This window comes from Rhododendron vialii, chromosome 7a, assembly GCF_030253575.1.
Source record: "Rhododendron vialii isolate Sample 1 chromosome 7a, ASM3025357v1".
In the NCBI taxonomy this organism is placed as follows: Eukaryota; Viridiplantae; Streptophyta; class Magnoliopsida; order Ericales; family Ericaceae; genus Rhododendron; species Rhododendron vialii.
Window position 1 is genome coordinate 33,262,852 of NC_080563.1, and position 72,089 is coordinate 33,334,940.

At 37.6% G+C, this 72,089-nt stretch overlaps 4 protein-coding genes across 6 annotated transcripts; 3 read left to right on the top strand and 1 right to left on the bottom strand.

The window, feature by feature from the left end:
• Positions 1–8,876: 8,876 nt before the first annotated feature.
• On the top strand, positions 8,877–13,407 carry LOC131333091 (probable pectinesterase/pectinesterase inhibitor 64). Its single transcript, XM_058367422.1, has 4 exons — positions 8,877–9,585; positions 9,903–10,560; positions 12,189–12,492; positions 12,970–13,407. The coding sequence occupies exons 1-4, from the start codon at positions 9,217–9,219 to the stop codon at positions 13,346–13,348; spliced, it is 1,710 nt and encodes a 569-aa protein (XP_058223405.1). The 5' UTR covers positions 8,877–9,216; the 3' UTR covers positions 13,349–13,407.
• A 25,335-nt stretch (positions 13,408–38,742) lies between these two features.
• On the top strand, positions 38,743–39,633 carry LOC131333411 (nuclear transcription factor Y subunit B-4). The gene has a single exon (XM_058367914.1). The coding sequence runs from the start codon at positions 38,797–38,799 to the stop codon at positions 39,232–39,234; it is 438 nt and encodes a 145-aa protein (XP_058223897.1). The 5' UTR covers positions 38,743–38,796; the 3' UTR covers positions 39,235–39,633.
• A 1,727-nt stretch (positions 39,634–41,360) lies between these two features.
• LOC131334076 (uncharacterized) lies at positions 41,361–53,983 on the bottom strand. 3 transcript variants are annotated; one of them, XM_058368946.1, is made up of 4 exons: positions 53,717–53,983; positions 49,793–49,850; positions 48,567–48,676; positions 41,361–41,580 (listed from the first exon to the last, which is right to left on the bottom strand). In XM_058368946.1, the coding sequence occupies exons 1-4, from the start codon at positions 53,777–53,779 to the stop codon at positions 41,500–41,502; spliced, it is 312 nt and encodes a 103-aa protein (XP_058224929.1). In that variant the 5' UTR covers positions 53,780–53,983; the 3' UTR covers positions 41,361–41,499. The 3 variants fall into 3 exon arrangements, 2 of the variants coding, with proteins under 2 accessions (XP_058224929.1, XP_058224928.1); XR_009202026.1 differs by lacking the exon at positions 41,361–41,580 and having other exon boundaries at positions 48,389–49,121; XM_058368945.1 differs by lacking the exon at positions 41,361–41,580 and having other exon boundaries at positions 48,389–48,676; positions 53,717–53,981.
• A 3,638-nt stretch (positions 53,984–57,621) lies between these two features.
• On the top strand, positions 57,622–64,054 carry LOC131333482 (cullin-1-like). The gene is made up of 8 exons (XM_058368023.1): positions 57,622–57,744; positions 59,276–59,432; positions 59,568–59,667; positions 61,740–61,922; positions 62,162–62,209; positions 62,330–62,533; positions 62,673–62,750; positions 63,694–64,054. Exons 1-8 carry the CDS (start codon positions 57,687–57,689, stop codon positions 63,772–63,774), a joined length of 909 nt encoding a protein of 302 aa, XP_058224006.1. The 5' UTR covers positions 57,622–57,686; the 3' UTR covers positions 63,775–64,054.
• Positions 64,055–72,089: the final 8,035 nt, after the last annotated feature.

The following is a 72,089-nucleotide window of genomic DNA, read 5'->3' on the forward strand; positions in this document are numbered from 1 at the left end:
CTCGGCTTTCATTCACAGAAGTACTGGAGAAGGTTATCCTTCTGTTGAACGAGCTTTCATCGGCTACACTTATGAAGAGTTGAGCGGCAACCAAAACGATTACGAGAAACAAAACTTTTTCAAATCTGATTCCCATTCTTAATTTTGTTGTAAATTTCATAGAATTTCGCTAGTTCTTATAGGCCAAATGCTTTCTTGATTCGTGGAGAACCATCCAATTTTTATGACTATATTTTGTACTTACAGCCAAGATGTTGCAATATTGCCATGTTATATTTGAACGGAGGTTGACCCTAGGGGTGACTGCCAGCTTCAACAGTTAGAGAATCCCCACCCCCCCCCCCCCCCCCCCCCCGTCTTTCTTGTTCTTTTTTTTTTTTTTTTAAAATCTGAAGCAGAATTCTATTCACGGAAAAGTGATCCGAAGAACTTATAATGATATTGTAACGCCCCGACTTTCCGGAAGCAATATAAAATAAAATTTTAAGAAAATTTGCTAAATAAATATAATTTTCCAAAATAAAGTTTAGCTATTACAGTCACAAGATAAATTTACTGATTCAAAATACATTAACTTCAGAGCTGACTCTAGGCTTGATACGGATTCCAAGCGAACTCGATCTCTGTCCCTGGTATTCCTCTTGTGTCCGACCCCTCCTCCATTGAATCCTGTGCCTTCTGGCAAATTGATCGCCGAAGCAATCGATTTACCAGGATACAGACGTATCCGTGAGTGATAAATCACCCAGTAGAATAATCCAACCCAACCACCCCTCTTACTTTACAATTAGCAGGTAACAAGATAATATTAAATCGAAGAAGCCAAACAAATATTCTCCACATAAGCCAGTTCATTACTATCCATAACCTAATGTGAAATCTAAGATCTCTCCGCGAGATCTTTCCTTCCCAACCATTAGTCATGCTCGGTCCCATGAGATCACTTCCCTTTGCTGTCGCAAATGCACCTAAGTTATGTACCGAGTATGCATCCCAATAACTACAACAAGGGAAAAGCTTATTATGCATGAATCACGACTAGGGTTCGCTTATCTTATGTACCACATCACAATCACCACTGGACTCCCGCCAGTCTATCAATTCATCACTGGACACCCGCCAGTCTATCAATTTATCACTGGACACCCGCCAGTTTTATTTTCATCACATCTCAAAATCACGCCTGCAGGCAATCTAAAAATAAAAACTTTCCAGTTTATCATTATCTAGCATCGTCTAGATGAATTCTATTTTGCAATACCACCCCATGTCTCTAGGGTCCAATCTAGCATTTAAATCAAGTATCGGCACAATATGCAATTAATCAATAATAATTAAAACGATTAATAAAAAATGAAATCACGCAACTTTTTATGGATGAGCCGTTGCCCTTATTCTTGTATGGCCATGATGATAATAAGTAAGAACCTTTTTAAAAGAATTTTAAAAGAAATATTTTTCTATGTTCTTATTAATTATTTCTAAGTAATTAGATTAATAAAAAAAACTAATTAAATGTGTTAATTAGGTAAAAATATTAAAATAATTTAACATGACCAGAATAAGAGTCCTAGAGGTCCTATGCAACTAGTTGAGTGTCAAAAGTTGGGTTCGGAGAGTCGCGAAATTAATTTAAATAAAGACGTTAAATAAAGTGGTCGAAAGTGGAGTAAATAGATAATAAATAATTTACTAATTAAAATATGTTACGGTTAACAAAATTTCATCTTCAGAATATAGAGAGTCTAAATAAAATTATTCGGGCATTTATAATAAGGTTTATAAGATCGTAAAGAATTTTTGATTGGAAACGCTATAGAAATAATAATAAATAGTAAATTGAATAAAAAAATATTAATTTAACAAGATATGATCTTTGAGATACAAGGAGTCTAGAAAAAATTAGTTTGGGTGTTAAAACGTTGTTTGAAAGGTCGCAAAGATTTTTCGTTAGTAAACTTGATAGATAACTAATAAATAATTCAATAAATAGATAATTAAATAAAAAAATATGATCTTACCAAATTATGATATTCGAGGTGTGAAAAGTCTAGGAAAATAAGTCCGGGCGTCAAAAATGAGGTTTGGAAGGTCGCAAAGTTGTTTCGAAACATTTAAAACCAACTCAATCTACCCGATAAATTACACTGATATAATTAATACGTTTTATACTGATGATATTATATTGTAAGAAAATAATATCAAGTCAGTAGTTTTTTATAATATTAATATCAGAAAAATTGTAAAATAAATATCAAATAGGTCATCTTATTTGTAAATAATTACAAATAAGATGTTGGGATCAAAAATAATATCAAATTGATGAATACGGCAGAAAACGCGTATTGAACTATATTTTTTCGTTCGGAACATAGGGTTAAGCATATAAACACTTAATATACTTAGAGAAGAGGTTGGAATAGGATTATAGTACCTTTAATCGGATCGAATTGATTTAAAAACGAATCTTGAATTTTGAGGAAGAATACTTCGGGTTCTTTGATCGGAAGACTTTGTAATCAAATTGGACGATGTTTGGTGATGCTAGGAGTAGTAGGAAGAGATTGGAATGGTCGGATTGAGTTTCGGTTGGGTCTTGGTACGAAACCCACTTTTCTCTCTTTCTTTCTCTCTCTAAAACCCACTTTTCTCTCTCTTTTGAACTTGGCATGTACGCATGTATGTGTAGGAAAAATTTAAAAGAATACATGTATATATTGCATGCATATATAATTGTATTTTTTTAAAAAGAATTGCATTAAGGAAAATAACTCTAATAAAATTATATTTAGAAAAAAAAAATTGGATCAAAAATCCGGGTCGTTACAGATATCCATCCGAATATAGGGATAAGAACCTATGGCCAAACCTGAAAAAACTCATGATATACAAGAAAACACTAACAGACGAAAGCTAATGTCTAGAATATCCTAATTAAGCACGAGTTCTTCACGCGGTCAACAAGGATTGATAATGTGGAGTTAGAAACCCGGACACTAAGTCGCCTCAGAAAGACGTAGATCCCTATCAAAGCTAACAATAGAACGCCGATGGACATCAAAACGAGATCCTTTTAGAGCTTGTGTGAATGTTAATTAGGTCCCAAGCTGATAACCAGATAAAAATACTCATTCGTATGGACGCAAATTTTTCAAACTATATTCCCCATATATATCCACCATATTTAACTTAAGCTCTAGCGTCCATCCTTGATCATTAGACATTAGAGATTTGCCCGGATTCATTTTGGTTTTTTTTTCTTTTTCTGATCGATGAAAGTTAGTAGTGCTAGTATCAGTGGTGTGCAAGGGCCCGAGGGGCCCAATTTTATAATTTTGTTAATATTATATATAATTTAATTAGTATTTACTACTCTGAAAATTGAAATAATTTTGATGTGATCTTATCAAAATTTATATTTACTCTACATTGTCATGTAAAAAATTTTCACTTTTTTTAATTGATGAAAATAATCACACATAAGTGTTGCAATTGTCAACCGAAAAAAAAAATTCGTATACAATAAAGTACTGCTAATGTAATGTAGAACAAAAGCTACACGATATGCTGAGCATATTTCTGAATGAAAATACATTTTTAAGCCGGCCCCCGTCGATCTAAAATCATGGCTCCGCCACTACTTTTCACCCATCTCTAGTTATCTTCCACAAAAAACACTCTCTATAGAGTCCAGTAGAGATGCTATTGGGTCCAATGCTTGGGCCGGAATTAGCTGAGCAGAATGCATTTGCGCCTAGTTTTTTTTTTTTTTTTTTTTTATAGTTTTTTTTTTTTTTTAATTTGGTGCCGTATGCTCTAGCTCTTCCATCGCTGTACCTCATACCTTTGTAACTTTCTTTTGGTTGGATCAATAATATAGTCGCTTTTGTTGCTGTTCAAAAAAAATTAATTACTCAAAGTAGTAAATTTATTTTTTTCTAATAAAAAAGGTTAAATCATAAAACACGATTGGGGAATGCTAATAAAGTTTGAATGTGTTGGGATGCTTAAAATTCACCATTTTTATGTTATTTATTTATTTATTTTATTTGTGCATTTGACTTTTTTTTTTTTAAAAGTACATATTTCGATCGTTCGTGCATGCATGCACACGCCCTATACATGCATGCACGATTTGAATACGTGAAAATCCTTCTTCGTTGACCGTCCGACGCGATTAGTTTCAAACCTCTTAATTGCAATGAGCCGATGCTGTAGCTACACCACTCACATAATATAACAAACAAAAACGAGCATGGTTCATATTTTCTGTGCATGAACTACCGTGCGAGCCAAGTTCTATCTTGTGCAGAGACGGAGGAAAAGGGGGCATGTGCCTCGTTCAAAACTAAAATAATTTTGCTATATTTTCATATATTTTGTATAATTATGAAATTAAGTGTGCTACTACACATAAACAGGTACATATATCTTGAAAATATACATATAAAACTAGTTTTATGTTTCAATTTCGTCATATGGTGCATTTATATTTGTTAATTTTCGAACTATTTGTCTACTTAGATCGATTCTTTTTTAATTGTACTTATTTTTAACCATCTAAGAGCAATATTTTACAATAATATCATTAATAAAACTATATCGATCATTCTAAAACTTGTCGATATTCATGTAAAACATACTCTCAAATTTTGTCTGAGATTTTGCGCTTATTTTTACATAATTTAAGTGAAAGTATGTGTAATATATTTTTGTAGTTTATATTGCATGCCTTAATTATGTAACGATCTTATTGTGGTTAATTAACTAGAAAAATAAACTTTTGCCACTATGATTAACAAGGTGCCCCCACTAAACGACATTTCTGAATCCGTCCCTGATCTTGTGTTTCATCCTGCGTACTCAGGTCCAATCCATTTGGACCCCAAAGAGGTTCTTACCACGGAGCACTCCAACCCCAAACAAAAAACATTGTTTCACCTCAAAATATGAATTCTCCAACTGGCGACGCATTAGATAGTTTCCTTTTTTTGCACCAAAACATCCAAGGTATGTTTCATAACCCCAATCTCCAAAAAAAAAGTAATTAAAATCGTATAAATAGTTAAGCCACCTCGTTATATATAAGTTGCTGCTCTGTTCAGTCACCATAATACAATTTAAATCATAAGACACATTTATTTTCCAATTATCATATCGATTATAAACTTCGTACATAGTATATGAACCATTCCAATGAAGCATACAAAATATGTCGTTCCTCGAAAATTTTAGCCTCTAGAAATCAAGAATCATGGCAGCAAATTAAATAAGATGAATTAGAGTCAGAATTACAAGAAGACTCATGCAGGGTAATAACAATGTCGGTACTTCTGCCTTCAACGCAGCCGATTTCGTTCCTCCTGCACCTCCTCCTCCGCCTCCGCTGCCACTCATTTTCATAGACGTGCCTCCGCTGAAGCCGCCTCCGCCTCCGCGGCCGCCCCCGCCCTTGAGAAACCTAAAGTGTTCTCTCAACTTACGTGCATGAGATAGATACCATTGATCAACTTTTCCCTCTTGCTCTAACAGGCCTTCATTCACAGAAGCACCGGAGAAGGTTATCCTTCCATTGAACGAGCTTTCGTCGGCTAAACTTATGAAGAGTTGAGCAGCAACCAAAACGATTACGAGAAAGAAAACGTTTTCGAATTTGATTCCCATTCTTAATTTTGGTGTAGATTTCATAGAATTTCGCTAGTTCTTGTAGGCAACATGCTTCCTTGATTCGTGGAGAACCATCCATTTTAATGACTATTTTTTGGACCTAAAGGCAAGATGTTGCAATATTGCCATCTTATATTTTAGAACTATTTTTTTTTTTAAAAATCCAAAGCAGAATTCAATTCATGAAAAAAGTATCTAACACTTACAATGATATCCATCCGAATATAGAGATAAGGAACTACAGCCAAGCTCGAAAAAACTCACGATGTACGAGAAAACACAGAGGGATCCGGAAAGCTAATGTCTAGATCGTAAGCACGAGCTTCATGCTCTCTTCACACTGTCAACAAGGATTGGTAACATGCAGTTAGAAACCCAAACACTAAGTTGCCTCAAGAAGCGTAGATCCCTATCAAAGCTAACAATAGAACACCGATGGACATCAATACCTATCAGATAGGATTAAAAAAGAAAAGATAAAGTGCAGAACTACAAAAAGAAATTGATTCGACAGAATATTGAAATTAATGAGGATAAGCGATCCCACTAAACCAGTAATCCCACATCCTACTATATGTCTAGGTCTTGGCAGTTGGTGGATTATCAAAGAATCATACAAACGGTTGATTTCCACGCGATACATTTTCTAGCAAAAGGGTTTTGTCAACTCTAAGAAACTTTCCTTTTCGATTGGAACCCTTTCCATTTCCATATCGAAGATTTCAACCAATATTGGATTATGTATAGAGAGGGATGGAACGAGATCCCTTTAGAGCTTGTGTGAATGTTAAGTAAGTCCCAAGCAGATAAACAGAATAAAGTTTTAATACAATATGGATGTCTAATTACTTACAAGATTAAGCTTTAACTTGGATCAGATTTCATTCAATTTAGATTAGGCGCCCCAAGTGATGTGATGAACTCTTTGTAATTACTCCATACGGGATTTGGCCTTGTGCGTGCAAGGGCGTATCAATGCATGAAACAAACCCAAGATATCCTTCATTGTAATTAATGTTGCAATTTTCATTACATGACACGATATGACACATTACTGTAGACGTCATAGTTAATGGTTACATGATACATGTAGATCACTAAATGTTGAGATGATATTATGATAACTTTTGTAGTTTTCTAAGATCACGAGTTGCCTTCTTGGTGTGTTGGAGGCATATCAATGATCCTTCTACTCGAAATAAAAGGACTCATTGAATCCAATACTTTTTAACGGAAAGATGGGAATAATCTTGCTCATGGTTCGAGATAACAGAGCAAAACAACGGGTTCAGCGGAAGATGGATTTAATCTAGCTCACAGTGGGAGATAACAGAGCAAAGGATGGATTCACAGTACTGTGAATTTGGACCATTTATTTTCCTTAGGACAGTTTCATGACTGTTTTTCATGTATCCTAACATTTTCGTCAGAAGAGACTCTCTACGCATCTTTAGTTTGCTGCAAGAAAGGGGGAAAAAAAAAAGCTGATAATTTCTTACACAAATGCACTCTCTATAGAGTCCACTAGAGATGCTCTTAGGGCCCAATGCTTCGGTCGGAATTAGCTGAGCGCGCAGAATGCATTTGGGCCTAGTTAATTAATCAAGGAGAGCTACTATGAAAGCCTGGTTGGACACACTAGTGACCTATATGTTTGGTGGTTTTGGTTGTTTTCTTGGATATCTTTAGTTTGTTAGGCTGTAGATATATTCTGTCCAACCCTTTTTGGATTTACGTGGACGACCTCAATTATTCTTAATGTATAAATTACTAATCAATCCGAGCCTTGTGTCCCAATTCATTGGGATCGCCCGCATGAACCCTATTTTTTCTTGAGTTCTGTTCCGGACTACCTGTTCACTTAGAGATGTAGCATTGATTACACAAATGTTATGGATGCTGCAAACGATCACTGCTGCTAAAAAATATACATGCATTTCTCTAATTGGGCCATGCTTTTCTATGGGCTCATTCATTATCTTCTATTGGAAGCATTTGTTTGTTTGTTTTTTTTTTTTTTTCAACAGCAAAAAATGAATTTTATTAATTTTTGAAAACAAATAACAAATATTAAAAGGATCCAATGCACGAGGCACCAAAACCATAAGGGAAAAATAACCACCCTAGCTTAGATGGCAACTATGCTAGCTGCAACCTGCCAACCTCATCGAACATTTTTTGAACTCTGCTGCAATCGTTTGGATCATTGATGCAATAATATGCTTCAATTATATATCCTGGATCCACATACAGGATTGGTGTCTTGTTCAACTCCAAGCACCATAGTTTTCTGGGCAAGATTCATGCAGGGAATACTTCTCAGTGGGCGGTGACTATTTATTGCTGTTAGATATGCATCTTTTTTTCCTTTTTCTACGATCCCTTGGTCTGTAGTGCTTTTGTTATCTTTGTGATTGGGCTACTAGGTGGATTGCCGGTCAGCCTTCTAGCTTTTCTTTTGTTTCTGAATTATGGGGTCATGAGCGGCATATAATTCTCGATGATTAGGGTGTTAACAGACAAATTGCTTGTCAACCTTCTAGCTTTTCTTATGTTTATGAATTCTGAGGAGTGGCATATAATTCTCGATCATTAGGGTGTTAACTTAGTTGAGATGGATTGCTTGTCAACCTTCTTGCTTTTCTTTTGTTTCAAAATTCTGAGGTCATGAGCAACATATAATTCTCGATGACTAGGGTGTTAACTTAGTTGAGATGCTAAATTTTCATTATGATGCCGTATGCTCTAGCCGTTCTATCATCGTATCTAGTACCTTTGTAACTTTCTTTTGGTTTGTTTAATAATATGGTCGCTTTTTTCGCTGTTCAAAAAAAATAAATTACTCAAAGTAGTAAATTTATTTTCTAATAAAAAAAAGGTTAAATCGTTAAACAGGATTTGAGAATGCAAATAAAACTTGAATTTTGTTGGGATGCTTAAAATTCACCCTTTTTTATGGTCTTATTTTCCCCCTGCATTTGACCTTTTTTTTAAAAGGGATCCCAGACTAAAAAGACTCAATTGTGTGGACTGTATACTTTACCTGTTTTTTCCTCAAATAACTAAACAACAATTATTTAGATTCTAACAAAAAATAAAAAAACCGTTTAAATTAGCCGTGTCTCTCCCTCCCCTTTCTTGGGTCTTGGAGAGAGAGAGAGAGAGAGAGAGAGAGAGAGAGAGATTATCTCAATTTGGCTGTTGGAGAGAGAGAGACAGATTAATTGTCTCAATTTGGCACTCAACAGCCATGACTCAAATTTATGTTCAACGCCTTGAGCGTTGCGTCTCCATCCTCTCTTCTCTCTTCTCTCTCCTCTCGCCCTTCACGCCCTCCTCAAACCTATTTCGCCATTGATAAAAAAAAAAACCTCCTCTCCTCAACATTACCATCAAAATTCGTCACAGACAAATCTCGCCATCGAAATCAAAATGTACTACGATCGTGCATGCATGCACCCTATACATGCATGCACGATTTGATGAATACGTGAAAATCCGTTCTTTGTTAGTCGTCCAATACGATTAATTCCAAACCTCTTAATCGCGATGAGCCGACGCTATTGCGTCGGCATTGCCGTTCTAAGTACCCTTTTCACCGTTATCATCGTAGGCTCCGTCATTTACGCAACAAGTGGCCACCACCCTGCCGCCCCCGGACCGCAACCACCACCCAAAAAGACGCAACCCATCTTCGGGCCCACATCGGTGTCCGTCGAGCAAGCATGCCAAGCAACAACAGATCCATACGGATGCGGAGCCACATTATCCTCCCCGCGAAGTTTCCCTTCTGATCCCCCAATCTACTACGCCCCGACCGAAATCCTCGAACTCGCCACCCATATCTGTATCCGAAACGTCAAGGTGGCCCAATCCGTGATCGCCGATATCCTAAAAAATGCTACAAACGATCAGAAGGTCTCTCTGCTTTTCTTTTCCTATTGTAATAGTTTCAGTTTTTATCGGAAGGTTTCGGCTGCAGTTTTTTGTTTTGGTTAGTGTGGTTGGTTTCTTACCAACTGTTGAGTCTCGAATGACAGATGATTTCCGTAAGTCTTGCGTCGTGCCATCTTCTTTGGAACGCTAGATTTTCGTTTTGATTCCAGCATGCTCGTAGTCCTTTTAATCTTTGTAATTTTTCATTCAAAGATTAATAGAATTTTTTTGCTGTAAAAAAAAAAGTTTCATTTTTCATCTTTACGATAACAAATTTTCTTTCGCCTATTAAAAAAAAGGTCTCGAAGGCAGCGAAAACGTGCATGGAGGTGCTACGTAACGCCAAGTACCGGCAGCAGTCGACGGCCGACGCTCTGCCGCGCGGCGAGTTCAAGGACGCCAGGGCGTGGATGAGCGCGTCCTTGGTTTACGAGTCCATGTGCCTGAACGGGTTGAACAAGACGGGCAGTAATCTCCCGTCGGTCATTGGGGTCGTGGCATACATGCAAACCGTGGTGAACGTGACCGGCGAGGCGTTGAGCTTGATCCGGTCGTACGATATCTATGGAAACGATACCGGGTCGTGGACCCTGCCCCAAACAGAGCGGGACGGGGTCTGGGAGCACGTGGACGGGTCGGACGACGCACGGGCCTTGAAGTCCAACGGCGGGTTCCCATCCGGCTTGATGGCGAACACGACCGTGTGCAGGAGCGGGATAGGTGGTGGGAGTTGCGATTACACGACCGTGCAGGACGCAGTGGACGCGGCGCCGAGCAACGAGACGGAGAGGAGGTTCGTGATTCGGATAAAGGAGGGGGTTTACAATGAGACGGTTAGAGTTCCGTTGGAGAAGAAGAATGTGGTGTTTCTGGGTGATGGGATGGGTAAAACGGTCATTTCAGGGTCATTGAATGTGGGCCAGCCTGGGATGACCACCTATGATTCAGCTACAGTAGGTAATGTCCTATCCTTTTTTAATTTATTTTTGTTCTTAATTTAGTGTTAACAATTCTCATTATTGTACTTATTTCTTCATTTGAGAGTCCTGCTACCGGTATTGACTGGAAACCTACCGAAATCGTATCGACGATCGCGTTGGCCCATCTTTTTTTTTTTAATAGAATTTTTGGATGGCTCGGATCGGCCGTCTGGTGGCCGGAGACGGCCCGGGGCAACAGTTGGTACGATTTCGGTGGGTTTCCGGTCGGTTTTCTGTTTTATGAAATAAGTTATTTCCTCACAATACATCACATTTCATTCAAAAAATAAGTACTTTTTTTTTATCGGTAAAAAAAAAAGTACTTATTATGTTCTTTAGCGGAACTGAGCCAAATGGAACCGAAATAAACCTCACTGAAATTGCACAAGGTTATATTGAATGGTGAATAAATTTACACTCACTTGAAATGAATGAGAATCCATGACTCTAATTAGTGAAGTCTGAAACGCAAGAAGAAGGATTTTATGATCGTCAATTGTTAGACTTCCGCGGAACCTACTAATTCTTACCAATTCCTCTGTGATCAGATCATACGGGCTCCACCCTGTTTTTTTAATTGGGTCCTGTTAGTGTACTATGGATTTGGTCCCCAAAGTTGATCGAGGTGTGTTTAAACTAGTTTGAATATCTTAGTTTAGAAGAAAGATATGGTTAGAACCGGAGAAGAAGAATTCCAAGGAAAACAATGTTTTCAGTGGCCAACAACACATATGGGACACCTAGATTTATATAGACATTAACTTCAGGACAACGAGGTTAGTTGAGATACAATGTAACCTAATTGGGACACCTGATTGTAGAATACGAAAATAGATACAATAATTGTGAGAGTATATATGTGTGACAAGTTTGGCAGTGGGCCGTAAACTTGTCTTCAAACCAAACAACGAACACTCTGTTTTCCTCTGCTCTAAGAGACACATAATCCCAAGTTGGGTTAATTAGAGTCGCAAAGCAGTTCACAGATTTCAAATACTCTGTCCTTTTCGGTTATTCCCGTTTTCAGAATAATCCCTTGAAAAATTGATCGAGATTAAGGCTTCGATCTTTGCACGCGGAGGTGATACCGATCGAGGACGTATGGTTCTGTATATCCAGGATGGCCGATCAGCCATGAGTTTCATTTCTGCACACCGAAATGAATTCGTCCTGGTCCTGGGACTCGGTAATCTTTCTTTTTTTTAAGACATTAGGGTACGAGAGTAATTCCACTTACCATAGTTATTTCGCGTGGAAATGTATGTCTTCAGCAAGTGCATATACTCCGTACACTATTTTTGGTCTCGCTAAGAACTTCAGAATCTTTCAACCCCAAATGACGCTCGTCGATGGTATGGCCTGCATGTGTACCGGTGAAATGGACAGAACTTTTTAATAGTAGAGACAAACACGAAAAAAAAATTAATAAGGATAAAATAAGAAAAAATCCAAAAATCTTAACGGAAAATTCTTTTGGTTATTTGGACAATAAACATGATTCTTGGAAATCTAGAATTTGAACTATTATAGTGTACCCATGTAAGTTCATTGGTAATTAAGCTGCTTAATTAACTAATATGGCATGCATCATAATGTTGCACACAGGAGTACTTGGTGATGGATTCATGGCCAAGGACCTCACAATTGAGAACACAGCAGGCCCCCGAGCCAACCAGGCGGTCGCCTTCCGATCAGACAGCGATAGATCCATCATCGAAAGCTGCGAATTCATCGGGAACCAGGACACCCTCTGTGCCAACACCCTCCGCCAGTTCTACAACTCATGCCGTATCCAAGGCAACGTGGACTTCATTTTCGGCTTCTCCGCCTCGGTCTTCCAGAACTGCCTCATCCTCATCTCTCCCCGCGGCTTCACCTCCGATCAAAATGTCATCACTGCCCACGGAAGGTTCGTTAGAATTTTTTTTTTTTGAAGTTTCAAAATTTTAAGGTTATATATTGCACTGTTAAATTTACAGCACTTTGCTGGCCATCTCTTTTCCACGGCAAACTACATAACTAAAGAGCATGAAAATGCAGAACAGGGTATCTCCCCTTATAGTGGACCCTATAGGATAGATCCGGGCCGTCCATCTCGGACAATCAATGGTTTAGATATGTTTGATAATTTTGACTTAATTTTGACAATCAAAATTAATAAATATATCTGAATCATTGATTGCCGAGATGAACAATCCGGATCTGCCCTACAGGGAAGCGCCCTGCAGGATTTCCGATTCCTGTTTTCTCAAATCCATGATATTTTTCATCAACCTATGGCTAACTTTTACATTCAATTTTCATGATTCGTGCATTTGATAAATTATTCAGTATCTTTTATCATTGTGTATCAATATAATTTTGTCACAGTAACAATCCTCAACAGGTTCGACCCCGCGCAATCCACCGGCTTCGTCTTCCTGAATTGCACAGTTAACGGTACCGCGACATACATGGAAAAATACGAGAAGAAGTCACCCGATTCGACGAAGAATTTCTTGGGGAGACCGTGGAAGGCATACTCAAGAACTGTTTTCATAAACTGTAACTTGGGGCCTATCATCTCACCAGAAGGGTGGATGCCTTGGGACCACGATTTCGGTCTATCCACGCTTTACTACGGAGAATATGGTAACTCCGGGCCCGGTTCGGCTTTATCGCAGAGAGTGGAATGGAGTAGCAGAATTCCAGCTAGTTACATTGAAGGTTTTTCAGTGCAGAATTTTATCCAAGGTGATAAGTGGATACCATTATCTTCTGGATAATGACTCATGGGGATAACGAAGTAAATATAGAATTAATGATCAATACTTGGTTACAGAAATTCTCTGAATTCTAATACAAATTTTTTTTTATTCTTGTTTTTCTTTTTTCTAGTTTTGATGTTAATTATGACTTGTAGATTTTAGCTTAATCCTTTAGTGGTATTATTGTGCTAATAATAACAATTTTATTTCCACCGAATTTTATGAGTATCCAAATGGAGCCTTATGGTTTCCATGAGTGGACCACTTCATGTATTCAAATGTATTTTTAACATTAAAGAATGTGTATATATATAAAAAATAAAAGTAAGTGATACAGGATATACAAATCTTAACTTGGACCTAACAAAACATCCCAGAAAGTGGATTGTATGACGTCTAATATACATTTAGCAGAGAGAGTTAGTAAGTTAGACCACAGTAAATTTCAAACGCTATATTCATAATCTTGAATCTTAAACGCTCACGACGGAGCTCTAATCCTGACCTCTCATATGGGAAAAACCAGGAGATGCCAACTAAGCTAGAAACCCACTGGCGAAGAGTTTTTGCGAGCAAAGGTAGATAATTACTCAATTCGCTTTTTCAGTTTATTTGACGACTACAAAATAAGATTATTTTAACCTTTGATTTGTATTTTTTTAGTTAGTATTTTTTTTTTTTTTTTGATCCGCTAGTTAGTATTTAAAGCTAGAAAAGTTACAGGTATATGAAAAATATTTTATTTTAACGTACATATGGAAAATCATTAAGGACATTTCAGTGCAAAGTTTTATCCAATTGGTGATAAGTGGATACCATTATCTTCTGGATAATGACTCATGGGGATAACGAAATCCTAATTATGGAATTAATGATCAATACGTTGGTTACAGAAATTCTCGGAATTCTAATACAATTTTTTTTATTCTTGCTTTTTTATTCTTTTTCTTTTTTTTTTTCCTAGTTTTGATTTTAATTATGACTTGTAGATTTTAGCTTTATCCTTTAGTGTTGTTGTTGTGCTAATAATAACAATTTTTATTTCCACCGAATATTATGAGCGTCCAAACTGAGCCTTATGGTTTCCATGCGTGGACCACTTCATGTATTCAAATGTATTTTATTATTATTAACATTATAAAAAATAAGTAAGTGAAACAGGACGTACAAATCTTAACTAATTGGGCCTACCAAAAACATCCCAGAAAGTGGATTAATGTATGACGTCCAAAACATATGAGTTAGAAGACTTTATTCAACTTATTCGCTTCAAAAAAGTTAATGTTGTTTTTGTTTTGTTTTGCCAATGTTGTATATATTGGCGGGGTTAGTGGGGAGTCAGTAGGTTAATCCACATGGGATTTCGGATTAGACTATCCATAGTTCTGAATTCCAAACTCCTATGACAGGACTCGAAACATGGCCTTCCAGATGCTAGCCTGGAGCTCATTAACTCAGAGCTCTAAGAAGATCCAGGAGATACCAACTAGATTAGAGCCCATTGGCAAAGAGTTGATAATTACTCCACTTAATTCGCTTTTTCAGCTTATTTGACTAAAAAAATGAGATTATTTTTACCTTTAATTTGTAGGAGTAGTAGTTTTTTTTACTTACTATTTAAAGCTAGAACAGTTACGGGTGTATGAAAAATATATAATTTTTTTTTTGATTACATATGAAAAATATTTTATTTTAACGAACATGTGAATAATATATCATTAAGGACATTTTAGACATTCATTCGAAAATAAGCTATTCTGCAACTTATTTAACCAAACAGTTTCTATCTAAACTTATAAAAAGCTTATACACAAAACATGCTTAGAACTTAATAGTCGGTTAAGAAAATAAAAAACCTTACTCATAAGAGCATCAGCAGTAGAATAAGCAAATGTAAATAATCAAAACATGTCACATCAGATTTTGATTATTCATTTAGAGGTTGCTAAAGTTAGCAATGTCAAATCCCACTTTAGTTATTTTTTGCCCATAATCAAAACCAATGGGCCCTCCAAACTTTTTCCCTTCATTTCACGCATATTTTTTGAAAAAACGGTTTTTGAAGGGAAAAAAAAACAGTTTATGTTAGAAACAGTTCAAAAAAAAAACAGTTTTTCAAAAAATACACACTTTGTTCACTTAAAAACTATAAATACAATTTTGAAAGAATTGTATTTACACAAATAGTTTTGAAATTTTAAAAACAATAAATACAATTTTTTTAAAATAGATTTTGTGTAAAAAACAGTTTTCTATAAAAGAGTTTTGAAATTTCAAAAATAGTTTTTTGAAAAACACACTTTATTTACTTACAGTTTTCAAAATTTTTTGTTTTTTTGTAAAAAAAAAAAAAAAAGTTTCTAAAAAAACAGAAAAAAAATCTGAAAGTGACAGTTTTTTAAAATTATTTTTTGAAAACATTGTTGAGAGAGAGAGAGAGAGAGAGTAGAAGAGAGAGAAGGTTTTTATGTAATGTTGGGGTACTTGATTAGGGATGGCAATTTGAACCGAACCGATGGGTACCCGAACCATAACCGAAGTTTTTCCCCGAACCATAACCGAAATTTTCCCCGCGGGTATGGGTATGGTTTAGGCCTTTGATAACCGAACGGGTATCGGTTCGGTTATGGTTTGTCTGGTACCCGAACCGAACCGTAACCGAACTGAACCGAAATAAGTAAATTACAAAAATACCCCTGCATATATATATATATATATATATATACACACACACACACACACACACACACATACACTTGAGTTAGGGTTGGGCTCTAGTTCATTTCTCACTTCTCACTTCTCAGAGCCAAGGAGGCGGCGAAAATCAATCTGAGGTCTCTCTCTCTCTCTCCTCTCCTCTCTCTCTCTCTCTCTCTCTCTCTCTCTCTCTCTCTCTCTGATTTCTAATTTCCTACCAGTCATCCCCACAGGTCCTACGCTGCCAATCGATCATCCTCGCCCCTCTCACCTCATGCTGTCAATCTCCCTCACCTCTCTCGCCGAGTCGCCGTCGATCTTCATCACTTCAGGCACTCATCTTGTCGTCCATCATCATCACTACAAAGAGGTGAAGAAGGAGCTAATGTTGTCTCGTCTATCGTCTCTCAGACTGAGCCCGAGAACTGAGGTCCGCGGCAACAGAACTACAAGTTCCATTTCTGTTCCATATACGTTTATTTAATCGATCAAAGTTGGTGTTTGTGTTGGTTAATGAGTTGTGTTGCTTGATTAGTTTACAGAGATTTTAGATCTGCACTCTCTCCCTCTCTCTCTCTCTTAATAATCGGTTACCCATTCGGTTCGGGGATTACCCGAACCCCGTTTGGTTCGGTTACGATTCATTCCTCCCCTCCCCGTTCGGGTATCGGGGCGGATTTGGTTCGGCTTTCGGTTTCGGGGATCGGGTACGGATATGCCAATATCCGCCCCGAATGCCATCCCTATACTTGATTGAGAGATAAAATTTGGTTATTGACAAAAATACTGCTTACTTCGATTATTGAAGAGCCAAAATTTGATAAGTTGTTAAGAGGTTGTTAGGTTTGGTTATTCCAATGTGAGCACTTTTTTGATTCAACATTGCTAACTTTAACAATTTTTTGTTTTGCTTATTCCATTGTGGATGCTCTAAGTGATAGCGTACACGGCGCCATGATAGATGCGTACAAACTAATATTAGTCATCATACCTATTAGGAAAAATAATTTTCACTCTCTTTTTTGATAAATACACACTGTATTTCCTGTCATTTAGTGAAACTTTTCTGTAATTTTTCACCAAAAATAAGAAATGGAGTGCATTTATCAAAAAAAATGGTGCAAAAATCATTAGCTTAGATCTTTTATGTTCTCTCCTAATTTTAATCTGACCAATCCAACATGACCAGATACTCCTATTTTAGGGTCCTAAAAAGCTTTCAAGTTTCAACCTTCTGGTGTATTCCAAGGTCTCTTTTGGATTTCCAGATCTGTTTCTTTGTAGTAGTAGCATTTTTTAAATGGTCAGAGGTGGGAACCCTAATAAAGTTCCAAACCCTAGATGCATGTGTCAATAAGAGAAGCTTTGAATTAATTAACCATATATTTTTATTACATTTAAGTGTACTTCCCCAATTACAACATTCTAGGTCAAGCACATGACCACATGCATATATAATATATATATAATCATTTACAATATCCAAATCCCAATGGAATTCAAATTTACGAACCATAAGAATGTTTTGTTTCCCAAACAAGTGAATTTCCATTTGTTTACTTGTCTAAACAGATTTTTCCACATGTCTCAGGTATACTTAGGCCCTGTTCCGCTAGGGGGAATACATATTTTTTGAATTAAATGTGATGTATTGTGAGAGAATAACATGTTTTGTAGAACAGAAAATAAGTACTTGAAAATGAGAACCTTAACGGAACGAGACCTTTTTCAGAAACAAAGTTGTTGTAGGCACCTCAATTTGGACCTATTAATAATCCTTAATTTGCGCCCTCGAGGCTCGATCTCCAATGATGAAAAGGAATCAAATTAGGACTTGGCTAAAGCTTGAACGATGTTTCTTGGTCTTTCTCAAACCAAAACCATTATTTTTCTCAACACCCTGAGGGTAAAATCGTCACACATTTCAGTGTATAAAATATCTTTGAATGAAACCAACTGGGTTAGAAAGAGGACTTAACAAGCTTTCCAACGCTTTGACAAACACCCAAATCCGAGTTCGAGAGTGTCTGTGGCGCCCCTCTAAAGTTAGGCAGGCACTCTTGAACTCTCGAGAGCTCTGACAAGCCATTAGATAATGAGCTTGACCTTTTGACTACGTTTTTTTTTCAGATTTTCAACCTGCAGTTCAAACCAGCAGGAATCTAATCATCGCATGTTTCCCCCTCAAAACATTTTCTTTTCATTTTCTATTTTATTTTCAAATTAAAATTCTAATTTTTGGCTCCCCTATAAATACTCCTTCATTTCAGCCTATGAAAGGAGGACCATGAAAATTTTACTCTCTCCCTCTGCTATTTTTTCTGAAAGTTCCAATCTCAAAATCTCCCTCAAATATTTTTCAAAAACTTGTGTTTTCTAAGAAAAATTTCAAACAATCTTCAAATACATCAAAAACCTCAAATCTCTAGAACTCCATTTTCCTACTGTTTTCTATCTGTTTTCAAGCATCCAACTCAGTCCAAGAAACCAAGTTCAAGTCAAGCTCAAAGGTATAGAATCTCATTTTATACTTAGAAATCTACTGCTTTCAAACTTCTAAGGGAAATCAAAGGCCCATACCAGTTCTTCATATTGGTTATGAGCTCATTTGATATTAGTTTAGCAACAAAAACAAGAGGAATACAAAGAAACAAAATATTTTTTTGGGCACTGTGTTTACTCCCGAGCACTCGGAACCATTCTTGAGCGCTCAGGAGTGCTACTATCACCAAAATTCTATTTTGTCACGAAATATTGCATTTCCTGTTGTAGGGGGATGAAAACAATTGATGTTTCAGATCACCTTGGATTGCAACGGCTTATTCGTGCCTCTTCACCAGAACCCTAATTCGTTGTCGAAACCCTAATCTGCAAAATAGACAGGGGGTGAGTGTACCTTTGCCTCTCGTGGCAAAGGCCCTCCGATGCCAAAGTTAGTATCACGTACTAGCAATCAAACCCTAATTATCAGTAGGAAAGCAATCAGAAAGTAATGTATTGCGTACCTTTTGTCTCTAGGTTTACCTCATATTTATAGATTTTTGTATGCTTGTTGCCCAAGTATCCCCGTTTTCATAGGATTCCCAACTCGTATAGGAAACCCAGGATATCAAGGATTCTCGTTTCCTTTATCAGTTTACTGGAAAAGAGTCCTTTTAGGATTCTTTTCCATTACTGGCCGAACATCCCATTCTCGTTGGGTATCTTTTGCAAATCTTATATACTCGGGATCTCATTCCTTTACTGAATATCACTGTCTCCGGAACCTTCTAGAGCGTCCCAGCCGCCTCACGAAGTCAGGGCAACCTTTTTCTCTGTTCGGCTATCTCATTGTCGAACAGTCCACATAGACCAATGACTTTACATGCATCTGGTCCTCATTGTTTGTACTTGGACAAATGACTTCACATGTCTTTTGTCTTTATCAGCCGAACAGACTGCATGGGTCAATGACTTCCCATATTTTTGGTCCATATCACCGTTCACCACACTGCCCGGCGATAAGTACTGTCATACTTACCACGTGTTCCCAAATATCACGTGTTCGGCAACCTAAAAATATCTGTTCGGGAATACTTCCCTACAATTGCTCCCCAGCTTCATTTACATGCCACTGTTCGGGGGCAATATATGAAGCTTTTAGAAACGAATGTTTAGGCCAATACTCTTCTGAGCCCGTGCAGTCATTTATTTTAATATTCATTCGATGCTTTGGCGCTTTTTGCCTTCGTACCATCTCAAGGCGATGACTCCACGTGGCGCATCTCATACGCTTTACATTAAATGTGAACTGACGCTTTGTCTAAACGACGTTTAATATGTCGTTAATTCATTTCCTTTCTCCCGTTAATTTTCAAGTAACGGTGTGAGATGAGACGTTTCGTCTCCGTCCCTGGCACTTAAACCCCAAAGAGGATTCTTTTGGATCTTTTCACCAAAAACTCAAACTCTCTCTTTCTCTCTCTAAAACCAGGCGAAAATATCCCGCCATCCGCCATCGCCGCCTTCTGCAAATTCGATTGCGTTCCAGGGAATCGTCACAGTATCTTTGTAAGATCCTCGTTCTTACTCCATTTCTTCTACTTAGGTTTCCTACTAAAACTTCCCCTTCATTCCATTAGATTTCATCTGAGATCTTTATTCTCAGATTTGTGGGTCGTTTCTAGGGTTTCAGTCGCACCCATTTTTAGTTTTACTTTTTCTTCGAATATACCCATGGCGGATGATAATGATAACCCTCCTAGACCCAGTAAGTTTAGGAAGCTCTGCGATACCCCTGCTGCCATGGCGGCATTTAGAGAAAAATATAACATTCCTGAAAATGTAGGACTGGAACTTGCTCCATTAGGAGCGGATAGAGATGCTGGCTCTTGGGACAGGATGTGTATCCCAATTGTAGCTATCGTTGAGGGCAGGGTCCATTTTCCCCTACATCCATTACTCCGCCAGATTCTAAACTGGTATCGTCTTACTCCCATGCAAGTTTCAACCAATGTTTTCAGGCTGATAATGAGGACTATAGCCTTAAATGGGATTCTAGGGACCCAATTAGGAATCTGGGATATCCAATGGTGATATAGTATAGTACTAAACCTTGAGTACAATACTTACTACTTCAAGGTTAGGAGGGCAGACAAACGTTTCGTACTTAATCTGCCAGATTCTGCTCGTGACCACGAGATCGACTTCCTCTATGTAACCGGAGCATTCGAGCCTTTAGGGGAAGATGGCCAAGTGCTGGGGCTCCATTGCCCCCACATATGGGGCTATCCACGTATGCTCTTACTTTTATCTTTTGCAATTCTTCGTTTACTGCTTTCTCATAGCTTTTCTATATGTCTAACTTTGGTTTTGCAATTCGGATCTTGCAGCTGAAAACGCTAACAGGCATCCCAGACGTGTACCGAGCAACATCCGAACAGAAGATATCAATAGGATTTTGAAATACATAGGCGAACTTGGTACCCGAACAGCAGGTCGGGGTCGGAACGCTGACGTGCTGCTGGGATACGACCCTTCGTATAGAGGGGTCATTGACAGAAGACTTGCCCATCCCAGCACTAGTGTTGCTTCTACCTGCACATCAACTGCTCCCCAACCACGTATTTCAAGACTTCAAGCTGGTGTTACCGTTGCTGGTCAACTTGGAGAAATTCCTATTTCAGAAGGAGTGCCGCTTCCCCGCTTGAGACTTAGAAGATCTACGCGTGGACCTATTTCTGAACAACTGCCCGAACAGCTGGTTTCAAATCGTGATGCCAGCCAATCCTTTTCTTCTGGTTATTCTCCATCTCCTCAAGATCCAAGTACTATGACTCGTCAACCCCTTAATCTCAGTACCCTTCTCACTGTCTCCACTAGGGGACGTGGTGGTGCCCATAGGGCGGCCTCAACTGGTGGCCCCCCCTCCCCCCCACGATCTCGTCGCACTAGGGGGGATCAATCCGATCATCTTCTTCTCCTCGGGAACAAGATAGTTCCCTCGAGGCTGTCGATGCTCATCGGGACAAACGTCCTAGGAGTGAAGAAGTTGGAGACGCTTCTACCCAAGCCGCAGCCTCACTTCAACAACCCCTTTCTCCGAGCACTCAAGTGCTTCCACAAAACTGGGCCCCCCAGCTCATTAGGGGTGATCGGCCTATCCACATTGGAGATAGCGCCAGCTCCTCAGAAACAGCACTTGCACTCGCCCAAGGACTTCTTCTTCCTGTTGATATGCAAAAAGAGAACGAAGCCACACCTGACCAGCTTGTCTCAACTGGTCTCGTTAGTGGGATCAAGGTATAGTATTCTTGTCACTAGTAGGCATACTTCATGTTCCTTTTGTTTTCTCACAGTGTCACCTTATTGATTTCCTTGCAGTTTATTCAAAAGATGATTACATTGGGACAAAAGTTCCAAGATGCTGACTCTGAACGGATCACACTTTTAAACAACAACACCAGGTTGCTCCGCACTATAACCAGACTATAGAGGGAGAGAGACAAAGCCAAGGCTGACTTTCAAGAGGCTAAAGACAAACTTGGGACTGCCGAAGACAACCTCCACCAGGCTTTGGTAGAAATTGAGAAAACAAAAACATCTGCTCACGAGGAAGGCTACCAGAAAGGGTTTGATGCTGCAACTGCCAGCTACGTAGAACAAATGCCGGCTATCCAAGATCAGATCTGGGCTTCCAGCTGGGAGGCTTGTCTGACAAAGGTTGGCGTTGCTGAAGATTCAATCCTGTGGGTGGAAAATGATTTGCCAACAAACAAACTTCAACTGTTGTAGATGATTTCGAGGAACATGTTGATCAACAAATCGAAGATTTTGCTGAGGCTGATGAGGAGACCCCTGCTGACAACCGTGGTACCACTGTTGAAGATTCACCTGTCCGTGACACAACTATTGAACCTATCAACCTGGAGGAGAATCCAGATGGTGCCGTGACCGGGACCAGTTCCGACGCTCCTCGTGAGACTCCTGCAGAGGTCCAAAATGTGGACTGATTAGGTAATCTGTTTTGTCATGAACTGTTTTCATGTTTTTTGGAAAGGTTGGTTGGTCTTGCGTGACCGTAGTATGTCAACCCTGCGTGGTACCAGTACTTTCTCTTAGTATGGTAATACTTTTGATAATACAGGTATTCGGCCTCTTGTGGCATAACCTTATAATTTGTTCGGCTACTCTTGTCTTTGCATCTGTTCGGATGCAAATAGTTTAATCCTTTAAGTATTTCGTACCTTGACCACATGCTTGTTTGTGCATAAGTGTTCAATACTTAGCAAATCTTGTGAAGAATCTGTGCTTGAACTCTTTCACGTGTTTAGAAACAATCGTTCTATGTTTCTAAATTCCTCATACGTTGGAAATCATATAAGTATTTCATACTTGTATTTTTGAAAAATCATACAAGTTTTTCATACTTGTATTTAAAAAATCATACAAGTGTTTCATACTTGTACTTAAAAAATCATACAAGTGTTTCATACTTGTACTTGCTAAGTTTCACATATCCAACTATTTTAAGTTTCTCGTACTTGAATAATTGTGGCTAACATATACTCGTTATGCTTTAAGCCAAGTCAATTGTTATATATAAACATACAAGTGTTTCATACTTGTATTTAAAAAATCATACAAGTGTCTCGTACTTTAAATTCCATACAAGTGTTTCGTACTTGTACTCGTTAAGTTTCGCGTACTTAATGTATAGGTGCCGGTTCCCTGCTCCCCAATACGAATGAGGGAAACCAAGCCCGTAGTTCGTATTTTTTAAGCCAAATGCCAAGAACACAATATTGATACTGCAAAAAGTGATTTTATTCATAATATGTAAAACTCAAGAGGGTGTTATTCGTACCTCTTGCAACTGAAAATAATAAAATTAGAACAAGGGAATTATATTCGTAATTCCCACACAATCACGTAGTGCAAATCTAAAACAGAACTTAATGCTTTTTAAACAAAGAATTTTCGTAGATTATGGACATTGCAAGGTCTTGGAATTGGATTACCATCCAGATTTGTCAATTTATAGGCCCCTATGCCTATAATCTCGGTTACTCGATACAGGCCTTCCCAATTGGCCCCTAGCTTGCCTTCGTTGGCCACCTTGGTGTTGCCGAGCACCTTCCGAAGTACGAGGTCCCCAACACCAAACTCTCGAGGGTGAACATGCTTGTTATAGCTCTTCATTAGCTGCTCCTGGTAGGAAGCCAGATGGACCAAGGCCCTTTCTCTCCTTTCCTCGGCGAGATCAAGCTCGATTTCAAGGGCCCTGTCATTGCCTCCACTTTCAACCAAAACGGTCCTGTTGGTCGGCAGACCTACTTCCAGAGGTATGACAGCCTCTGTTCCATATGCTAATGAATAGGGGGTCTCTCCGGTAGACCTCCTAGGTGTTGTTCGGTGAGCCCACAGCACTAATGGTAACTCGTCAGGCCACTTCCCTTTAGCTTTGTCCAGCCTTTTCTTGATCCCATCAAGGATAGTTTTGTTAGACGCTTCTGCCTGCCCATTACTCTGAGGGTAGGCTGGGGTGGAATAATAATTTCGTATTCCATACTAGACACAAAAAGCCTTGAATTTCTTCTGAAATTGGGATCCATTGTCTGTAATCAATGAGTAAGGGACCCCAAAGCGAGTGATGATGCTCTTCCATATGAACCTTTCTATCATGGGTTCAGTGATTTTGGCCAGTGGTTCTGCCTCAATTTAGTAAAATAGTCAGTTGTTACCAGCAGGAATTTTCGATTCCCAGTTGCTTTGTGTAGTGGACCCACGATGTCCATCCCCCATTGAGCAAACGGCCAGGGACTTGTCAAAGGCACCAGATCCTCGGCGGGTGTTCGAATCATTGGCGAGAATTTTTGACACTTCTCACAAATCTTCACATACACCTTTGCATCTTCTTGCATGTGTGGCCACCAGTAGCCTTGGGTAATTGCTCGGTGGGCAATGGATCTGCTTCCAGCATGGCTCCCACATGTTCCTTCGTGGATTTCATGAAGAAACTTCTATACCATCTCAGGATGTACGCATAGCAAATATGGGCCTGTAAAGGATTTCCTGTATAACTTACCCTCTGGGGACAGCCAAAACCTAGTAGATTTGATCCTTATCTTGTGAGCCTCCTTTTTGTCAGATGGGAGTATCTCGTCTCGTAAGAACTCCATGATTGGGTCCATCCAACTTGGTCCTTGGTTCACGTCCAAGACCAAGTCCACACTCCTCCCAATGCTCGGCTCATTCAGATATTCTACTGCCACCTTCCTTTTGAATTCAGTTGGTACAGCTGCAGCCAACCAAGCTAATGAATCTGCATGAGCATTCTGTCCAGAACTTATCTGTTCAATATATACCCTTTCGAAGGTATCAAGCAAGTCCTTGGCTGCCTATACGTAGGCCACCATCTTTTCATTTCGAGTTTCATATTCGCCGGACAGCTGATTGACCACAAGCTGTGAATCACAATACACCCTAACTCGTTCTGCTTTTAGGGTCTTTGCACTTCTTAATCCAGCTAAAAGTGCCTCATACTCAGCCACATTATTCGAAGCACTAAAACCGAGCCGAACAGATAGTTGTATCAGTACTCCTTGAGGAGGAAAAAGGACAACCCCGATTCCAGATCCAGTATTACATGCTGATCCATCGACGAATAGCTTCCATTCCATAGGATCCTGTTCGGCTGAGGGTTGATTCTTCATAAGTGATGTCTCTGTTGCCTGCTCCTTTCTCGTAAGAGGCAGGGGAGCCACCGTAGGAGAAAACTCTGCCACAAAATCAGCCAACACTTGGCCTTTGATTGTCGTGCGTGGCTGATAATCAGTATCGTACTAACTCAATTCGACGGACCATGTCGAGATCCTTCCAGAGAAGTCTGCCTTTCGTAGCAGTGATTTTAATGAAAACTCAGTATAAACCACAACCTTGTGGCTTTGGAAGTAGTGTGGCAGTTTCCTGGTGGTTGTCCTAAGTGCTAAGACAAGTTTTTCTAAGGGCAGATATCTTGTCTCTGCATCCAGCAATGTCTTGCTAACATAATAAATAGGGATTTGTTCGATTCCCAAATCCCTCAACAGGACTGCACTTACTGCATGCTCGGAAACAGATAAGTACAAAATTAAAGACCTGGCTGTGGAGTTGACAAAAGTTTGGGTTCAGCCAGATACTTCTTCAGGTCCTGGAAGGCCTGTTCACACTCTGCTCCCCATTCAAATCCCTCCCTCCTTTTCAGCAATTGAAAAAAGGGTCTGCACTTGTCACTTGACCTGCTGATGAATCTATTAAGTGCTGCAGCCATTCCAGTCAACCTTTGGACTTCCTTAGTGGTTTTTGGGCTCTGAAGCCTTTGTAGGGCAGCAATTTGATCGGGGTTAGCCTCAATCCCTCTCATGGTCACCAAATGGCTCAGGAACTTTCCTGAACCAACTCCAAACGCATTTCGAGGCGTTGAGTTTCAGTTTGTACTTCCTCAGGATTTCGAAAGCTTCTTTTAAATCAGCTATATGCCCTCCTTTATCTTGACTCTTTACCACCATATCATCTATGTAAACTTCCATAGTCTTTCCAAGGAGCTTCTTGAACATGATGGTTGTAAGTCTTTGGTATGTTGCCCCAGCATTCTTTAGCCCAAATGGCATAACACTATAGCAGTACAACCCTCGTGGTGTGATAAACGAAGTCTTCTCTTGATCAGGTCCAAACATAGCAATCTGATGATATCCTCGATATGCATCGAGAAAACTCATTCGCTCGTAACCAGCGGTTGCGACAACCAATTGGTCAATCCTGGGTAGAGGAAAACTATCCTTAGGGCACGCTTTGTTTAGGTCTGTAAAGTCTACGCAGACACGCCACTTCCCATTCTTTTTCTTCACCACAACGGTGTTAGATAACCATTCTGGGTAGTAGACTTCACGTATTGCTTTAGCCTCTAGTAAACGATCGACCTCTTCTATTACTGCATCCACATGCTGCACGGCTGCCCTCCTCTTTTTCTGAATGATCGGCTTATGCTGAGGATCAACGTTTAAATGGTGACAGATCACACCTGCATCCACTCCGGGCATTTCCTCTGGCACCCATGCAAATACATCGACATATTCCTTCAGAAATCTTATTGACTCAGCCTTTTCTTTCTCTGGTAATGATTCCCCTATTAAGAAATATCTTTCAGGATCAGTCTCGTTGATCTGGATTTTCTCCAAACCTTCTACTACCTTTTCAGCTGGACTTCTTCCAACATCCTCGATAGTTGGTTGATCTGGTACTTCTAATGTATGAACGTGGTGGACCTTTGGGGCTCTTTTAATAATGGAAATCAAACACTGTTGGGCCACTTTCTGATTGCCTCTAAGTACCTCAATCCCATTCGATCCTGGGAATTTCACCATCTGGTGATAAGTCGAGGAGACTGCTCTCATCTTGTGCAACCATGTCCTTCCTATAATCGCGTTATAGGAAGAAGGAACATCGATTACTAAGAAATCTGTCCTCAATACTACTGATCCAGCCCGAACTGGTAATGTTACCTTTCCAAGAGACCAGACTGCTCCTGCGCCGAACCCAATTAGAGGTGTTGTAGTCTGCTCTAAGTCTGTTTGGGCCAGCCCCAGCTTCTTGAACGCATCATAGTACAACACCTCTGTATAACTCCCTGAGTCCATTAGAATCCTCTCAATGTCATATTCCCCAACTCGTAGGGTTATAACCAAAGCATCGTTGTGGGGTATTTGGACCTCTCCCAGGTCATCATCAGTGAATGCTATGCTTTCTTTGCACTCATCATTCTCTCGCCCTCTCTTGTTTCCCAGTCGCATTACATGCTGATCGTGCTTGACTTGCCTTTGTAACAGCCTAACCTCATTTCTCGTATAAGGTGTGGCCAACCCATGTATCATATGGATTACTCCTTTAGGGTTTTGCTCGTAACCCAGTTCCATAGCTTTCCCTTTCTCTTTTGGATCCTCCTGGATGAATTCCTTGAGATAGCCCCGTGAGACCAGATCATCAAGGTGTCTCTTGTACATCTCACAATCCTCAGTCATATGGCCCCAATCTTTATGGTAACTGCAGTGCTGATTCGTAGCACGTTTTGCATCCTTGTCTCCGCCTAGACTTGGGGGCCATTTAAAATATGGCTGATTCTTTATTCGATAAAGAATCTTGTAAATTGGTTCCTTCCAAACCGTAGTAATGGAAAAGAAAGATTTGGGGTCAGGAGCTTGCTTATCCTTATACGGCTCTTTCTTAGCCTGCCCATACTCCCTTCTTTCTCTATAAGTCTTGGGCTCTGGCTTATCCATCTTTTTGACAGGTGCCTTCGGCTGCTCGGCAACAGTCCTGCCATCCTCGCGGAGTATGTCGTCCTCCATTCTGGCGTGTTGCTGTATCCGTTCCATCAATTTAGCCAATGTGGCTACCGGATGTTTATTTAATGAGCGACGCAACTCTCCCCGAACAGGCAAACCAGTCTTGAATGTGGCAATTGCATACTCCTCACTGCAGTTTTCAATCTCGTTGAAAGTTTCCCAGTACTTCTTTGCATAATCCCTGATCTGTTCGTTCTCTTTCTGTTTCATGGTGGAAAGACTTTCAAAGGTCTTTGGGGCTTTTCTGCTTGTCAAGAACCGAGCAGTGAATTCCTCGGCCAACTGCCTCCATCCTCGTATGGATTGTGGGCCTAGTTTATGAAACCAGGCTAAAGCCACCTTGTCGAGACTGGAGGGGAACATCTTGCATAAGATGGCATCATCCCCTTCATGCATGAACATAGCCTGTTGATAGTGCTGTATGTGAGCTACGGGATCCGTATTTGTCTCGTAAAGTACGAACATACCGTGCTTCACTCTGCTCGGCAACCTAGCCTTTTGTAGCCTCTTTGCAAAGGGGGAGGCTGCAATATTACTTAGGGCCTTTCGTGCTGCTTCTTGTGCAATCACTGTCCCATCCTCGATCTCCTTAGATTTGTGAGCCGTAGCTTTGACCCAATCAGCATCAGGCCTCTCGTACCTATCTCGATGGCGTTTCCTTGCTTTTTCCTCTTCGGGGGTGGAACTTCGATCTCTGCTCCTCCTTTTTCGTGAAGAAGCCCTTCTCTCCTGTGTTCGGCTATTACTTCTGCTTCTCCTTTTTTGTGGAGAAGCTTCGTATCGCCCTTTATTAGGACTCCTGCTCCTTCTACCATGTGAATGAGCCTGCTTATGGACTACCAGAGTCCGTCTGTCCTTCTGGGAATTCCTTCGAGAAAGTCCAGAATCTTCTAGGTTCTCTCGTACCCGCTGCAATTCCTGTATCTCGTATTCTCGTTTTCTAATCAAACGAGCATACTCCTCGATTTCCCTTCTCTTTTTATCGAGGACATTGTTATCATTGTGTATACTTCTTGAATGGGTGACTGACTCATCTCTTCGATGAGACTTACTCCTTCTCGTGGAGTCAGTAGTAGTTTTGTCTCCTTTTTCTTTGGAGTTATCTCTGTCATGTCTACCAGTGGGCTTTCTCGGAGCGCCTGGTGGGGATTTATCTCTTCCCCCACCCAACTGGTCCTTTGGACTAAACGGAGTAACTGGATCTTCTTTCATCGTTATTACTTTTCAGAGAAGTTTGTTCTTTCCCACAGACGGCGCCAATTGTAGGGGGATGAAAACAATTGATGTTTCAGATCACCTTGGATTGCAACGGCTTATTCGTGCCTCTTCACCAGAACCCTAATTCGTCATCAGAATCCTAATCTGTAAAATAGACAGGGGGTGAGTGTACCTTTGCCTCTCGTGGCAAAGGCCCTCCGATGCCAAAGTTAGTATCACGTACTAGCAATCAAACCCTAATTATCAGTAGGAAAGCAATCAGAAAGCAATGTATTGCGTACCTTTTGCCTTTAGGTTTACCTCATATTTATAGATTTTTGTATACTTGTTGCCCAAGCATCCCCGTTTCCATAGGATTCCCAACTCGTATAGGAAACCCAGGATATCAAGGATTCTCGTTTCCTTTATCAGTTTACTGGAAAAGAGTCATTTTAGGATTCTTTTCCATTACTGGCTGAACATCCCATTCTCGTTGGGTATCTTTTGCAGATCCTATATACTCGGGATCTCATTCCTTTACTGAATATCACTGTCTCCGGAACCTTCTAGAGCGTCCCTGCCGCCTCACGAATTCAGGGCAACCTTTTTCTCTGTTCGGCTATCTCATTGCCGAACAGTCCACATGGACCAATGACTTTACATGCATCTGGTCCTCATTGTTTGTACCTGGACAAATGACTTCACATGTCTTTTGTCTTTATCAGCTGAACAGACTACATGGGTCAATGACTTCCCATAGTTTTGGTCCATATCGCCGGTCACCACACTGCCCGGCGATAAGTACTGTCATACTTACCACGTGTTCCCAAATATCACGTGTTCGGTAACCTAAAAATATCTGTTCGGGAATACCTTCCTACACCTGTATTTCAGTAGATACTGGGTGTGCACTTGTTCCTCCAGAGCCCAATTAAGTTTATTTTTTGTTTGCAAGGAAGTCATACTTGGACATTCAAGACCTGTTCTTATTTGTTTGAGTCTGATGTTGAGCAAACTTGTATAAATACTGTTTTAATCCATATGTTTGTGTTTGAATATTCTGTTTACTGTCGAAAATGCTAAGTTCTGATTTGCAGGAGCAGAGTGGTGCTCCTAAGCACTCCAGACCTGTCCTGAGTGCTTGGGAGTGATCTCAGTACGTAGCATCAGTTTTGTTTTCTACTAATATTCGTGTTATATCATCACATTATTGTATTCTGTCAGTTAGGTTTATTTACAGTTGCAAGGAAGCAAGGTTTGAATGGTTAAGACCAGTTCTTAACTATTTAAGCCTCTTGCAGAGCACATTTGTACTTTGATTTTTTTGTGTTTTTGCTGGCAATACTAGCATGTGAATATGTCTAACCAATTTTACAGGATGGCTTGACAGAACTCCTGAGCGCTCAAGACCCCTCCTGAGCGCTCGAGAGTGATTCCAGTGATAATTTGTTCTGTTATCTTGTATCGGCATGTTATTGTATCTTGTACACTTTACACATGCATGCACTGGCACACATGCTAACTGTTTTCATGAAACAAAATGGTTTCGTTAAAATCCCACAAACATTGAGTAGAGACCGACCCTGTGTCGGGCAAGAGGGGTGCAGTAAAACCCTTCCCCTCTTGTAACATGGTTTCCGAACCCAAAACAATCGTCTCTGGTTTTCAAATTCAAAAATCATTTTAATCAAAATGGTTTCTCAGGTGGTGAACCTCAAATTCAGGTGATGACTCTTTCTATTTTTCAAAACGGAAGCCTTCTGGGCGGGTAGCCCACAGCTGTCTACATAAAGAAAGAATTGGTCTTAATCCTAGGACAGTTTTTTCCTATTTTGAGACAATTGCATCATATAGAGGGACATTTGGCATGGGGTCCTAAAATTAGGAAAACATTATAAATTAGTCATACGTCAATAGTCTGTTTTTTCTTAGATCCTCAAATTCAAAGTATTCCCGTATTGTTATTATTAGCTATGGGTATCATTCTACATCGATTATTGAATAAAATGATCTATTACTAATATTAATTAATATTAATCATATGACATTAATGACATATTACCCAAATGCAAAAAAAAAAAATCACTAACAAAAAAACTCGGTGACATTTACATTAGTTGCTACAAAAAAAAAAATTACAGAGAGGTAACATAAGGTAATTTTTGGAGCCTCGCCTTGGGAGATCACCAAAAACCTAACAAGCATCTATCGTAAAAGGTGTTAATTTTTGTATTTGTCATTCTACAAGAAAAGATAAATTTCTCTAAGTATGTAATACATGAAAGAATCACAAACGTATCGTCATAAATTACCAATATAAAAAATAAAATTTACAAAATATGGTAAAAGATAAATTGGTGAATGCAAGCAGTTAAATTCTGAGGCTAAAACCATTCAAAGGGGCCATTAATTTTACCAACTTCATGTCCATTCAATTTTATCATTCAGGCTCTGTTCCGCTTTCTCAAATAATTAAGTACTTAAAAAATAAGGATCTATTTTCAAGCTTAAAAATTATGGACTTACAAAAATAATTTTTTAATTTTTTTTGCAGGGTGAGATCTATCAAGTAATATCCATGTTGCATATTTTTTGATTTTATTAAGCCTACTATTTTTAAACTTGAAAATTACAAATAAATACTTATTTTTACGGAGCAAAAGCGGAACAGGGCCTCAAAAGGGCTATCTAACCAAAAGGGCTATATATATATATATATATATATATATATATATATATATATATATATATATATATATATATATATATATATATAAACAGTTCCCATCAGGAGCGGACGTCCTTATTTTAGCCAAATGCGGACTTTTCATTTAAGCCGTTGGATCTCATCCAACGGTTGTGATAAAAGGGAACAAATTCGCGGGTTAAAATAAGATGGGTCGGGTAAAAAGACCCTCGCGGGTCACTCCAGTCAAACATGCGGGTCTCTCTTCCTGCTACCATACGACTTCGGCTTCTTCAATTTCAAACACAGAGAGAGAGAGAAGAGAGAAGAAGAGACACGAACGTGAACGGAAGCAGGAGAAGATCAAAGAGACGAAGTACAAGAAGATCGAAAAGGAAGACACGATCGAAAAGGTATCTCTCTTTGTGTCTGTTTGAACCTCTCTCTCTGTGTCTGTTTGAATCTCTCTCTCTCTCTCTCTCTCTCTCTCTCTCTCTCTCTCTCTCTCTCTCTCTCTCTCTCTCTCTCTGTTAATGTTAGGGTTTTCTGTGTGAACTCAAACAGAGAACACGAAAAGGAAGACACGATGAACAAATCAAACCCACGCTTTTCTAATTTTTCAGTCTATTCCCCTTCTTCGACCTAATTTTTCTGTGTGAACTCAAATAGAGAACACGAAAAGGAATAGACTGAAAAATTAGGTCGAAAAAGGGGAATAGACTGAAAAATTAGGAAAGCGTGGGTTTGATTTGTTCATCGTGTCTTCCTTATCGTGTTCTCTGTTTGAGTTCACATAGAAAACCCTAACATTAACAGACAGAGAGAGAGAGAGAGATTCAAACAGACACAGAGAGGGAGATTCAAACAGACACAAAGAGAGATACCTTTCGATCGTGTCTTCCTTTTCGATCTTCTTGTACTTCGTCTCTTCGATCTTCTCCTGCTTCCGTTCACGTTCGTGTCTCTTCTTCTCTCTTCTCTGTGTGTGTGTGTGTTTGAAATTGAAGAAGCCAAAGTCGTACGATAGCAGGAAGAGAGACCCGCGTGTTTGACTGGAGCAACCCGCGAGGGTCTTTTTACCCGACCCATCTTATTTTAACCCGCGAATTTGTTCCCTTTTATCACAGCCATTGGATGAGATCCAACGGCTTAAACGAAAAGTTCGCATTTGGCTAAAATAAGGACGTCCGCTCCTGATGGGAACTGTGTGTGTGTGTGTGTGTGTGTGTGTGTGTGTGTGTCTATATATATATATATATAACGAAGCTCACTATTTGAATCTTACATACATAAATCAATGGTCCAAATCTATATAATATATAAAGAAGCTCACTATTTGAATCTTATATACATAAATCAATGGTCCAAATCTATCCCCACATAAATCTAAGGGCTGAGAATTTCAATGGCATTTTTGTAAATAGCTTACATTTTTTGGACAAAAAAGAATACCGTAATCTTCATTCAAAATTTGAAATGCACGTACTCCATTATTCCCCTTCTTTCTCTTTATTTCCCCTTTTCTCTCTCTCCTGAAATGGAACCGATTGGAGGAAGAGAGGGACAAAGTTCGTTGGGGGCGGTGGTGGTGATCTGTTGTCGTTTTCCAATAAAACCCAGGTGGAAGACCATGATGGAAGAGGAATCATTGATGTAAATGGAAAAGGCACCAATTGAGTTAAACCCAACTCTATTTTTTCATCTATTCCTTCCTCCATTTTTCCTACGCACACACACGGTGAATGACCTTGAAGTTCTAAGCCCTTGGATCTATGCATATCAATATTGGTATATGTGTTGTTGTCTTATTTTGTTAAACTAAGGTACGATACTCAGCCCTTAACCCATTGGTTAGGGAAGAAGAGAGTAGCAAACCATTTGTGCGCGCGTTTTTGAATCTGGATACAAAAGTAGTTGAATAAATCAACATGTATGGTGGAGCAGTACTAGAGATTTGCATAAATAGAGTTGTTTAGGGTAGTAGATCCAACCGCGAGGAGTTGTTTTATGTAAACTCAATAATGTCAGTGCCTCGTATTTGGATTAGGTAACACACGGTAAGATTCAAAATTTGCGAAAGTAGCATTATAATCCCGTATAAATCAGCTTCATTGGCGGGAGTGGTCAATAGTTTCGGTAATTCAATTTAGTTGTGTTCAAAATGCTTTGCACCGTGCCTTCAGGCACAGGCAAACCCTAGTATATATATAATTCTTTCCACCAGCGGTGGAAAACTCCACTTTTCACCACGACCTTTTTCGGTTCTACCATGTGTTTATTATTGATCTGAACCGTTCATCTTGTAGACCTTACATAATAGTGTATCCATGCAAAAAATAAACTTGATCGGACATCGGTAGGAGTATCAAAAATTGAATTTTGCTTTATAAAATGGATAGTTTATCTTTATTATTATTGACAGAAATCAGATTGTCCATTTTATAAACCATTCAAATTTTGATATACTCCCTCCGTCTCATAATATTTGTCCGGTCCGCAAAACGAGGACCATAAAATAATGTATTTCTTTCAAGAAAAAATTCAAATTTTTTTCATAAGTTAAAAGAACTCGTCAAGATCTAGTAAATTGTTGAATTTTTTTTCAACTTTTCTTACAAAAATTGTATTATTTTTACGTCTCTGTTTTGCGAACCGGACAAATATTATAAGACGGAGGGAGTATCTATCAACTTCCGATAAAACTGATTTTTTGCATGACAATACTATAATAGCGGTGATAGAAAATAGACAGTCGGTGAGTCCCATAATAGCGGTGATAGATAAGTAGAGTTTTATACCGACGGTGTATAAAATTTATTCTCTATATATATATATCCAGTTGGGATCATTGGTTTTGGTTGTGATGCTTTTTTCACCTTCCTTTTAATCTCTGTAATCCTCTATTACCGTGATTAATAAAATCGTTTCGGCCTTTTATCAAAAAAAAAAAAACAAACAAAAGGGCTATGATCTAATCAAACACAGTGATAAGTAATTTTATTCATCTAGGCCCTCTTGTCCAACTTCATGGGTTTCTTTCCAGTGCTGCAGTGGCCGATCTATTTGGCTTATATATAGCAAGTGATAAGTGGGTTGTGAAAGAGGCATTGACGAACGTACGTTCCTTGAAACGAAATATGAAAAACTCAAGAGGCCAGGAGAGAAGAAGTCATGATAGCTCATTGAAGGACAATTTGATATCTTCGAGCGACATTCGTCACAGAAATGAGATCGTTCTGAAGGATCCATAGAACAAGTATGCTTGAAGATGATTGCGGATGATCAAGTTATTTTTAGTCACTTGAGTGCTAGGTTTAGTTTTCGTTTTCATGATCTCAAGCTAACTAGCTATGGTTGAGGTGGTTGTTGCTTTCATTGGTGTTGAATTGCCTTGTTCATCCTTCGGTGTTTAATTTTAACTATGTTCGAATTGGATCACTAGAACAAACTCCTCTCTCTGCTCGTTTTCTGTCAAATTATTACTCTTGTTTCTCTATTCTTCTCTCTCCATGCACTCAAAACCCTAGTGTCTTTAGGTTGGCATCTTGTGATCAACTTTAGTTGTAGGTTTTGCTGAGGTTGGGTGGCGTGTTTCCAACAGGCATGCATACCTTCTTCTTCTTTTATCGGCAAAAGTGACATTTTATTAAAACTCATAAGGGTACATCAAACATCCAATAAAAAATTGGATGAAACACTTAATTAATAAGCCAAGCCCAAACCTCAAAACAACACCTAAAGGGCCAAGCCTGATCCCCCAAAAAACTAAACAATCAAACCTTAGCCACCGCAACCCCAAACCCCAATCCGCCGACCACAGACTAACGGCCACCATCACCACCACCAGAAACCTGCTAGAGAAGATCTCCATCAGAGACCCAAGCCTAAGCCTAAGCATCTAATATTCATCGGTAGCATCAACACCACACCTCCATCGCAGTCATCCTTTGCCATCATCCATTTATCCCGGTGTGATTTATATTCTGAGTCAATAAAATTTTCTTTTGCCCATAAAAAAACTGAAAAGAAAATAAAAGCAATGACGGTTTGAAGACACTTTTCAATGGTTATTCATCTGCTTTTTTACTTGCATCATTTCTTTCTTTCTAGTCCAATTTGGGAATTAACCAAACAAGAAAAGATCATATCAAAGAAGAAAATTTCTTCTCTTCCTCCTTTCCGTCGTCCTTGAGTTCCAAACCCTACCTAAAAGTTCAAGTGCATTTCAAAGTAGTGAGATAGCATCTAACATAAAAAAGTGTTATATATATATATATATATATATATATATATATATATATATATATAGGTATATATATGAAGATTTGAAGGATCGATATGGATGGCCATGGCTATAGAAAAAAGAAGATGTTGCTTTCAGTTGTATTTTTCTGCTGCTGTTTTCAAGTTTTAATTTGTTGTCTGCTCTTGTGATTGGTTTGTCGCCAATTTTGAAGTTTGTGGCTTGCATTTGTGATGCTATGCCCTATCCTCTTACTCATAATTAGTGTAATTCTTCTTATTAATTATATCGGTCTAGCTAACCTTCGCCCACCAGGCGAAGGATAATATGCCCAGTAACACCAAACAACTTTTATCAAAATGATCTTATTTCTCGGATATCAATGCATTTTGTATCTATTATTCTACACCCTTTGGGCGGAAGTTAGAATGATATTCCTGATTATATTTCTTTCTTTTATCAAAAAACAAAAGAAGAAGAGTAAAGTAGTTAAGTATTAGGTAATCTAGAACTAGGGTTGCTAATCACTTCTTTTCCAGCTATGATATCTCTTTGGATCAATCCCAAAACATACTAACGTGTACAAATCAAGTCCATTAGCATATAATCCTAATTTAATTGAATCTAGACATGTTGGGAACATTAAAAGTTAAAGATTGAGTTGGAGTTGGGAATTAAGAGTATGGAATTAAAGTGATCTGGGGGGACCATTTTGTACTGATTTTGAAATTGACCCTTTTTTATAGGACTTAAAATTTTCAATTGGGTGAGCTTGCAAAAATCAGTCAAGTGGGTTTGGTCAGATTCCACAGGGGAGTAGGATTCGTGTAGAGATTGTAGTGCGCCTCGGTAAGGCCCTCGAAATATCATCATCACGATCTGAACCCGTCTCGTGCAGAGTTTGTCGAGAACTTTTTAATTTACACTAAAAATCAAGACGATTGGATATTAATGGTCACGTAACGAGTCAACATATATTTTTGAGAAAATATACGGTTATTGTTATTCAGATAATGAACTATAACATATATTTGACTAACATGATCTTTTAAAGTGCTCGACAAACAATTTTTTTTTTTGCTAAGCTACTCGACGAACAGTTCGGATCGTGATGATGATGATATCTCGAATGCAGGGCCGGCTTTGAGCTAAGCCAGACGAGGCTGTAGACTTAAGTCCCGAACTTTGGTTCAAAATTAGGACCACACATAGAAATAACAAGGTATGTAATATATAATCAATATAGCGCTTATATAACAAATGACATAGTTAGCCTAGTAGAAAACTTTAGTATTATTATCCAATAGGTACACGATTCAAATCCTAGGAGTCTCTTTTTTCCTTCCTTAAGAGAGTATTTTTTTTCCCTCACAATTTCGTCTTAGCCGGCCCTGGTCGAATGGCTCGCTCCACCAAGCCGCACTACAATCCCATTGTACATTCAGTACTGCACTATAGAAACGAATATATATGTACCACGATGCATTCATAGACACTTCTATTCGGAAAGAAAATTAGGTTAAGTTGTTTTGGTTTATTCTGCCACTAGCTTATTAATTTCTACTTTCGGGAGTACTTCATCATTGTACTTGAAGATTTTCTAGGTTTCATCCTGACTTAAACCCTTTTCTCATTGTGTTCATGCCATGCACAAAAACGAAAGCCCTAGTACTCCTCTGAATGTCCATTTTCCCATGTTGTCCCACCAATTGTTGCTGCCCACTACACGTGAGCAGTGGCGGACGCAAGATTTGTACTTAGCAGGTGTCTAAATCACATGCATATCTTCATTAACAATAAGCAATACAGTTCATACTAACATATATTGGGAACGGGGGAAGCTGCTATGCAGCTTCGTGCTGCACAGCGTGCTGTGCACCCGTCGGTGACGCCTTGCCGGCATCGGTCCGGCGATCGGAGACGTTCACCGCGTAGAGCTCATCGAGTTCTACGTGTGCGCTAAAAATCAGCTCGATCAAATATAGTTAAGTGCCTCATCCGAACACATATAACTTGAAAAAAATGGATCCAATGGTTTTGATCCAGTGTTTTGTACCCATTCGGATTTATTTTTTTTCAAGTTATATGCATTCGGATGAGGCACTTAACGATATTTGATCAAGCTGATTTTTGGCACACGCGTAATACTCGACGAGCTCTACGCGGTGAACGTCTCCGATCGCCGGACCGATGCAGGCAAGGCGTCGCCGGCAAGTGCACAGCGTGCTGTGCAGCACGAAGCTGCACAGCAGCTTCCCCCATTCCCATATATTGATGCTTGCTAAGTCTAAGAAGAATACATAAATGCCATTTAATTTTGTACTCACGATCAAAAAATGGTTGATAACTTGAAATTTTATGGGTTTTTCCGCACAAGTATAGGAACCTTATAAACCTTTTCTAACTCTAGAGACTTAAAGACACTGATCCTATAAATTTTTTTCAAATTAACATGAAAAACTAGTATAATTAGTGGGAAATATTTGAAATTGTGTAGGAGCCAAGCTCACCAGACCCACCGCTGCACATGTGGGCATGCATCATCATGGCATGCCATATATTCTCATTGTGCACAGATACATGGGCATGCATGCACATAATCGCAGCATACATACAACCAATCACGTGCGATGCACATGCGCATGCGCATGTGCATTTGCATACATGACCATACCTCTCCATGTACCTATATAGAAACAAGTCTTGCCAGTGGTCAAGAGCTACGTGTCAGTGTCCAAACAGATCAAAGCCCTTTGAAGAAAAAAGAAAGAAAAAACCAGACATGGTTGAGGAGATCAATGACAAGCTGCTTCCCATAGCCAACGTGGGCCGGATCATGAAGCAGATCCTGCCACCCAGTGCCAAGATCTCCAAGCAGGCCAAGGAGACAATGCAAGAATGCGCATCGGAGTTCATAAGCTTCGTGACCGGAGAGGCGTCTGACAAGTGCCACAAGGAGAATCGGAAGACAGTTAACGGAGACGACATCTGCTGGGCTCTCAGCTCGCTAGGGTTTGATAACTACGCCGAGGGAATGGAACGGTACTTGCACAAGTACAGGGAGTTTGAGAGAGAGAGAGCCCACCAAAACAAAGCCAATTGTGGCATTGCTGCAGGAGAGGAGAGAGAGGAGGCTGATGAGCAAATTGCTCACAGTCCAACTGCATTAGAGCTTAGGGTTCTTGAAAAGGGTGGAAGCTCTCTCACAAAGCCATCTTGATAGAGAGAAAGGAGTACTGGCTTTCCCTGCTATGAGCTTCTACAATTGTTAGGTCACCGGTTTGTTCAAATAAGTCGCGTTTTCCATGCTTTTCCCATGTTACAACTCCCGTACGAATTCAATCCAAACCAAAATAATGGAGAGGATAAACTAAACAAGATTGTGGAAAGAGATCGATGTTCTTGCTATGTATTTATGTGCCTTGAGTTGGGAAAAATTTTGCAAACCAATTCATGAGTACTTGCAAGTTTTTTTAAGGTAACTTTGATTTGTCTCCATGGCTCTTTTCTTATTTTTTGGATCCTTTTAGTTGTAGATTTTGTTCTAGGGTGTATTTAAGCTTGTATCTATGAAGAGATTCATCGGAAAATGAAAAGGAATTTGTGGGATTATATTTTCACTCCTTTTTCTTTTGATTCCTTTGGGTTTTTTCTCACAAATCTCGATCTCCACAAAGCTAAGATCGGAACGCAGGCGTTGTAATAAAAGGAGGATGTGTAAAATGAGATGAAAAGTTTATGCTATGGTTTGTGATTTTTCGAGTTTACTGTAAGCCTGCCATGGATGAAGGTTTTGTGGATCGGGTCGACTTATTGCAGGAAAGGTAGATCGAGGAAAAATACCATCAATTTGCAAAGGAATTTCTAGCTTTCTCGTCCCTATAATTGTATTTCTTGATCCAAACACAACCTATATATATTACAGTACTTGTTATGAATCTGTATCAAATACTCCTTAAAATCCCAGTAAGAAGCCTAGATTAGGTTTGGTGCAATGTAGAGCCAAAGCCCTCAACAACTATACCATCCTCAGATACCAAACTCCATAATATCAATTGCACCTCATAATATCAAACTCCATAATTTTCCATCAAAAAAAAGGGAAGGAAAAAAAAAAAAACTCAATAGTGTCCGTTCGTTATTGATCAGAGCGTATAACCAACGTACATTGTTGAGTTTCTTGTCAATCGATCGCATAATAAAATATCAAACTCCATAATTTTCCATCGAAAGAAAAACTTCATAATCGTGCTTGTTCTCCTTTTTGTCAGGGGAAGAAGAAGTAGGGTAGCCGGCAGGGGCTGCGGCACCCCAAAATTTTATAATGAGTATCATATTTTACTAGAGATTATTCTATACGTTGTCAAAAGCAAGCCTGAACACCCTCAATTTTCAAAAAGAGTACCAGTTCAAAAGAGTTTAATATAAAATAAAATAAAAAGGGCTGATAAATATTTCTAAAGAAAATACTACAATACACACCCCTATTAGAATGTATACGCTACGCACCTTTGAATCACCTTAAATACATACTAATATTTTGCATATAAATCCGTGATCTCAGTCTTAAAATCATAACTTTCGTACAACGATTCATGACAATTAGACATAAATTTATAAATCCTGAACTCATAACATGTGTTGGTGTTATGAATTCTTAAACATATGTTATGAATTCAAATGGTGCATACGGTAAACACTCATATAGGGGTTGTAGGCTTATGGAATTTTCTTCATGCATATATATATATATATATATATATAGACACACACACACACACACACATACAGTCAGGACCGTCGGAACCTCCCCTTTTCTGATTGAATTTCGATGATCCGAGACGCTCAATGTGTTCAGAACGTGATATTAAAGGTATCCACGAGAAATTGGCAAAAAAAATGACCGGAAAGTGCTTGAGTTGAGCAGTTTTTTATTGAATTGTTCAACAAAAAATTGTTAGGATGAAGCCATTCCCCGTCTTTTTTTTTTTGCCAATTTCTCACGGGTACTCTTAAAAATTACGTTCTGATCACATTAAGCGACTCGGATCATCAAAATTTGATCGGAAAAGGAGAGGTCCTGACGGTCCTAACCGCAAGAGGTCCTGACTTGAACCGGACTGATATATACATGATGGCCATGACCATGTCCATGATCAGCTCATAGAATGGTCAAAGGAGACCAAAGATCTTTGGTTTGTACTTTGGTAAAGGTATCTTGTGAAACCCTAAAACCGGGGACCATTTATCAGGTGGATTATTTAGAAAACATGATTTTACAGTACACCCAAAAAAGAGATGAATTTATTTAAGAGTTGGGGCGTGCTAATATTTTAGTACTCCTACTAGAGATAACAGAGGAATTTAGGGCAATCTTTTCCCATTAAAAAAAGGAGTTAGGACAGTGACTGAAATCAGCATGCCAGAAGTTCTCAAGTGTTGGGCTCTGATTATTATAAACCTATAGTTTTAGGGTTTTTGAGATCTACTTAGGGACCACTTCTCCATTGTCTTGAGTCTTGACCTTCTCCGGCATGGAGCTGCAGTTGGAAACTTTCTTGAACACCTGAAAGATTTCACGCGTATCGGTGACCGTCGCGGTACTGTAATGGTATTGGGAATATCAAAGGATACATAACGTGAATCGATCGCAGCAATCGTGAATTTTTAAAAATGTATTTTTGAGGGGGGAACCTTTTTAAGTGCCTAAATTAGCTGTAGCAGTCAAATATCGGCCGCAACTAATTGAAAGCCCCACAAGTGAACGGTGGGATTGATACCCAGTATCATCAAGGAGGTCGCAATAGCAAAATGGTCAAACGAACATTAGACTTTATCCCACATTATTCATCTAAGCCACCCAAGTTTTGTTAATATATTATAGAGGCCACTCTACTTATTGCCAAATTGGCTTTATGTTTTTTTTTTATTGGCAATAGAATTTTATTAATCTCCGAACCGAAAGTTGCAAAGATTAAACAGGAACAGCAAGGAAAACGGCATCACAAAAATTGGCTTTATGTTGGAACCCTCCAAGAAATTTAACAAGGAAAATCAAATTTGTTCTACCAAATATACAGTCAAACACTACCCTGTTACAAAATTAACATTGCCAGTCAAAAAAGAAATCACCTTTAGTATAACTCATACTGTAGTTAATATTCTACAATCGAGAGTCTCTATGGTCAACTCTTTTTATCCATTCGGAATGTTATGCAGGAAAGTTTATGCCTTTTTCTGCTTGTAACTTAGAAAAAAAATTTCAACTCCAAAAACACTCATTACTCCTAGTTCTAATTATTACTCACATTTCCCTCTCCACTCATTACCCCTATCTCCAATCATTTCTCTCTATCTCTCTCCACTTATTACTCTCATATCTCTAATTATTACTTTAATTTCTTTCTTCACTCATTACCCCAAAAATTAAACCCAAAATTTTTAAGTTACCAACCGAACAAGACTTAGTCTTGAGAAAAGTGAATTGAAGTAAACGGAAAAGAAATCAATTTTCCTACCAATGTTCATTTGACAAAAGAATTATGTTTATATTCTACAATCGAGAGTCTCTAAGGCCGGCTACTTTTAGTTGTTCGGAATGTTGTGCAAGAAAGTTAGTCTTGAAAAAAGTTAATTGAAGTAAAGGGGAAAAGAAATCAATTTTCCTACCAATGTTCATTTGAAAGAATTCTGTGGGAAAATTGAAATTTAATTGTTCATTTGCCATGAAAAAGAAATTTACGTAAAACTTCTTTTCATCCTGAATTAAAGTAATTTTGGAAGCTAAATATCTGGCCACCATATTTTCATGAAAATTCATACATACAAATTGCGACCTCTAAATCATCATGCAACTCTAAAATTAGCCATTTTAGAAAAATAAAAATACAAAGTATTGCGATCAATCACCATGTGATACTATCGAAGCTTAATTACAAATAAACAGATAAGACGAATAAATTCAATGTTAACCAACAGTGACTAATTAGTTGGTACAAACAAAATAAAAGACTGATAACAAGATACTAAAAAAATACTTTCAAAAAACCAACATATTAACTAAGCAGCCCAAATTTGCAGCAGAAACAGAGAAAAATTGGAGATTCGCACGAAATAAATGAAATAAAGGAGAGCGAGAACGTTGATGCCAAATATTTGAAAATAGCGAGTGGAGAGCTTTTTCGGGATGCTAAATTTCTTATCTTTCGTAAGATCTGTTTTAACAGGAAGTGAGTCATACAAAAAAAAAAAAAAAATTCATTTTCCTAGGTTCCTTCACTTTCCTGGTACCTGAACACTGTAAAAATTAATATGTGGAAAATTTAACTTTCTCATTCTTTCTTGACATCTGAACAAGGCCGAAAAAGGAAAACAAGTTACCCGCAAATACTCCAAATATGAATATAGCTATATCATCACGAGACAAATAAGTAAACCTGTCCAAACCCCAAAACGAGGGATTTAATTCTAAGTACTTTATCCGTCTCTTCTTTTTTTTTTCCCTCTGTTTTCAAAAGTCATCTTTTTCGCTAGGTTTGGCTTAAGAAGTCATTTGAATTTCTTTATTCCAATTTTTTTTTTTGCATTTCTAGTTTTTCGTCAAATTTTTCAAGATTATTGATTGTTTTCGACAAGAGGTGACTAAAAAGTACAAAATTATGTTCAACACTAAAAAAATTAAATAAAGAAAAAAATAATCCAAATGATTATCAGTTTTGAACATAATCATCTACAAAAAAAAAATTGAAGCAAAACTAATAAATGCTGGAAAAATATAGAATAGAGGAAAAAAAATTCAAATAGCTTAATTATTAAGCCAAACCTAGCCTTAATCGATCGAAACATAATATATTTTCGTGAACAACTTCACTTATCAAAAGAACATTAAACTAAAAAATAATATTTTCACGAATATACAAGATTTTTTTTTTTTTTTGGACTTAGCCAAAAATCTCTCATATTTATATGTTTTGAGCACAAGGACATGCACATTCTGCAAAACTAGTGAAACTTCACTAATAACTAAAAGCTAGTGAGAGTGCCTAAAATCTTAGGGTACCCTATCAAAGTACCTAAATCCTAAAGTACCATATGAAAATGCCTATAATCCTAAGGTACCTTATGAAAGTGCCTATGCCTTGTTCTCTTCCATTTTCAAAAACCATTTTTCAAAAAACTCCTCATAGATTCCCCCTAGTTCCAACATTTCTCTATCTATCTCTCTCCACTTATTACCCCTACTATTTTTCAAAAAAAATTTCAAATATCAAACCAAACATAACAGTATCTAAAATCCTATATTAGAAAAGTGCACCCTAAATTCCTATGAAAGTGCCTAAACCTTAGGGTACCCTACACTAGGGTAATTTTGTCCGTGAAAACATGTTTTGGCCTTATGCATCAACTCAAAAAGTAACCTTCACTAAAAACTATTTTACAGGCGCCCTGCTTCTAAATGAAAACTATTTTACAGGCGCCCTGCTTCTAAATGAAAACTATTTTACCGTACTTATGGCTAATTTTTTTTTTAAAAGTAACTATATAGTAGTAAAAGACATGAGTACCGTAATCGAACCACTAAATGAAACCAAGGGAGAGATACATTATTCAAGGGAAAGACCCCTTTCTCGTGGGCGTTCTGTAATGCCAATGGGCCACCGAAACAGCCCTTGTTTGATTGCACATTTGGAAACAAAGTCCAAACCAAAAAAGAGTCCTTTATGTACTCAGCCTGTACACGGGTCAGTCCATGGGCTTAGATTCTCTAATGCTCTAAGCCCCTCAGAGCATCTCCAGTGAGATGGCTAACCAATTTAGGAGTTTGTGTATTTGTGTGTAAGTGCGTGTGGTTGTAAAAGAGTTGATGGCTAAATGGTAGTTTTTGATAAAAGTAGAAAGTAACAAGTGGTCATTAGTTTGTTGAGTGGATGGTCACTCCGATGGACTAATTAGTTTTATTGTATGAAACCCAAAAAAGAAATAACATCGACGATATATTTCGAAACTTAAACGGCAGTAGGAATTTGGAAATGGTCAACCTACTCTGTCTGTCGAAGCTTCAATTTAATAAGGGAAATGATTTTGCTACTCTCTTTTTTGTTAACGTCACTCCCCTGCAAGTTTATTTTTGCACCAAAAATACTCTTGCAGGGGAGTGACAAAATCGACCGCCTTTAACAACAGCTACATCGTTTTGTTGCAAATGCCACTATATTTCAGCCCAAGCAAGGAGTAGCAGTCCCTCATTTTGAAAAATCCCTCCCAACGTTAACTTTGTTTCGATGCAGAGAAGGAAACAAATTTTGTTGCAACGGCAACCTCATTTTATTCCAAAAAATCAAATAACATTTTTTATTTGGAAATTGAGCACACAAAATTTAATGAGTACATAAATAGGTGACTAAATCTATAAGGTGAGTTATTGAGTGATAAGTTTATAGACAAATTTATCTAGTCCATTGGAGTTAATTTTTGCACATTCACTAGCTACTATTTAGTGTCTTGTAGGATTCATTAGAAATGCTCTCATATCACTTCTCCGCATTGGACAAACAAGAGAATGATTGGGAGACACATGTCCGAATGCAGATCCCGACAAAGTTGTGTATATAGCGTCTGATGCACGTGAATCTCACAATATGTATGTGAAATCCACACACATCAAACGGCTCTGAACACATCTGCGTCTAGATTTGTGTACCACATACTTCTCTTAGAGCATCTCCAAGATTTCGAGACTCCAAGATTAATTTACATTCACACACACGCAAACAACAATTGTCAATTTATGTGTATGTTTTTAAACCTCATTATTTCCTTTTCAAATCCAACTTCTCGTTCATAATTGAAAATTCAATATGAACTATCATTATATATATAACATTGTCCAACATTTTTTGTTAGATCTCCATTTCAACACTTTTTCTTGTAGATATAAGTTCTCCATTTCAACACTTGTTTTGGTTAGATTCCGCCTTCTAATGGAGACCAATTAGTAGGAGATTAATCCATTTTTACCTAAAGGATGAATTTCGCAAACAAAGGGCATATGACATGGTAAGTTTTAAAATTTTTGAATTGATGATTGCCCTATTGTGGCGATAACTGCGGACTTATAGGAAAACCACATGAGGTGGCATTTTAATGTTGTATGCATAGAAACTGATTTGGGTCTCTAGGTGTGCCCTTGTTGATGCCTCGGCTTTGATTTAAGGGTATGATTTCACAGCAAAACGACCCTTTAACTCCTCAGTTCTTGGAGGCATGGGGAGCCATCATTTTAGTGATATCCTGAGAGCATCACTTTGTGGATATATTGCCAAAAATTATATCTATCTCTAATCCTCCTCCGCCTATACCTCCAATGATTGGAACTAGAAAGGTTCTGTTATTGTTGCCGTTACTCTTTATAATTTCAATCAACATAGCAGCAGCAGCTATGCAGCAGCTATACTTACCGGATCAAATTCCAGAATATCTTGCGGCTTAATAGCCCACTATCTAAAGAGTGGAGCTAATTATTCAATAATTCTGCAGTGCCATGTGACATTGCCTATGTGGTGCTCTCCGAAAATCACGTCGAGACAAACTTTACTGCTGGACATGACGACATACTTTACCGGTCAGTTTCTGATCAAATCTCCACTTGGATAGCACCATGATCCCTTCACATCTTTACGGCACATTAGCAAATTACAACAGAAGTAACCTGCCTAAACCTATACCCAAGACCACTAAAAGAAAAGAAAGATGAAAAAAAATTATGGACACAGACACACTGGAAGGCAAGAGGAGAAACCCTAGCACTCACACTAATCCAGGTTGTGCACTAAACTACTTCTAGGAAAGAGCCTTCAATAAAATTAGTTAATACTTAAATGTCATGCCTTAAATGTCCAAGAGGGCACATCTTAAGATTTCTTCCAACCGATCATTTCACGATCCGAAGTACTTCTCTACCCCTTATTTGATATATCACTGGTTTAAACCTCACGGAACTCTTCCAAACCGTGAAGCTCTAATAGCAGTGAATGAAGAAACAATAGGAAAACAGAAAGAACTTTACTCTCTCAAGGAGTGGGTGAACCAGAGCAAAGGGCAAATGAAATGGGACAGTTTTCAGAAAACATAGAAGCAGAATATGGTGTGGCTTAACAGCCCACCATATCAAAAGTTGGGCTACTTGTTCAATAGTCCTCGGTACCATGTGACATTGTCTATGTGGTGCTCTCGGCAAGTCACGTAGAGACAAATTTTACTGGTGGACATGATGATATACTTTTGTTAGGTGAATATGACAACCCATACTCCGTGTAGCCGGAAATCTAATAGTTTTCTCAAAACTTGTGCTTAGTCTACTTGGCAAACGTTCTAGTTTCTGCTTATGAGCCCAAAATAAATAGAAAAGACTGAAAAAATTATTCCTGAGAAGCTCTGTTTTACTCTTTTTCTGCTTCTGCTCAAAACACCCACAATGTAATGCTAATATTGAAGTCTAATTGTCCAAGGTCCAGGCCTCTACTGAATTCTAGAGGAAGACCACCTCAGACCTAGCTCGACCACCTATTTTTTGCTAACGAAATTAGAATAGGTAAGAGGGGCCGACCATCGCGTGCTAACTCAGTAATTAATAGTTGTTGTTTGAAGGTCAATGTATTCACTCCAATATTTGATTCAAATGGTTCTCCTTTGAGCAACAAAGGAGCTCATACCTGTTGGAGGGCTGAATAAAAGGGGTCTAGCCAGACCCTGCAATACGGGACACCAAGCACGGGAATCTGTAGATGCACCTCAAGACAGGCTTGAGGCGAAAGACCTCAACTATCTAAAAACCAAAAAAAAAAAAAAAAAGGGCATTGTTTTCATGTTTGGCCGGAAACCTAAAAAAACCTTAGTGCCGACTGGTCCTCTGCAAGTTGATAAAACATAGAAGGGTTGCACCATCATTGGATGTGTAATCTCCCAGCCAACATTGCTTAAACGGGTATCTCAGAAAGGTACTCTTCTGTCCATTTGTTAGAAACACAAGCTCAACTGAGGTTGACCATATTGTTGCCCAAGTTCAACTAAGCTCCGGTGAGCACTATAATCCCCAAAATATAGAAGTATTCCAGACATACTTTTCCTATAAACAGAACTTATCTGGACTCTTTTCTCAAACTAGAACCGATGTTGTCTTCAACCTTCCTAGTTTCAACAATCGCCGGAGTTGAATATAGGAAGCAGAAGCTACAACTTGCGGCAGCGCGATTAGAACTCGGGAAACACACATGGTAAAGCAAACGTTTCCAAAGCATCTCATAAATGCTTTCCAGGCGCACCCAAGACTTGCTTAAGATGACTATCAAGCATTTCCCAAACTCAATTTACAGATGTGTGTAATACTGATCTACTAAGGTTAACCCTCAATGGGAGGAAGCCAAGCGAAAGCAATTCAGACACGACCAAGAATCAAAATATTTGGTTTATAAAAGCCTCTACAAAACCCCATCCATCTTCGATATCTGGTCCCACCCAAAAACCTGAGATTACAGCAGGAGAACTAGAACTTACATTAAAAGGATGAGAACCAGATCCACAAACATGTCTGCTGATATTCATTTTATGGCAATTACAGCTCCTATCTACCAAAGACATGCATTTCGGAGCAACAAGCGCGATTGCTGCAAATATTATACAATTATTCGGTTTGGTAAGAATGGGCATCATTGTTGAAGCCTATCAACTGCACTTATCATAACATACAAAATATCTATGCCATTTCTTACACGACATGAAAAAAAATGGATTTAAGTGGTAATTCAAAGCAATGTCACTAGTAAAATTTAAAGGAGATAAATGATTAACATTCGTCATTATTGTGTTTAATTGCAGTCTTGCCGAAAAAATTCGACCATCAATGGGCCATCCCAAAAAATCCAGTGAAGCAAGAAAAATCGCAATGATCACATTCACGAGCTCTCCAAATGGGGTCCTTTATTGCTTCAATCTTTTCACATCTAAATTGTTTTAACTTGTTTCCAAATCCATGAGGATTTAGTTAGTTGATGAGCTCAAACTTATTATCTGCATCCTTGCCTCATTCATGTAGCAAAACACAAATACGATCTGTATCACAATTTCTATGATTTAGATGCACTTTGTGTTTAAGAAAAAAATCCACCACAAAGATGATCAAAAAGAAGAAAAAAAAGTTAGGGCAGCCTTAGGGAGTTGGTAACCACTAACCTAAAATTATCATTTGTTTAAACGTTTCATTCTTTCTTGTCTCACCAAACTTTAACTTTTTTCGGGTGAACAAGCAAAACATCTATAGCAAACCTCTGCTTTTGGACAACAACTATAACTTCTGTTATCAAGAAGCTAGTTTGGGCTACCATTATGTATCCTACGAGAATAAGCCATCCTAGAGCTTTTACCATTTAGAGGGCTCCATAGATCCCCTGACCCAATCATAAAGCTTACCAGCCATGATGTTAAAATTAAAGTTACTCCATTTAGGAATGTTAAGGTGTCTAGCCTTTATTCTTTGCTCTGTAGGAATTAGTTTCTCACCAAAACAAAAAAAGCTGAACTTCTAAGTTATTGTCCAGAAAACACTGTTCAAATTTTCATCTCCCCTTCCAGAGTACCTTAACATGAACTTGAATCTAGAATTTCCCAAACCAAGAAAGACAAAATTGTCTTTTCACACCATATTTCAGAATATGCAGACCATTTGTCTATTTAGGTCCCAATTTGAGGGTTAACCTTAGTAATATTAGGCCTGAAAAAAATACCTGTTCTGCTGGTTGCTTGTCTTGATAGCCTTCCAAGAGCCGATCTTGGACGCATTTCCTGAAGGCAAGCCCACTAAACATCAAGTACACTCCAACTGAAAATATATGCAGAGGTTCAAGCCAAAAATAGCACATAGACAAATTGGTCATCTTCATAAGTTGCATGAGGGCATTAAGGAGATACAGCAACACCAACCATAGACAGACTCAGTTAGCCATTAGGGTAAATTAGGGGTGTCAAACGGGCGGGTATGGGCCAAATTGGGTAAGTTGTAAGTGGGTTGGGTCTTTAATGGATCATGACCCATTTAAAACCCAATTAGTTATGAGTCTAATTACCCATACCCAACCCGACCCATTTATTTAACATCAAACCCGACCCGCCCATTAACCCAGTTACATGTATATTAAAATCTAAAATGACTTAACTACCCATGTACACTGAAATGATCATGTTACCTCTAAACATTTAAATGACCAAATTACCCATGTAAACTAAAATTATCAATTAGAGTCCCTAGTTGGCAACCAAATATCCCTTTTACCATCTCACAAATATATGCTAAAAATGAAATCGTCGCCAACGGGAAGGTGTTTCCAACCGAATCGCGGCATATCTACTGAAAATCCAAGCTTTCCATTCATAAATTGAATTTTCTCTCTCTAAACCCATTTCGGAGAAAAATTTGGGACTTGAATAAAGTTCTAGGGTTTTATATGTAATAAATTGTTGCGAGATGTATATATTTGTTTCGTTTGAAATCGTAAATTTCCATTCGATCAGTATCAAAACCAGCCTGTAAATTTCTGTTTTTGGGTTCAATTTGTTGAGAGATGTATATAATTGTTTTCTGCAAATTTTTTAGTTTCAGTTAAATTAAGAAATTAAATTATCATTTATCTTTCTACAATAGTTTAATGACATCTACAGTAATGTTCCTGCTAAATTATGAAGACATGAACATCTTTAGAATTAACTTTGGACTATTCAAAAGAATCAAAATTGAGAACCAGCCGTTTTACGGAAAAAAAAAATGAACAAAACCGCCGTGGCTTCAATTAAGTTGCTGAGAAAACCTCATTTAATGGTGAGAGAGGGGAGATCGAGAGATGACGAGGAGTTCTCTGTCGTCTTTTTTTCTTTTTTATGAGGTGGGTTAGTTTATGACTTGTTGGGTCATTTAACTTGGCCCAATTAAGACCCACTAATAAATGGGTTATATGGGTTTGGGCTCATTCTAACCCAGCTAACAAATGGGTTGGGTTGGGTCAATTTGTTAGTGGATGGGTTTGGGTCGATTAATGAGTTTGGATTCAATTTGCCACCCCTAGGGTAAATGAACCATGAATCTACTGTAACAACCTCTTTAATTACATCCAAGCATCACTAACTTCACGAGGGATATTCTTGACATTCCATTAACAAGAGAAAACAAACGCACAGAAACCATCATTGCTTCTCTATGGAGATTGAAGTAATATTCAGTATTTCTCGAAAGGATGAATCCCTATCGTGTAGTAGTGTATCCATGTGTACCATAATTAATTGATTGGCCATTGGCTCATACAACAACGCCTAAATCCTAAATTAATTTCTCACCATTCTCAAACTTGTGTTTTACACAATGATATATACAACCGATATTTTTATGAACGCATCACTTCACACTTGTGTCCCGTATCCATATCCATGACTCATAGTTAATTCCAGTACACAAACTCAAATCTAGATCGACACCCATGGCCATAGTCACACCAACCATAGTGCATAGTTTAGTAATGTGTATCTCTGAACAATCACTTATGTAGCTCGCAAAAAATGGAATCCGTTGATGCCAAAACATTCTCAAGTCAAACATTTGTCATAAACAGGCAAACCCAACTGCCTTAAAAATAAATGGACTCCAACCTTGACTTCAAATGTAGGGATGTCAAATTTTTTCCAAGGCGTATGTGGCAATTGGACATGTTAGAATTCGGCATCTCTAAACTACCAACTCCAACCAATATGCCTAATTTCATATTTAAGTAGGTTTTCACTTTCATTTTAAGTTTTGGGGAGTAAAGTGATCAAAGAAAACATTTGACATCACACGTCAAATTTGACATGAGAAAGGAGATGTTAAATAACACCAGAGCAATTGACATCTTGATTGGAGTTGGTTCCAATGTCAATTCATCCACATGGCATGCCATATCAAATTTGACATCCTTGGTTGGAGATGCTCTAAATGGTATTCCTAAAACGAAAATGCTAACCAAAGCAGTGCATCGATATTGGATAAGTGTATTGATATCCATGAAAAAGTATTGATATCTGTGGGATGTGTATTGAAATTCGAACTTGTTTGGCCTTAGTTGCATATTATTCACCGCCTAGTGGGTGGTGGTTCACAAAACCCTTCCTAAAAAAACAAAGAAATCTCTACGAAGCCAATAAGAATGTGAAATTCTCTTTCCAATTGCTTTTTTCCCCATTGATCATCACAGTTGGACACGAACAATCTGAAAATGGGATTAACTAGCAATCGATAAATTAAACCTGATGGACACTGAAAAGGCTACTGAGATGAACTAATCGGTCAAATATTTGTAAGAAAAGGCTACTTAAAAGCAAATTGTGGTTTTATACCAATAAATCTGTAATTGCCCAGTCCATCAGGGAATTTTTTGTTGTCCTACTTAACATATATGAAATGATCAAATTCAAGACCCGATGGAGTACATTGCAAATGTGCTGCTTGTTCAGCACCGCTAAGTTATGATCCACTTATGAAGCCAGTTCACTGAACCCCAGAGCTAAAGGCTCCGACACTAGGTCATTTTTCTGTGATTCGCAATTTCAACAAAAGAAACTATTTCTTGTTATCATTCATACCAAGCCTTTAAGAAGACTCTCCACCCACTTCTCCAACATCGGACAGCCCTCGAACTTACAAACGTCATATTTCAAAACTCAAAGTCTCAAATGCCCGGATTAAATCCAGATGTTTACCAACGTAAAGGCTAATGGGATTCAAGACTCTGAACTTCAGAGGTTAAAAGTGAAAAACTAGGCCTATTAACCTTGAGTTGTGAATACTTTGAAATATCGGTATCAGTCTCCATAACGGTATCGGTTGCGATCTCTCGGTTTTGGGGCATATCAGTTGTAGGCAGGAGGTGTGAATTTTTTAAAATTTCGCACAACATATCACCGATACCACCGTTACCTATCAGCCGTAATGTTGACCGTATCTGCCCATAACGGACCGATACCACCTTTACGTATCAGCCGGTACTGTTGCGCATGACCAGATAGGTATGCGATTTTCCTTCACACCACGATATCGGCCCCATATCGGGACTCGATACCTACCGATATCGATACATATCACCAATACTTCAAATCAAACCCAAGGACATAGCACGTAGCGCATTTTGCATCCAATCTATCCCTCTCAAACCAGCATTTTACACTTTCTCTATTCACAACGATAGCCAAGGAAATTTCAAATTACCAAATTCGCCTAATCCGTAAAGATTGCAGAATAAAGCCAGGGCTTTCCTCCAAGCACTCCCCAGGCCCAGCTCAATTCAGAAATTGAATCCTTCTCCATAGAAAGCAAAGTGAAAGAATTATATTAAATGCTCTCGATTTCCCACCGTACGTAAAATTTCCTTTGTGGTAGGGCTAATTGCAGTGCAAACAGAAAATGAAACAGAACTTCAAAATTATAGGGTTTGATTTATAAGGAGAAAGACCAGTGGTATTAACCCAACTGCACAGGAGAGTACGAACCACAAAATAAACATATCAAATGAAATCAATACTACTGGTAGTAATTTACCATCGTAAGCATCATTTGTGTCAGGTAACAGACAAATTTCTTGGTTGGAATTTCTCGGCAATTCAACGAGGGGAAAAAAGAGGAGTTAAGTTACCTTGTCTAGGGTTTGGGAAGCAGGAAGGTGCATTGGAATAGTGAAGGAGATTACACACGCCATGGAAGAAGGGAAACTTTTCTCCTTCTTCCTTCTTTCTTGGCGCTTCCTCTGGTGTGGCGATTTTACAGTCACAGAGGGACGGAGTGAACACGCGTAGTGCTATTCCGAATAGGGATGGCAAAAGGAAGAGTGTACAGAAGGAATGGAATTTCTGTGAGTTCGAACTCGGAGAAATGCTCGGCTCAGTTCAATCCGTTTGGATTGGTCTCGAGCTCTAGAATCGTGTATATATATATATATGGGCAAATTATAGTTACCCCCCTCTAACTATGCCTCACGTACACTTACCTCCCTATAACTTTTTTTTTTGGCACTTAACCCCCTCAAACTAACCGAAATTCAAACGGTCATAACTTCAAACGGTCATAACTTCTTCATCCAAAATTGAAACTATGCAAATTATATATCGATTTCGAGGTCTTGAAGTCAGCTTTCTAATAACACCAAAATCACATCACGATTCAAAGAACACAGAAAGTTATGATCAAAATGGTTTTTCTGTCTACCAGCCCTTACTCTTTTGATCATAACTTTCTGTGTGTTTTGAATCGTGATGTGATTTTGGTGTCATTAGAAAGCTGACTTCAAGAACTCGAAATCGATATATAATTTGCATATTTTCGACTTTGGACGAAAAAGTTATGACCGTTTGAAGTTATGATCGTTTGAATTTCCGTTAATTTGAGGGGGTTAAGTGCCAAAAAAAATTAAAAGGGGGTAAGTGTACGCGAGGCATAATTAGAGGGAGGTAACTATAATTTCCCCTATATATATATATATATATATATAGTAAATAAAATTAGCTTTAACATTCTAAACCTCGGCTCACCTATCTCCCAGCCACAAGTCAAGTTTTAAGCTTTTTTAGACGACTTTCGTAGCTTTCAAGTATCAAAACAATTTTAGACGACTTTCGTAGCTTTCAAGTATCAAAACAATTTTGCTCGAACAATAACAAACGCTTGAACAAATTTACACACTTCACATATGAGCTTTCGAACATACCGGAGATGTGTAGTGTGTCAGTGTGTAGACTCTTCATGTGATGCAAGTGAATTTGTATAAGTTTTTCCATATAGTTAAAGAACTAATGATATAAAAGAAACCTAATTTTCGCGCTCTACTTTTTAACTTCACATTAAAAGTAGAACACAATCAGTAAAAAGTTGAGCGCGAAAATCAAAATCCGATATAAAAAAGATAAATTTATATAAATGGTCCTCCTAGTTTTATCCAAGTTTCATTTTCATCCTCTAAGTATCAATTACAATTCTTTTAACCTTCAAGTTTAGTTTTCGTATCAAATTGGTTCAATTAATAAATTCTGTTAGTTAAACTGAACAAGAAAAATTAGATTCATGGTAGTTTAAATGTTGCGGTTCGTACCAACATGTAGGACGAAAATGAGACTTAAGTAAAATTAGAAAGATTATTTTTATAAATTTCCCTATAAAAAAAACGTAGAAAAAATCTATGGACACAAAATATTGTGCACAACATGTATACGCAGAAGTATTTCATTGCACAACTGACACATAAATATTTTATGCATATACAGTATTTTTTAAAATTTTATGGCTAAAGCTTTTAGCTGTTCATCAGTGGGCTTATTAGCTTATTTCTCTTGTGGGTTTTAAAATGAGGTAGGGGTGTTCCAGATGCGCAGTAAAAAGAACTTTTAAAAGATGAAGGTTTTTCAAGCTCAAATATAATGAAAAATGAAAAATAATTTTTTAATTTTTTTTACACCGTTTAAAAGATCTCGGTGAGATCTATCAAACAAGATCCATATTGGTAAGAAAATTATTTGCGTAAATACGTAATTTTTAAGCTTGAAAAACCTTATTTTTCAAAAAAAAACTTTAAAAAAGAAAGTGGAACACCCTCGTAGTCCAGTGACACACTTCCTTTTATAGACCTACTTGGAACATAATTGAGCCAAAGCCCATCTCCTTTTAATCCACTGTCATACAGTATTATCTGTTATCAAAAAATACAGTATTATCCACCATTTCAAATGTATTATTCGGGAATCTTCTAGCTAGATCCTTTGAGACATTGTGTGGGGTTCGTTTATTATGGATGGGGATTGCATAACTTATTTGACAAGCATAGGTATTTATGTTTATTGATTTGTTATTTCAATTAATGTCTCACTTGTTAATATATATATATATATATATATATATATATTTATATTATTTCAATTAATGTCTCACTTGTTAATATATATATATATATATATATATATTTATATATATATATATATTTATTTATATATATATATATATTTATTTATATATATATATATATATATATTTATATATATATTTATATATATATGACTATGTGAATGCATGTGGATTGCGAAACGTGAACAAGTATAGACGACGTTATATATGTCAGACAACTGCAATTAAACGTCGTATATTCGTGCGTTTATTATGATCGCCGCAAATAAGTTAGTATTACCAACACTCGTGGGATAAGCATTTAAGGAAAATCTAGGACAAATGGCCTCTGGATTTAACAAAATAGGAAACACTTTTAGTGTCAGAATCCCAACTCGCCGTGGTAAAGTAAATGCTCTAAATGACTCTAAAAAGGCAACATTCCAACAACCCATGCCATTATTCTTGCTTTCGCCATCGAGTTTTGTTCAACTATCAGGAATGTTTCTATTTATTCTGTCGAGGGATCGATAAACAGTGGCCAAAATAAATTTTCTTATCAAGCATATCGAAACACAATGGTTTAACACAAGTGCGAAAGTATCGAACAATACTGTTGAAAATGAGAAAAGTAGGTTTTACTAAATAATGTGCCAAGAAAAAACACGATATAAAGAAAATTCGTCAAGAAAAAGATATATATTTTGGAGTACAAAAAATTGTGGATTTCACCATTGAAGATTATATGCAAGTCCATTACTTTTACTTCTACAAAGCAGCAAAATGCTGAATGAAAATATTGCAAATCTTACGTCTCAGTAACTTTGAACTTCTTGTAGCAAATTTGTATGTTCATATTTTTGAAAACAATCCATATTTCTGGAAACTAACCCGAGTGAGCTTCATGATTTGAAAAATACATGAAACCAGAAAATACGATGAATATTTTCACGAAAAGCTTAAGCATACCTAAAAAACAAATTTGTACGTAAAGCTCGTAAGATTGTACGCATGTACACACTTCCATAATCATCCCACATATTTTATTTACGTGAAAGTGACTCCAAAGCCACAACTGTACATCTGCATACACTTCCATATCCATCTCACATATTTTATTTACATTGAAAGTGACTCCCAACGGCCCAGCAAAGTGCTTTCGCAGTTGCTATTCTTTCCGATCTCTACGCATTTCACCGCTATGTGTATGTATATATATTTTCACTCTCTTCTAAAAAAAGAAGATGATGATGATGAAATTAGCCATGGTCATGTCATATGTCATGCCAATGCACAAGTATAAACATGGTAGCCCCACTACAGGAGGCAGATTCTGTGGGGCCCAATTGAGGAAATTCATGTGGTTTAATTAAATTCATTTTTGGGGATTACTATAATCAAACCCTAAACCCAACCTATAGATACATGGTCCATGGATAATACTATATCGAAGTAGACCCTGGTTGATAAGGAGATAGTACTTAAAGGACTCTCTCTCTCTCTCTCTCTCTCTCTCTCTCTCTCTCTCTCTCATCCAATCACCACCAGGTGTGCTTTATAGACATTGACAAATCGCTGACTCAAAACACTCACCTGGCGTAATCCTCGAGGGCCAAAGTACCCCTCTCTATCTCTCTGTGTATATATATCTGTCTATCTCTCTATCTCTCTCTCATCCCATCAGTTTTCTTCTTCTTCTCTCTCTAGATCTCTCTCACTCTCTCTTTTCCAGCACAATGCAGCCTGAGCAAACAGTTTCCAACATGGAAAACAGACCGAACAGGGAGCAATTGGGTGAGATTGAGACAACCCTTCTTCTTATTCATCATCTGATATGGAGGGGTTTTTTGTTGTTGTTTTTCTGCACTTGTGTTTTCTTTCTTATTCTGATTAATTGTAGATGTCAATGCTCTCTCTCTCTCTCTCTCTCTCTCTCTCTCTCTCTCTCTCTCTCTCTCTCTCTCTCTCTCTCTCTCTCTCTCTCTCTCTCTCTCTCTCTCTCTCTCTGCATGTGTGTTTTTTGCTCATATAAGAAAAGATCAAGTAGGTATATGATGATACATATGTATCTAGGGTTTTCAGTTGATTTATTTGATGTTTGATTGTTTTTATCAACAAAAAAAAAAACATTTGATTGTTGTAAAAATGTTTTTATTTTTATTTTTTATGAATCACTTGGTCATGCACCAACTTTTTTGATTCATTTGACTTCTTTGGATTTTTTTTGGATAAATCAACTCCAAATTAAGGAAAAAAGATCAAACGATTATACATGTTAACAAGGGGTAGTAGATCTTTGTTGTTGATAAATGTGTGTGAGAAAAAAAGTTTTTTTTTTTTCCAAGTAAAAAACCAAGGAACAATTTACTAGATCTTGATGTACTCTTTGTTGAGTTTCTAATAAAAAAAAATTTCCAATCAAAAAAACTGAACAATTTACTAGATCTACCTCTCGTTTGATTTTCCTCTTCTAATTTTGATTTTGTTTGTTCCTTTACCCGTCTTTTGTTTTCAAGAAAAATTTGAATTTTTCTGTGGTTGTGTGTTGCATTGCAGGATCGGATCGGATTGGACTCTCTCGCTTAATTGATTGATTGAAAAGGAGAATAATTTCATTTAAAATACTGTTTCTTTGTTGATGTACAATAAGATTTGCATGGAACTATTTTAATTAGAAATTCATAGACCTTTCAACATTTTTTATAGGAAGAGCTTGTTTCCTGCTAGGTCTTTAAGAAATTTGCCAGATCTATGTTTTTGTTGGTCTCTCTCTCTCTCTCTCTCTCTCTCTCTCTCTCTCTCTCTCTCTCTCTCTCTCTCTCATTCATTTTGGTCTATCCTATTCATACTTTTATACCCATCTTGTAATGCTTGCTTCTTCTGACAAAATAACCCCAAAAAATTGTGTTGAAATTTGCATGACATTAGTTTTATATGCCACTTGGGATTGTCCTTTCGAAATTTGTGAACTTATTTCTGTTCTTAGTTCTCCTTGTGTTATTTTCCCCTTCTTTAAACCCTCCTGTAATATTTTCATAGACATCTCAAACACAGTAATTATGTCATGTGTTGTCGATAATTGCGTAGTCAAAATGATAATGCAACGCGATTCTGTTTCTTCATACGTCTATCGTGTCTTGCCTCTCGTTGTTATCTTAGTACAACAAAATAGAAATTCACGATTTTCTTAATGCATTGTTGTGTCCTTCTATGTGGGATTTCACAATGAGAACGATTTTCCATCGGTGATTCTTCGAAAAATGAATAAAATATCTCTGTGTGCTTTGTTTCTTCTGATTAGTCTCTTGGCTCTGTGGGAAACTAGAATGCTCGTGCTTTACCGAGGACGATTGCAAGCAGCACGATTTGACTCCAGACAAAAGGTTCAGCATCATGGAGGAGGCTATCGAGAAGGTCAAAAGACTTGCGGATGGCACAGACGTGACCCCGTTCTCCTCGGAAGAGTACATGATGTATTTCTCGTATCCTAAAGGAAAGCGTAATATCGTTTAGTTTTGTTATTAATTTGATTGCATATTAAAACCTCTCAATAGAAATAATGTCAAATTATGATCAATCATGTTTCTGTGTAAGATTTCCTTCAACTATTTTCGTAGCTGCGCGTTCTTCTTCTCTAGCATCCGCTTCTATGGCAGCTATACGGGCATCCTTTATGAGAAGTTCGTTGCGGCTTTGCAAGACAACATACTTGGAGTGGTGAGTTAAATTCCAATTACTACGATCTATAATCTATAATTCAAGTCATATGTATGCAAATGTGCTTGAAACATGTTTATTCAATTTCACTTTTACGTGCTAGCAATGATCTTTGATGTTAAATGAGTATAGAAATGCTACGATACACAGCCCGCAGTTGGGTGCAAACTTGTGGAACCCTAGCGCATTGTATTAAAAAAACTAGAACAATTGGATACAAAAGTGCTAACATCTGCATGAAACATGAAATTTGCACTTACGTTTATACGAACAAAAAGTTTCGAGTTTTTGTCTTGACGTTATGTACTTTATGCAAATGTTTTGGATTCCTATGCAAATGCTATGCATTTTAAGGCGATTCAAGAATGTGAATAGCACGCGCGTTAAGATAGAAATGCGTATTGCGACACTTCCATGTCAAAACGATGTATATCTTGATGTGTTTGAAACTGCATACCTCTCTCTTAACCTAGTTTTTTTTTTTTTTCTCGATAAATGAAAGAATTTATTAAAATCTCGAAAGGGTACATCAAAAGACGGTTGATAAAGCATCACTCTTAGAACATACGACCCAACAAAATCGAATCCATTGCTAAGAAGCTCAAATGCTTGACAAACAACCTCAAAAGATAGAGAGAGAGAAAAGAAAAAAAAAACATCCAATAAAGCATTGGATTACAGCCAAAATGAAAGGAAAGCCACTAAATTAGAATCCTCCTAATTCTTTCTAAACACCCATTTGAAGTCATCATCAATGGGGTACTGCTTATGTTAGAATTTACCTTTAATCCAAGAAGCCATCCTTAAGTTAGAATTTTCCTTTCTCTAATTAACCTAGTTGGATATGTAGTCCCTCACATTGATGCTTAACTGAAATCCACTTCACATGGAGAAGAAGCAATTATAATGCCTTTTATATCCAGAAACATTCACCTCGACTTACCCCTATCGAGTTTTCAATACAATCTCATTTCTTCGCTGATTGAAAAAAATGTTTCCCTCGACTCGTCTTTGTGCATTTATGCTTTTGTGTTATTTTTAGTAGGACATTTAAAGGTTTATTAGAATAGTAAGAGATCCAAGAAAGTGGATGATTAAAGCTCTACCAAATTCAGAGAGACTGAGTCTAACTTTCAGTCCTAAGTTCTGAAATCTTGCTGGTAAAATCATGTTTACTAGATCTTGAGAACAAAATGTTTGGTTGGCAAAAAGATGTTTTAGCGACGGATTTGATCATGACGGATGATTTTTTTTTTGGTGACATTTGGAGAAGAAAAGTGATAGATAACAAAGAGATAAAGAGTACGTAGCACATAAATGGCGCCAATGAGTACAAACACATAGTCGAGAATGGGGTTGATAACGTAAGGTTGCCAGTTTACATATTTGGATTCTATATATAGCTATATATTTTTTCATCCGCAAAGAAATATTTTATTTATAAAACTCGCTAAGGATATATCGAGAGGGTAAAGCAAGCATCTTTGAGAGGGGAGAGGCCCCATCCCCATCCAATCATGTGCAACCTTAAGTAAAACTATCAAATTTGGAAAGATAATATATAGCTATATTAGTATTACCTAGCATTTTTTTTTTTTGGGTACTTCGGAATAAATTAAAACTAAACGAGCGAAATGTTATGCAACAAATGTGCGATCATAAGAGTTACATCCATATTACCTAGCAATTTAATGTAAAGTGAAGTGGGTAGAAAAATGAAAGAAATTATAAAGATTTTTCTTCACCTTTAATCCTGTTCAAGTGTGTGAATTACTATTGCATTCTTGCCCAGATCTAACAGCCTTTTCATATGAAAAAACCTGAAGATAATAAAAAACAAACCTCAAATTCGACTTTTGCATATTTAGGAATACAAAAGCGTATTTATTATCGTCTTTTATGTTCTTTTTTATGATATTATTCTCGATTTAGTTGATTAAATCATTAGAAATTATATAGCTTGTGTACATACATAGTACTGCCGTATAGATTTGTACAACTAATCAGTGGCACTTGGGCCATTGAATCATAAAACAATTTTGTGATATTTTGTATTCTTCCCATCCCTGCAGATACTGCCTGCTCTAGATGGCAAAGAGGATGTTCCATTGCTGATGGAGATCATGGACCTGTGGTCAAAGTACAAAATACTCGCTCATTGGCTTCTGAGATTTTTCGAGCCTCTGAGGCCTTTCTGTTCTATAACTAGAGGCGCTAACATAAGTGATGTTCCGTACAGGCTCATCTGCGACGGGGTACGTTTTCTACATAAATATAGGGCGTGCTTGCGATAGTTGCAGATACAGAATTTAGATTTTAGCTTCAGATTCTGCTACAGATTTTTCGAGCCTCTGAGACCTTTCTGTTCTATAACTAGACTATTTTTTAGAAGCTAGCTAGAATCTAAAATCTGTCGAAATAATTATTCGCAAACACCCACATAAACGATAGAAATATTGAAAAGGTTTTTTTAACTTCTGTATTTGAATCTCAGGTCTTTGATCCAATGTGGAGTAGGTTCAGAGGGGCAGTGATGCGTTTGGTTTGTCCCATTCTTTTTTATGGATGTTATTATTATTTCCCCCATGTTTTATGAGATACAAACAATTAGGAGTATATATGTACAAGTTTGACTAGTTTTTTTTTTTTTTTTCCGGTTCAGATCAATCAAGAACGCGCTGGGATCATGGTCGACAGGGACATAATCAAGGCCGCGATTCGACTATTTGTGGAAGTTGACGATAAGGGGAAGAGATTCTATTACAGGAACTTCGAGCAAGTGCTGCTGACGGACATCCATGCACGATATGCCAAATTAGCTCAAGATTGGATCTCGGATTGTTCGTTTGACGAATACATCGGACAGGTTTTTCTTTTTTCGTTTTTTGCTCGGCAAATACATTAAGAAGTTTACATGTTTGGTAGCATAATAGACCACCTAAGTATGAGAGTAGAGATGTTGTGAATGTAAAATTTTTTTTTTATTTTTCCTAAACATGTTTCAGGCTCTGGATTGCATAGAGATGGAAGAAACAAGAATGGTTTACTACTTACCTCGGAACACAATGGCAAATGTGATAGAGGTAACACTTTTCCACCTTCCTTTACTACACCAAGAAGGAATTTTATTGGAAATATTTCATTGAGAATTCTGTTTTTCTGTTGTAATAATGTATTAAAAACGCGTGAAAAATGGCCAGTCAAAAAAAAAATGTGCGAAAAAATGATCGTAGTCAGTTATTTTTGTATTTGAAATAACTTTGGTAGTCATGATCTCTCCCCTCTCACTGTGGGGATCCAGTTGGGGATAGAAAAGGAAACATGTGTTACAACAATATTTCACTGTCTACGTCGCTACGATATATATGCATCATTTAGATTTTCTAGAAATTTATATCTTTCGACCAAAATTCGTACAATACCAATTCAAATCCATAGCATTTGTACAAAAAAAAAAATTAATTACATTTGAACAAAATTCATAGCATCAACTTTGAATTTGTTTGTTTCTTTTGCTCAGCAAAAGAAAGGATATTATTGATCAATGAATGAGCGTAGACAAACAAAGATTAAAAGAGAATACAACGGCATCACAACCAACAAAACCAAACCAGCTTCACAACAATAACCTCCTCACTTAGAAGTAAGCAGCAACATCATCAAACTTTAGTAGCAGCTCGCAGTAGCATCACCAGTTTTAGTAGCAGATGTAGTAGTATCAACCTTTGTGACTTAAGGCTTGGTTTGGTATGTAGCATCGTTAACCTTGAATTCATAATGTCGATGTTTTGAACATTGTCTTGACGTGATGCATTTTATAATCAAATGTTACGTATATTCATTTAAATGTTATGAGTGTGCATACACATACATATGTTTTCTATGCAAATGTTTTGAATTTAATGTGTTCAAGGGACAACGATATGCAAACGGTGAACGCCCAAAAAAAAAAGGTGTACGTTGTTTCCCTTTCGGTAGTCGTAATAAAATGCTACTTTCTTTGTCGATGGGAAAAAAATGTTGCAGGCCATGAAGTACGAGTTTCTGGAAAAACAAACCAGGAGCGTCGTGGAATTGCTCTTCCGAGGCTGCCCCCGCAGTCGCTAAGTTGCCCAACGAGTGAGCAAGCTGCATGTTGTTTGTTGTGGTACTTACCATAGAGTGCTGTAACAAAATACAGTCTAATAAATCAAGACAATGTTGTGTGTTTGTTGTTGTTTTGTACTTAAAAGGGAAATGCTTTTTCCCGAGGTCTGGTTCGCCGAAAAACTTAAGCTTTTGGGACAGTCGGCGACTTAATAGTACTGTACCCGTATCCGTAATGGACTAGTTTAAATTTGGCATCTAATTAAAAGCCATGATAATAATTGTAGCTTGCTGTTTTACATTTGCGATTCTTGCATCACTTGAAGCCCTATTGAATAGGTGGAAATGTCTAGATGTTGTTGGTATTTATATCGTTGATGATATTCTATTGTTTGCCAGATCTTTGCTTTCATTATAATGCTTTAGATTACTTGCTAAAACAACAGAGCTCTCTCTCTCTCTCTCTCTCCCCTCGAAAAGGAAAAGGAAAAAGGATCTTAAAGTTCTTTTAATGGCCTCTCCTATTGAATGCATTACTCCCTTTTGTTACATACCTATTCTGATGATGCTGATTGGGCTGATGCTGATTGGGCTGGTGACCCCACTGATCGTCGCTCAAACATCGTCTTAATCCACTATACAGGATTTGTTTCCTGTTTTTGGAATCCAGCATTGTCTCTCGTATAACTACGCATAAAGGTAGACAGGATTTTAAGCTGAACCAAACTCATACCTTTAAACTCTTCTGACGAAAATCCATTTTAATTTGCCTAGCATAAGCCAATATTAACTTCCGAAGCCTTCGTACTTTGAACCACAACCCAATTTATAAAGTCTTGAACCAAAACTCTTTTCATCAAGCTCTATTAAAAATCTCCATTGTTGATCTGTACTTGCAACTTTCATGTTAGTTATTTTTTGCTAGACCATAGAATATTACTAGTTAAGTTAGATTACTACAAGGGTATCGACCTTGTTCCATCAACTTAAACCCACAAAGTATCGGTGATGGACCCAGGGATGGAGCATGGGAGAGGCCAGTAGGAGCGGTCGCCCTTGCGAGAAGAAAAAAAAACTATACTACTATTATATTAAAAAATAAATTTTCTATGAAAGTATATAAAGGTTCGCCCCCCTCTTTGGAAAAAAAATCAAATAATGGTAACCTTTGAAATACAAGAATACCAACATTAATTTCTAAAGGCTAAGGGTTAAAATATAGCAAAAAATAAAACTTTGAGAGTCAACATTGCGAACAATCAGTTAATAAAACTCCCAATTTTTCACCTACAAAAATCCCCAATCGCAAGTCTTTGAAGTCAGCTTCGAGAAAATAGTATAGCAGGCCGAGCAAAATGGCTCGTGCCACTTCTGAATATGGTCCGGTATCCCGATCAACTCCGAGTCATTTTACCCTCATTGTTCAGAATGCCGAAGGCGTCCAGAGCCGAGGGTCCTGGTTAATTATGACTCGCTTAATCGCCTCGGCCGCCAGCACGCACGCGAGCGGGAAATGCGTTCGGTTGGACATCCTCCGATGGTCGCTCAACACGCTCAGTGCTGAACGAGCGTAGCCATTATTCCAGCTCATCTGCGTGGGAACAGCAACCGTGACAATGACGATGGTTGTTACGTCATCCAAATGGTTATAAGGATAACAATGGGGGCACGTGAAGGTGCCAGCTCATCCTACAAACGGTTACAAAACCCTAAATGCGACGTAATTAAGAGTGACATCAGCCGACGCGTGTCGAGCGTTGGTGCAATCTTAGGGATCAAGCTAAGAGGTTCCCTATAAATATCCCATTATGCCTTCTTGTTAGAGGTACGCACAGAAAAAACCCTAACTCCTAATTCCCAATTTCTCTCTGCAAGTGAACTGACTCTTGCACCGGAGGGCCATCCCGGAGAACCTCCAGTGTGGTCTTTAGTCATGCATCATTTTGCAGGGTGAAGAAAGAGATTAGAAGCAGATCTCGAACTCACAGTCAGAAAGCATAAACCATTCGGAATGGAGCCCCACAAATAGGAACAAAGGAGAATAGAATTTGGAAACCCTAAGTAATCTTGGTGAAATCTAAGTTGTAGGTATGTTTTTGCCCGGCCCAATCGTTTTACTAGATAAACTGAGGTAAGTTGTTACTTCTTTTGCAATCTACTAGTATATATATGAAAAACATAATAAGTATGGTGTAGGTTTTTTAGTTTTATTATATTTACGTTATTATGCATGTTTATTTTTATTTTTTGTCTCGAATACATTGTCGCCCCTTTTGTAGTGAAAGTCCTAGCTCCAGCCTGGACCAACTAAGCTAGAAGCTCAGGTCTACAACTTTCAAGTTAAAACTCACATGTCTAAGCCCAAAACTATCTCAGCAAAAGAAAGCATTTTCATGGATACTCGATCACAGGAAAAGATAACCGATAAAAGTATCTTAACTATGTACATAAATTCCAACTATGTTGACATTGATAATCTAGATAATCATATGCAAGAAAAACAAAAATAGAAAATATCCTACGTGGTGTAATTTGTTTCCTTTTGGGGTTTTCGGTGGTATACGATTGTCTGATCTAAGTCCTTGGTGCCCACCTAGTTGGGAATGAAATCTTGACCCTTGATTGTGATATCGTTGTGCTCGCTTTTCAACCTTTGTAACCATATTTCAAAGATTGTTTAAGGCTCTGTTCAGTTGTCAGGAATATTGTATCGAAAAGTTATTCTCAATTAAGTAAAGTAAAATAAAGGAAAAAGATATCTATTTTTCTGTGAGTGTTCATTTGACAATTTTTTTTGCAGGAAAACTAAAGTTTAGTGGTTCATTTGCCGGGAAAAGACATTTATGAGAAACTTTTTTATTTTTATTCCCATGGCTAATTTTAAATAAAAGTAACTTTGAGAGCTAAATATAATAAGCTATCAAATTTCAAAAATTAACACATACGGAAAATGTATTTTATCTAATGCAAAGCCTTAACATGAAATGAAAAAATCGACTTGCAATTCCCTATTCAATTTGCTATATTCTGAATGATCATGCAAATCCCCCATTTAAAGTGACATTTTCTGATAATCAACCGTACAAATGAAGTTTAAAAAATAAGTAGATGATAACTAAATAAATAAATATTAAACAACCACGTTTGATTAGTTGCTAATGGAAAAACTCACTGAAAATTAGTTAGTACAAAACAAAATTGAAGACTAAGGACAAGATAAATAATTAAATACTTCCAAAAAAAATAAACTACCAATCTTTTTTCACAACAATTATGTAATGACTCTGATTTTCGATAAATAAAAATTTCGTTAAATATTTGAATTTTATTTTAATTACTTGGATTTGTTTTTAAAATTCTTTTTAATTTCTATTAATTCGTCATAATTAGATTTAAAGCTTATAAAATTATATCTTTTCGCATCAAACAATCTAGTCATTTTCTAAAGACAAGTATGCTTGTAGAAGCACTTGTATATTTCTTAGTGAGTGAGATAAAGTCTTAAAATTATATTTCTTGGCTAAAAATCCTATATTGCAAGTAGAATTAGCTTCTAACCAGTTAGTTAGAGAAACCTAGTTACCATTTCAACTTAGTTACATTCTCTTAACCCTAGATGAACCTTGTGAACCTTTCTACACCCTAATTGAACCTCTTCAACCCTACTAGTAAATCATTTCACTCCCATGACTAGTCCTTTCAATACTTTATTACATCTTCCAAGTATATCCTTATCTCATTACCCATTGGGTAATAATTTGTAGGGTAATCTTCATCCTTTGAGTAATAGGAATAAGACTTGCCAAAATTCCATAAGTACATAAAACCCTTCATCATGTCCTAGACTTATCATGCATGCAAGCCTAGAATAATAGCCTTGAACCTAATTTTTCTTCAAGGACAACTTTCCTAGATTTTTCCCTAGGTATATATAAGTGTATATATATACTTCTAATACTAGAGAGAGAGAGAGAGGAGAGAGAAGGGAGAGGCCGAGAGAGAGAGAGGAAGAGAAAGTGTGTAAGTGTGTGCATGTGATTTGTTCACTCTAGCAAGCAACCTTTTTAGCCAACTTCACACTCAAGCTTGACAACTCATTACTAGGCTTCTTTAAACATAATCCTAACCTTTTATTTTGTTCTTTCTTTCAAGCAATCCCTTCTAGGACAAGACAAGGCCATACCTATCATAATTGCCCATTTACCCATTGGACAATAATTGCTAAGAAAAATTTTATCCCTTGGGTAATAGAAGTTAGTCTTGCCAATGAAAGCCAATTTTTTTTTTTTTTTGCTCGGCAAACGGAACTTTTTATTAAATTCGACGGGGTACATCGATCAAAAACAGTAACTATTACATGAAACTATAGAGCTATATCCAACCAAGATTGGATAGGAACACCTCACCGACTACCCTCCTTGTCTACCTCACCCTACATTTTCACTTTTCGGATCCCGTTCAAATATCCTTTGAAGTCCTCAACCGTGTAGAGCTTGATGTCAAATTTGGCGTTCATCCACATGGCTACCTTAGTTTTAATTAGGTCCGCCACCTCCAGAGCCTCAGTTGTTACCCCGTTAAAGATATACTCATTCCTCGTTAACCAAATTGACCATAACGTTGCAAAAAAACACACTTCCCAAATATTTTTCTCCAAGTTTCGGAATCTATTCCCAAACCACCAACTTGCTAACTCTTCCAATGATGAAAGCCAAGATTTTTGCTATAAATAGAACCCCCCCCTCCTACCATTCAACTCACACCTTCATCTTTCAACTTCTCTCTCTAGAATCCTTGAGTTCTTACTTTTTTCTTCTTGTTCTTGGGTTGTTCTTGAGTTCTTCCTAAAGTTCTCCAAGAAACTCATCCTAGGCCGCTACTAAACCACCACTCGACCACCTTTTCGATCCAAAAGTTTTAGCAATATTAGTCAAGATTTAGTTTCGAAAGAAACCTTTCTCTTTCGAAGCTACCGAAAGCTTACCATAAGAAGTTACTCCGTCCGATAGTCAACTCACCTTCCGTAATCGCCCTACCACCAAAGAAAAACGCTAGATTCTTCCGTCCTCATTATCTCTAAGTATATGTAAAATATTTCTACTCTTTACTCTAAGTATCATCGAAGTTTGTATATTGTTTGTATAATTTGAAAAGCATGAATAAAGATAGCTATTATACTTATTTTGCTAAAGGATATATGAGCATGTTGAATAATCAACCTTTACTTCAATAAACATATGTTGTTTTGAACTTCCCACAAAGGAAGAAATAACGGATTTTGAAAAATAAGAAATTTAACGTTTGATTAAAGTATTCGTATTTTAATCTTTAGGATGATTATGAGCATGTATACATGAATTGTTTGTATTACTTGTTGTGTAATAAAGCATAAGTGATTTTCACTCCAAAGGCGTCCGTACACGTGGCGTTATGCTTTAAAGTGATGATTTGAGCATGATTGGTGATATAAAGTTGGATGATCCTGCTAGTTTAATTTAAAAATTATAATGAATGATTTATGATTACGTATGTGAAAAATCCTATCGCGGAGTCGTTGCATGAAAACGAGACACATAAATCGAGAAAGTAGAAATATGATACCTAGGGTGTGGCTAATGGAATGATGTGATTTGCAAAAGAGAAATGTTTTGAAAACTGCAATGTGGCCGGACTTGGTAGCCCATTATGAGGAGTGCGTGTGTAAACTATTTTCGAAAACCCAATGGGAACCCAGAGCGGCGGAACCATTATGATATACTCGGGAACCTGGAGCGGCGGAACCGAGGGATGAATTGTGGTTTGGTTATCCACGGAGAGGAGCCATTGATTTAATGATTTTCGAAAACCCACATGGAAATCCGAGCCGGCGGAACTATTATGGGATACTCGGAAACCCGGATCGGCGGAACCGAGGGTTTTGAATTGTGGATTGGTTATCCGTGGAGAGGAGCCAATGCCAAATTCAATGTTTTTTTGTGTGCCAATAGGAACCCGATACGGCGGAACCATTGTGAGGATACTCGGGAGACCGGAACGGCGAAACCGAGGTTGGGTGTGTTAAAAACGATTTTGGAAATGTTGATTTGGTTTATGAAATGTGGAAAAAAAATGGTGACATGGTCCACGAGAAGTCGCGTAAGAGAAACCCAGAAAACCATGAACACCAACGTTAGTTTGGATATTGAATGTGGATGTGTCATTGTTAGCTGCTTTGTCAAGTTTGCATGTACTACGTGGAAAACGTTAATTTTATGATCTATTGTTCATAAGTTAAGGGTTAGTGGGTATGAATTATTCTATTGAGCTTTTGTAGCTCACGGTGTTTCCTTTGGTGACCCTGACATATTATATTGGTGGTGACACTGGTATAATGTGTCAGACCGTGGTATAATGTGTCAGACCGTATAGATGAACAGGGTGAACTCTACACCTTGAAAGCTTTTGGAGCCGATGAGCTAGCTAGGATATAGGAACAGACGGAGTAGTAAATAGGAACCCTAGTTTCCCTTCCATGTTTGAATAAAAGTACTTTTGTAATAGTTTTGTTGTAATATCGAGCCAGACTCTATTTAGTTTTTCAATGAAATTACCTTTTTAACGTTCCCAAAATTAGGGGCGTTACAAATCATCTCATAAAGCACCATATTAGTCGAAATTTTTGTTGCTCACGTAAATCTCAAAGTGTCTTTCTAAGAATCTAGTTCGTATTTTTTTGGTATTTGTGTCATTCATTTTTTTTCTTACCCGCCAATTATTTTGGCCCCACAATGGAGAACTTTTTCCGTAACGCAACATCCTATGTTTTTTGCAGGATCACTTTTGCAAGAAAGTAAATCTTGTAGGAAAACTTAAAAACATGTTTCCCACTACTTTCCTGCCAACTTTCCTGCCAACTGAACACTACAAAAGTCATAGAAAAGTTGATTTTCCTATCCTTTCCTATACTTTCCTGACAACTGAACGGGACCTAAGTCTTTTCTTTAGTTTCTCTCTTTTGCTGAGCCAAAAAACGAACGGTAAAAAAAAAAAAAAATTACTATGGCTGGTCCATTTTTAAGTTTTACTTGGAACAAGAATCAATTAGATGCTTTTTTAGACTCTTTTCTATCATCCTTGTCAAAAATATTACTCCCGTCCAAGCTTTGAACCGGAGGTGACAGTCCAAATCTTGACTGCCCATTGCTGCAAACAATGGTTCAAATTTGTTCTAATCTAAACCATTGATTATCCACTGTATGGTCTATATTTGGATTGTTTCTTCCGGTTCAAAACTTGAACCGGATAGGAATTTATCTCTATATATATTGTAATGACTTTAGATAACTACATGGCTGTCATACTAATGATCGATTTAGTTTTCCCAGATAATATTACAGTTTTTGTTCACTTGTATGAAAGGATTATTGTAATTAGCCTAATTATCTTTTTTGGTTCTTCTGTAGCCTAAGAACTTTACTTGCATTCTTATAAGATGACCTCAATTATACTTCCTCCATCCCAAAATTTGTCCCTTTTTAAAATCATTGTTCTTCAAAATATGTGGATTTTCGAAAGTACCCTCTTTTAAAATGCAATGAGTACCTTCTAGACTCTAATGCATTTTTTTTCCCTCCACTTTTGTGTTTGAATTTGAATACGGAATGCAAGGTAAAAATGGAAATAGTTCAATTTTTCTTATTACAAGTCAAAATGGACAAGGAATGTGAGGGCATTCAACAACAAAAAAGATTGACCAAAATTTTAGAATATAGGGAGTATCAAAATGTGATGATCTATTACAAATCCAAGGCCTTATAAGCAGGGCAGGCCCAAGGTGTCGGCGCTTTAGGTCTCCGAAATTTCAGAAAAAATGAGGGCCTCATTTTTCATAAAAAATAAAATCAAATATATTATATTTATATAACTGTTACGTGTTTCAACACAATGTCAATTCTAGCACAAGTGGTCTGTGTGAAGTACGTGAAATTGGGATGGGAGATCCCTGATTCAACTCCTAGGGAGGTTTTCTTTTGACATAAGGTTTTTTCCCCTTTTTTTTCTTTTGGATCTAGGAATAAATAAAATACAGCTCTTATGCCTTTTGCATTCTTATGGTTAAAGTTAATAACATAATTAGTTAAAAAAATGCAGTGTACGAGTGGTATTTCGTTATGTTTGATTTTTTTTCTAATGGTATAAATATTTAAAATTTTATTTTAGTTAAATTACGAAACTAAAATACCATGTTCAATATTTTTACCTTATATTAACCACCTATATTGATTTTTTTTATTATAGAAAACCTAAGGCCTCAATTTTAAAAGTCGCTTTAAGCCTCCAAATTCTCAGGGCCGGCC

Bases quoted from the DNA above. Each gene is read 5' to 3' on its own strand.
- LOC131333091 (XM_058367422.1), top strand. From the start codon at position 9,217: ATGAGCCGACGCTATTGCGTCGGCATTGCCGTTCTAAGTACCCTTTTC. The intron at 10,561-12,188 runs GTAATGTCCTAT...TGTTGCACACAG, and splicing joins CTATGATTCAGCTACAGTAG to GAGTACTTGGTGATGGATTC. The intron at 12,493-12,969 runs GTTCGTTAGAAT...AATCCTCAACAG, and splicing joins GTCATCACTGCCCACGGAAG to GTTCGACCCCGCGCAATCCA.
- LOC131333411 (XM_058367914.1), top strand. From the start codon at position 38,797: ATGGTTGAGGAGATCAATGACAAGCTGCTTCCCATAGCCAACGTGGGC.
- LOC131334076 (XM_058368945.1), bottom strand. From the start codon at position 53,779: ATGGCGTGTGTAATCTCCTTCACTATTCCAATGCACCTTCCTGCTTCC. The intron at 49,851-53,716 runs GTAACTTAACTC...GCTTGCCTTCAG, and splicing joins CTTCCCAAACCCTAGACAAG to GAAATGCGTCCAAGATCGGC. The intron at 48,677-49,792 runs GTATTTTTTTCA...TAATATTTGCAG, and splicing joins ACAAGCAACCAGCAGAACAG to CAATCGCGCTTGTTGCTCCG.
- LOC131333482 (XM_058368023.1), top strand. From the start codon at position 57,687: ATGCAGCCTGAGCAAACAGTTTCCAACATGGAAAACAGACCGAACAGG. The intron at 59,668-61,739 runs GTGAGTTAAATT...CCATCCCTGCAG, and splicing joins AAGACAACATACTTGGAGTG to ATACTGCCTGCTCTAGATGG. The intron at 62,210-62,329 runs GTTTGTCCCATT...TTTCCGGTTCAG, and splicing joins GAGGGGCAGTGATGCGTTTG to ATCAATCAAGAACGCGCTGG.